Source organism: Lepisosteus oculatus (assembly GCF_040954835.1).
Source record: "Lepisosteus oculatus isolate fLepOcu1 chromosome 22 unlocalized genomic scaffold, fLepOcu1.hap2 SUPER_22_unloc_1, whole genome shotgun sequence".
Lineage (NCBI taxonomy): Eukaryota > Metazoa > Chordata > Actinopteri > Semionotiformes > Lepisosteidae > Lepisosteus > Lepisosteus oculatus.
The window spans coordinates 964,424-1,035,000 of NW_027167649.1; the positions used below are offsets into that span (position 1 = coordinate 964,424).

The following is a 70,577-nucleotide window of genomic DNA, read 5'->3' on the forward strand; positions in this document are numbered from 1 at the left end:
CCTATCCAAACTCGAAAGTATTACAATATGTATCTTTATAGCAGGTGGTGTACAGCTTTTTAGTATAGATTACACTTTTCTAAAATGTATTTAAAAAATAAAAACGATTACAATCTAATCTTTCCACGTTTGATTCCAAGATCCCAAGAAAAATAAATCTAAAAACGGGGAGAAAGCTATGCTGCAAGTTTTTTAAGGTACTTAGAAGACAAAGATACAGTATAGTTTTATGTTCCATTTGTCTGATTGTGAATCAAAAAACACATATATTTAAACCCGCGTTTGCGATTTAAATCAAAACGCGATTTAAATCAATATAAATGTTTATATTGTAACACCTAGGCGACTATTCATTGTTATGAAAATGACTTAAATTCGATCATGTTGTGATATTTAGAAATATAAATTTGTTTGGTGCGAGTGAGGTTTTATTTAATCTCTGACTCAGGGAAACGTTTCATTTTTTCAAAGAAATGTTTGTTAAAGGAAATTCATGGCTCCAGCGGGATTCGATCACAGATGGTGTGATGTTGGAGTCAGGAACCTAACCCACTGTGCCACCAGCAAGGTCACATGCAGGGTGCTGAAAAAGCACTACAGAAACATTATCAACAGACAATGTACAGTGTGTACTATTCTTGTGTTGCAGTACATTAATATAATTATATCCTTATTAATTTCTTTAGATACGCGATTCCATATTATATTCCCTTTTAATCAAATTCTAAAAGTATGCTTGTTGACTCCGGTATCACGTTAGTTAAAGACTTCGATGCTTAAAATGTTTAGTGAGAAATGGAATACTAGTGTGTATGTTTTCTTTAAAGTACCGAGATCAGCCATATACTGTATGTTTAAGTTCCAAAATTAATATTGTTTATGGCCTTCACACGCGTTACAGTATGCTCCTATTCTTTTTATGCTCAAGTACTAAGATTTCCCTTCAGTGGTAAAATTCCATATAAATATTCAATACTTAAACTGGGAACAGTTAAGACATTAAATATACATATACAAACTGTATACAGTACAGTTTGCATACGGTAATATGTTTATGTTCCTAAATCAATCTCTTTTATGAGCATGTGAAAGGCATGGTGAATCGATTCTCAAAAATTACTGTACTTTGCATGATTGGAAACAAATGTGTGATTGCGAAATGCTGTGGTGTTACTTTTACAAAGACGGTCAATGAAAAAAAGGACCAGGGCAATACTTTGAGTTTACAGCTTGTCCAAGGTCATTCATTATTAATACTATTAGTAATATCTTCGTTAAAGACTTTGATGGCGACAGCTCAAACATGAGAGGTTGACCTTTATTAGCTCCGCCTTGCGGAAATTCCGGATATTATTATTTTGCTTGCGGTATTATAGGAGAATTTACGGTAACTCGCGGTTTTTACCGATAACTCGCGGTAGACTGCGTAACGCGCACCGCAAAATAATGCGGTATCGCCCGCACATTTTGAATGGCTGCATCTGTAAGTGACTGGTACGTAATAGGATACAATAACACAATGGGTAAGGGAACTAGAGCAGTGTCAAAGAAAAGAAAACAACAAACAAAATGGAGCTGGCTAAGAAAGCGAGGGAAAGCTAACCTAAGTACAGAAGAAAACCACACAAGATAAAAGACACTCACTCGTCCTAAACTACTATTTCTAAAACAAAAATCAACTACGTGTGCAGAATGTACCCAACAACCTAAACCAATCCAATACACAACAGTTCCCGCAAATACACAAGGGAACTATGAATACCAAAGGGAAAACGAGAGTGGACACAAGTAACAGGGTACAAAAGAACACAGAGATTGATACAATACGTCTGGGCAAGGAAATGGCTAAATAAAGGAAACAAACAAACTCAAGTACAAGGAGACAAACATTTGTGACAAACAGATTAATAAATATTAAATGAAAGATCTGAATTTCTAATTTCACGTTCATTTGGTTTAAACCTTGTAATATGCACTGTTTCAGAGATATGAATGAAAATATGCCCTCCATTTTGTCAATATTGAACAATATTGGACATACATTTTTATGGAGGCAGACATGATGCTGAGTTTAAAACTGGGGATAATAGACATTAAATGAAAGCTCCGATTCTCTGCTACAAGCTACTGTAAAAGCAGTTTCTTTTTAAGCTTGTAGTATGCACTGTTTGGGAGATAATAATGAAACCAGGCCATGCATGTCGTCAATATTAAAAAATAGGGGACACTTATTTTACGAAGTGCAGGGCTGATGCTGAGCTGAACAGTGCAGTAATTGAGCATTGCATGAAGGCTCTGAATCTCTGCTTTCAAATGCTCTTGGTTTAAACCTTGTAATGTGCACCATTTCAGAGATATTAATGAAATATGCCATCCATTTTGTCAATATTCAAAAACATTGGCCACACATTTTTATGGATGCAGACATGATGCTGAGTTTAAAACTGGGGATAATAGACATTAAATGAAAGCTCTTATTCTCTGCTTTCACGTGCATTTAGTTTTAAGCTTGTAGTATTCAGCAAGTCTCCAAGGTAAACAGCCTCTGGCATGTTAGAACAATGTAGGTAAAGGCAGTCAGCAAGTCAGATCCATAACTTTGGGATAAGGATTGGATCTAAGGGCTGGATCAGTCCGGTTGGGTTGGGAAGCGGGGATGGGCCCGAGTCTCGGCTGGACGAGGCGCCGTGTGCCATGGCCACTCTCGCGCGCCCCATTCGGAGCCCTCCCTCCCCTTCTCGCGGGAAGGACGGGCTGCCAGGGGGTCAAGCCATCGTCCACGGCAGCAAATCTGGACATGTGCCGGGCCCGTCCCGTGGAATTCCCCAGCTGCGACACTGGGCCCAGAGGGGGGAGGGGAAGGCCGGCTGGCGGCCTCGGCCAGTGTTTAGCAGCTGGCTTAGAACTGGTGAGGACCAGGTGAATTTGACTGTTTAATTAAAACAAAGCATTGTGAAGGCCCACGGTGGGTGTCAACGCAATGTGATTTCTGCCTAGTGCTCTGAATGTCAAAGTGAAGAAATTCAATGAAGCGCAGCTAAACGGCGGGAGTAACTATGACTCTCTTAGCCCCCTTGGGTAAGGAGTGGAGGCGTAGGCAACCCACTAGGTAGTACACATGGTGAAACCTCAAAATGGAGAGTAATGTTAATGATTAACCATACCAGATGGCATCTCGCCCAGGCAAATAAGGTGCCCTAGAAGGACTTTGGGTTGGGTCCTGTTCCAGTAAATCCCTACAGGACCCCAGTAGTTAAGAGTTATCAGCAGGCTCTCCGGAAGAGAGTGACCCAGGCTGGACTATACAGAAAACATGCTCCTGGCTGGGTTTAAACAGTACCTTATCCAGGACCTGGGTGTGGTAAACTGCTCTCAGGAGGTAGGTATTTAAAACTGGGCAGAGACTCACGAAGTACATATATTAAGTCATTAGCACAGAATTCACCCATGTGAGATTGTATCAGCCCAAAAAATAAACCCTAAAAACTATTTTTTTGATAGACAACGTTTCCAGATTCCTATTTTTATGGATCAGTCTGAAGCATCCTTGATGTTTGTGAAGGACGTTCCCAAAAAGAGCATTTTTTTTACCAACTGAGGATGACTGGACTGTCTCACCAAACCATTGCAAATTACATCAAAAATATCAACCGGTTCCTGTGCTACATCCTGAATGCCACCAACCTAAGACAGGAGGATCCCAGCCTGGCTAACGTCATCATCATCTTCCAGAGCATCATAAAGGACATTCAGCAAAAAAACAGCAAGGATGTCTCAAAGGAAGTCATCAGAAAGAGGTATTTTCCATTTAGAACTCTGATTCCAGTTGGTTTCTGGTTCCAGTACATGACGGGAATTGATGTTGATGGTACTACTCCTTCTGCCACAGATACAGACAGCTGCAGAGTTCTGGGTCAAGCGCCAGTGACTGCTGGAAGGTGCTGAGGGCTGCAAAGAAAGATGTGCAGCGGAACTGGAGAAGACGCACACCTCTGAAGACATCACCATGCCTGAGCATCTTCTTGTGCTGTATTACCTGCAGGCCATTCTCCAGCTGAAGCACCTACATCACCTAGGGGTGATAAAGAATATGACAGTAAGAATGACAGTCTTGCATATTTCAGTTGTTTGGTCAAATTCTAACAATGACACAATTATGATCATTGGCAGTTTTGAATGAGATATTATTTATTGAATTGCTCGTGATATCAAGTCCAGGAATGGATGTAGAGAAAGACTTTTGTGTCACAAAGAGGCCAAAAACTGGCGATAATAGCAGTGACAAAGCACACATCCTCCTCACAGCAGCTGGCATGCTTTGCCCTGAATGAAGAAGAGGAACATGTAAGTCAAAGTTATGTTGATATTCTCTCTTCAGTTCATTGTTAACATCTGTCTTCTTTATTCAACAATAGTTGAAAAGTACATTAACTGCATTTTGTCTGTTTTTTCAGATATTTCACCTTTACTTCACTAAACTATGCTGTACTGCCACAAAGAGCATCTGTGGAACAGAGACTGAATTTTTTTTCATTTCGTCTGTGGGGGAGCCAATTTATAGTCCTTCCAACGACCTGCGGAGACTGCATGAGAAGTAAACCAAATCACAAAGTTGTTTTAATGTATGAATCAAACTGTCTGTGGCTTGGAAACAATCATACACTTTGTGTACGTGTTTATTTTGTAGATACCACCTCCCATTTATCACCAGCCAGGCTGCCAGGAGGGAATTTGAGACGGTCACAAAGAGGCTCACAGATGCACAGGAGGGCATCGTGGCGGATTATCTGGCCCACTCAGATGGTACTGCAGAGAAACACTAGAGGATGCTGACACATGACAACATCTGCTCAGCCATTGAAGTCATTAAGGTGTTGCAGAGGAGGGAGCTCAGTAAGTGTCACCATGTTCTAAATAAATGACAAAATATTCATGTGTCAAAAACAGCAATTACTTCATGCTTTTGAAACATCAAGAGAGCAATCGCCACTAAGTGCTGCAGGATGCACATCTGCTGTGTAACTGGAAGAGAAAACACCACTTTCAGTTCTTTTCAGCCAACATGTTACAGAGATTATTGTGATCTAATATTTGCTTTTACATCAGATCAACACCAACATCCGCTGTGGCAGTTGCAGGATCTGGAAATCCGAAGATAGATGATGCCACAGCCTTCCAGGAGCTGACACAGGAGTTTCCAGTGTTGTTAGATGGGCAGCTTCCCAGAAAGAAAGAGCGCCTGAGACTGAGTGGAAGTCATGACTGATACTGTTACGACAGGTGGAGATCAGATCAGAGGAAGATGAGACTGCAGAACATTATTGGTAAGTTTATATATCAATTATTTTCACTGAGAAACAGACAAAGTGAATCTGAGGGTTTCTGTTCTGGTTTTCATTCCAGACCATTATGCTAGACGGTTACCAAGAGAAGTCCAGGTGACCCGCCATTTTCAAAACATGGGCTGGACTGCAAATACACCAACAGCGTCTGAAGTGCTTGAGAAGTGGATGCCCAAAACAGATCCACAACCAAATGAAAAGCAAATTAAAAAGATGGAAAGCATCAAACCTGGAGAGGCCCGAGTATCACCGACGATCCAGTGAAGGGGAAGAAGGTTGAGACTTCCGGGTGTTTCCAGAAAGGAAAGGTGGTGTGTGATTACCATGGCAAAGTCATCGTAAAGACAGCTGCAGAAGCCCTAAAGGCACAGATGACAGAGGGAGAGATGAGATGTCTGTTATTTTTTGATGGACCTACACAAAAAATGTGCATTAATGTATGTGAAGAGCATTGCACCTGTCACACAGATAAGGAGACGATCGGAAGATGGATAAATTCCTCTAAGAAAAAAGACAACATCAGGGCTGTTAGAGAGTCATTCATAATCAACGGACAGCCCGTCATGACAATTCTGTTTATAGCGAAGAGGGACATTGCTGAGGGAGAAGAGCTCCTCTTTGATTACAGAGTTTCAAGGATATCATTTCAGGGTGAAGGACAGTCTCTGGAGTGGTTGGATAACTGACCAGTTCCAGAAAATACTTTGAACATACCTATATATGTTGAACATATTTTCTTTTAACTATTAAAGATAATGTCTTCTTGTGATTTGAAATCCATCTCAGTATTGCGTGTGTCATTGTTTTGAAGATGACATGTCTCGTTCTCCAACAGCTAGGACACCACGAGCGGATAAGAGACAGTAGAAAAGTAGATAAATTAAGCTCAGGAGAGCATAGAGGCTGATTAGCCACCCCACTCAAATATTCCCAAGACAAAACACTACGCGACATCTGCCCAGCCCTTGTTCTTATTGAATGTTTTGGAATTAAGAGGTCTAATTGTCACCACTTTTGAAAAACTGTTGACTTTATCTGAATGTTTCAAAAGAGCGATCACTCCACTTAAAACATAGTTTTCAACTTAGTTCATGATCAGTGGAGCAATGCAAAGAATCTTTTTCAGTGTAAGACATCTGCTTTTGGGTCAGTTTAAATTGAACAAACTCTCAAATCATTTTGAGATGATGTGTTACAGTAATTATTGATTTATGAAGTTATTGTTTACAGACAAAGGCGATATTCATTGTCAGAAGACGGATGATGGCCCAGCATTCCCAGAACGAACACTGGAGATTCCAGCAGCATTAGACGGGCAAACTTCATGAACGACACCAAGAACAGAGCCTACAAGATGAGTCTAAATAACAATTCCTTAATCATTTTAGTGAAGGTTTCTGAAAAGGCTAAGGACGACAGCAATTAGTTCAAATAGATATTTCAAAACTTCTTTAAGAAGTTAGATGTTTGATAAAAAGACATTTTAAATGGCTTATCTTTACAAGAATATTTTAGAACTTTGATCGCAGTTCAATAGATGCCATAGACCTAATCCACAATGTCTGCATTTTATTTTCATTTTAAATGGCTTATCTTTACAAGAATATTTTAGAACTTTGATTGCAGTTCAATAGATGCCATAGACCTAATCTACAATGTCTGCATTTTATTTTCATTTAAGCCATAAACTGTTGTAAATAGTTTAAATGAAAAAAATATTAATTCAGAACACACAGTTGATTTTGAAATTGTGAGGCAATTATCAGCTATAGTGGCTTGTATCTATGACTGAGCTGTGATTTCTGTTTAACAGAGACCTGCCTGTTACACAAAGGGCATTTTTCACTCTAACAGGTGTCACTTCCCAGCAGATTCTTACACATTCCATAAGGATTTACTGCATTGGAGCAGATAAGCAGCCTCAGCCTTCTGATCATGGAAAAGCAATAGAAAGGTGCAACAAATGGAGCTCTGGAATTTGTTCTTTCATTGTGTCTTCAACAAAATCCTATTAATGTGCTTCTGCTATTCTGTAGAATCCACCTACCACTCATCTCCAGCCATGTTGCCTGAGAGGAGAGGAGATGACATGACATAATGGATGGATTAATACCCTTATTCATTTATTCCTTTTTTTAATTGTATAATGCTAGTGTAAAATCCTGGGTTCGGTAAAATGTTTCAGGCATTCATGTGAAAGACAACAGAGCTTTCACTGGCAGATTATCCAACTTTATTGGTAAAACAAAATAAAATCAACTAGCTGACCAAGCAAGAAGAAGACAAAGAATCAAAATAACAGACACAGCGCGAGCCTGCATTCTCTCCTCAACCGTCCACACCACACTTTTGTTAACCCAAATATTTCTCACACTAGCATGCCCAAAGTGGTTGGGCAGCCAGTTGACCTTGGACCCCTAGAGGGTTTTTTTCTCCTTACTAAGGAGTTTTGGGTTCCTCTCCTCTGTTGTCTTCTGGTTTTTTCTATTCTGCATTCACAACGTGTCTGGTCACTTGCTTTGTTAAGCGCCTTGGGCAACCTTGTTGTGAAAGGTGCTATATAAAAATAAATTGAATTGAACTTGAACTTGAACTTTATTGCCATATATAACCGGTACTGGTACAATGGAATTCTTACTTACAGAAAGTCTCTCGATTGTAAAACAAGTGTAAAAAACAAAACAAAGTGCAAACAGTGCATCAAGACAATATACAAACAAACAGTAGACAATGTGCAAGTAAACATGTAGACAGTTTGAATGTAAACAATACAGACGTGTAAACAATGACTGGAGATGTGCAATAGATAAGAAATCATAAAGAGGTAGATGGTGATGGTGTAGGTGTGGTCCGAGAGGGATGGCTAAATGTGTTCGCTAATCTGAACTTGAACTTGAACTTTATTGCCATATGTAACCGGTACTGGTACAATGGAATTCTTACTTACAGAAAGTCTCTCGATTGTAAAACAAGTGTAAAAAACAAGACAAAGTGCAAACAGTGCATCAAGACAATGTACAAACAAACAATAGACAATGTGCAAGTAAACATGTAGACAGTTTGAATGTAAACAATACAGACGTGTAAACAATGACTGGAGATGTGCAATAGATAAGAAATCATAAAGAGGTAGATGGTGATGGTGTAGGTGTGGTCCGAGGGGGATGGCTAAATGTGTTCGCCAGTCTCACTGCTTGTGGATAGAAGCTATTGAAGAATCTAGTGGTAAGTGTCCGTATGCTCTTAGGCACATCCCGGAATTTTGACTTCACTGTGTAAATGAAGAAATTTTAAAGACTACTTAACGTAGATAAAAAAAAGCTTGGATTCCCCTGGAGAGTATCTTATACACATATCTTTTTCTGTTGTCTTTGATCTCTTGAGGATCCTTGTGATATTTTTAGCTCTTGTTGAATGATAAAAGTGTTGCAGTTTAAATAATTTTCGTTGGAAGAAATTATGAAACGCTCTGTTAAAAGCAAGAGAGTTTTTATATCTTTTATAGTAAAAGAAAATGCCCGACGAACTAGGGATTGAACAGTTTTTCAGTGCTTGTACAATCGATGGAAATGTTCAAATAAATGTGCTAAAGAAATAAACAAAAAAGTTATTCCTTTATCATATTGGCTAGCTAATGTCCCATCCTTGCTAGTTAGATCAACAAAACACTGTGGTGGGTGTTACTTTTTGTCGATGAAAAAATAAAGTCTTTTTATTTAAAATAACGGTTGCAAATAGTGTGGACCAGCGTAATACTTTGAGTTTTACTGGTGGAGCTCATACAGCTGTGTCTGGATATCTTGGTCAAATATTCGGCTAGTGTGTATTGTCTGTTTGGGGTTCTGTGGCATTCCACACAGCTGGGCAGCTTGTTCCCCCCTCCCGCTGAAGACTCGACCACTTGAAAATACCTGTGAAATCGGTTTAATTTGTCACAGCCAGCACTCCCGCAGGGAGTGATGAAAAACACATGTTTAGGGAGAAATGGAGTATTGGTGTGTGACTTGCGGAGTTAAAAGCTGCCTTTTATTTTCTTTCTTTCCGTCACCATCTGCCAGCAAGCTCTCCCGCGCCCCGACCAGAGAGAGACACACAACGAGCCCTGCTAATAAAGCACCTTGAATTGAATTAGAGACAGAGAGAGAGACAGAGACAGAGACTGTGCTACCACTGCCAGCGGGGAGAAATAGAGACAGGGATGCACTTCCTACTGCACTGTGACAGATACTCTGGAATTAGAGAAACATTCTTCTCTAAAGAGTTCCCACACCTGCCAGAATCACAACGGGTCCCAATCTTACTGGGAGGAGAAATTTTTTCTTCTGTTTTTTCAAAGAAATGTTTGTTAAAAAAAAAAGTTGCGGCACCAGCTGGATTTGAACACACAACCTGTGGGTTACTAATCGAGCACGTAGACCAGCAGGCTACCAGGAAGGTCACATGATCAGGGGTGAAACAGCCCTACACATACAGAATCAACAGACATTGTACAGCGTGTATTACTGTGTTGCAGTATACGAATATAATTATATCGTTATTAATTTCTTTAGATACGCGATTCCATATTATATTAGCAGAAAAGCTTAAAACTACCACTTTTTTTACACGCTATTTCACGTTAGTTAAAGACTTCGATGCTTAAAATGTTTAGGGAGAAATGGAATACCGGTGTGTATTTTTTCTTTAAAGTACCGAGACCAGCCATATACTGTATGTTTATGTTCCAAAATTAATATCGTTTATGGCCTTCATACGCTTTACAGTATGCTCCTATTCTTTTTATGCTCAGCTACTAAGATTTCCCTTCAGTGGTAAAATTCCATATAAATATTCAATACTAAAATGGGCACAGTAAAGACATTTAAATCTTTCTACGACCGACCAACGCACCACGAGTGCCCCTGTCAGTCAACCAATCAAGTACCGCGGTATTTTGCATCATTGCACGTCACGATGCACGAGGCCATAGCCAATTACCCGCAGTACGTGTCTGTGCCTCGTGCTTTGAATGGCTGCATCTGTAAATTGCTTTGCATTTTTATTTGAGCGAATTAGGATGAGTCAAAATGACCTGTTTGACTAAAACTCAACCTGAAATTAATTTCATCACATGAAGTTTACCATTTGTGCATTTACTTTCTGTGTGGCCAGTAGCAGGCTGGCTATTGGGAATAATCCCAGGGCTGTGTGGTGCCTCAGGGCTACTGCTGTGTGAGAATCACCAGTATTGGGGTATGCCGTTCTCTCTCCTCTTCTCCCTTGTTGAGCTGTAGTTATTTCGAGCCATTCTTCTCCACACCCCACATCATGAATCCCTATCGTGTGTTAATTGATTGCTACCCAGATAGACAATGAGATGTATACACTGTGCTAATTAGATTCAAGATTCAAATTAGAGCACCTTGATTAGAAAAAAGAAAAGGCGAGAAGATTAAATGCTTGTGGTTCTCCATGCTTTCAGCTGGAAGAAAAAGATCTGGAGTTTGAGAGTACTTCATATACGACGAGCAAACCAAGAAAAACTCTTGTAAAATATTACTGAATATAAAGAAACAGAATGTGGCTACATTAAAGTTGAAAACCTCCTACAAATCTGAAGCGGCATAAGAAGCGCAGAATCCAGACACTTTTGCACCAAAAACATTTTACATTTTAGCAAGACAACAAATCAAACATTCAGAATTAAGCAAGAATGAAATTATTTTACAGTTTGCATATCAAGAAAATAGTAATTTTATGTGTTTGTTAGAGATTAATGTGTAAGATGTTAATTACTCATCTAAAATGTGAGAGTTGGTTGAACACACCATGAGTGCTGCATTTCAGCTTCATAGTGGCGCTCTGTCGGAAATGTGATTTTTGTTCATGTTATTTATAAATTGTTGAAGTGAGTGTATGGAATTATTTTTGTGTACTGTACATTTTATGTTATGTAATAGTAATCAGAAAAGACTTTTCTTTGTGTTTAGTCTATTTATATAGCTGGGTATTCAGCTAGAATATTATAGAAAATATTATTGTGGCACCAACATCTTACAGCGTCTTCTTCTATTCCGTCTTATTTCTTCAGAAGAGTGTGGGTGGAGTGAAAGCGCTGAGACACACTGAAGCACAGTCTGTCACTGTTAGAATGATGTATATAATATGATATTCTTATTTTTTCAGAAGAGTGTGTCAGCATGATCTATATAATGACTGAGATTCTCCATATATGTAATATGTCACTATGCACCTTCTTCCAAGTGTCATGTAGATCACAGCTCTGGGCTCACACAGGTTTATTAAAATACTCACATCTGCTCACACCTGAAGAAGGCTTCACAGCCAAAACGTTGTGTTTTCTGTCTTCTCTTTTCAGCATAGAATAAACCCATTACTTGTTCCTTCATTAAAATATTCTCATTATTGTTTTAGCTTTGTTTTTACTGTGGCTTTAAAGACAGATGAATGTGTCTCGTGGAATCTAATTTCAGGTTACAGGTTAGTTTCAGTAGTTTCACTTCCTGCACAGACTGATGGGGCTGATTGTCATGGTAAGGTGGACAGTTAATCAAGTCCACAGAGAGACATTCAGAGTCAGGATTGTTGTAACTTAAAGAATAAGGTTCTGGATCCCGAGATGAAGTTAAACAGATTAGTTTATTGCATGCAAGGTGCTTGTTCAAGGTGCTGGTACAAACTTTAGGTTTATATATCCTTTCCTTTCCACTTCTGACGTCACTGTTATTATGGTAAAGTGGGGAGGTCACATGTTTGGCCAGTTTACAGATTTTTGGCCAAATGGTCAGGGACTAAGTCTCCAGGGGGCTCCCTAGCTCTCCTAGCTCACATCTGGAATCCTTATCAGTTCTCCCTTTCCTGCCATAAACTGTTGCTTAGAAGTCTAATCTTCAAGCAGAAAGGACTTAATACTTTTACTTCAGGATGTTACAGCCTCCATCTCCTGTGTCTGTGAGGGACTGGGTATATCCTGAGACAGACACCTGCTGTTCTCAGACTGGGGGACAGAGAGACAGTTCTAAAGACGGATAAATGTGTCTCAAGGAATCTAAGCAAGCAAAGACCCACTGCACTGCATCTCCTTCAAAAACCAACATATACAGGTGTTTAGCAGCATAGTACTGCTTACAGGTCTCAGAGACGGAGTGCTGTCCCCACTGAGAGAAACCTGTGCTTGCTGCCCAAAATTGTTTACATTTTTGCTGCAGATCTGCAGTCAGGCCGACAGGTCTTTTAAGAAATGACAAATTCTGGATTATTCCAAAGGAGCAGGAAAAGTGTATTCAGTGAAGTGTTTGCAGTGATTCTGTGTCTCCAGCTTCAACACAGTAACATACATACATACTGTATATCTATGCTCCAGTGATTTATTGGTACGTGCCCAAGGCAATAATCAGGATCAGGATTTAGTTCCAGACGGGCCAGAGATAGTGTTGTGAAGTACAGCAACCCACAGGATCACAAGGGTAGACCCATTGCACTGTTTCTCCTTCAAAAACCTCCGGTATATTTAGTGCTTAAAGGTCCATGCAATGAGCATAGTACTGTTTACAGGTCTCTAAGATGGTGCGCTGTCCCCGTTGACACACATGTATGCCTGCTCCAACTTATCATATTTTACTAGAGCTTGCGTTTTGGCTGTGGCAGTGCTTATTAATAAAGACAGAATTTAATAAAGCACAGCAACACTTAATGAGGCCCCTTCTCTCTCTTTTTCATCTCTGTGATGCAGCCAGAGAAGCTATTCATGCAGTTCTGATTTAAGGCGTTTTCTCTCCGATAATGAGCAGCTCCCAAATGGGGATGCGCCCAGCCATGCTTGGCTATCATGATCAATGGTCATTCCTGGCGACTATCTGTCTGTGAGATTCTTGGGAACATCTGGATTGCGGTCCAAGATGTAAGAGGTCATTGTGACTCATCTCTCACTTTGACCAACCAATCAGGAACCTGCAGGGAGTGGTAACACCACGTGGGTCTGAAATGCCTGCTAGCCTTTCGACCAATCACCACCTGTCTTGTTCCTGGTTGAAAAGACACTGAGAAACTTTGCTTCTCCGGCCACTTTTCACACCCGTAGACAATCGCGTGACGGCCGGTGTTGTCTGTATAGGGACTGAAACCTTGTTTCAGCAAAGTGTCGGCCCGGGTAATGCCCGTACATTAATCGCTAGTCAATGCCAACGTGGACGTTTCTCTTGATCACCGGAGTATACGTTTGGGCTCTTGTTGACAACTTGAATACGTTTTTATTCAGCAACAGCGCTACACAAAGTTTCTTCCCCCTAAAGAGTGACTTGCTCGGACCCGCGGTCACCCTCTGTGCATAGAGACTTTCTACTAGTCAGTCGGACTACTAGTAGGTCCCTGAGAGAGACACTGTCGGTGCGTCGCCACGGCAGAAATCTCTCCATCTAACTTGCCAGGAGCCAGACGACGCCGGGATGATGCCTGTTGAACGCCGCAGCCGCTAGCTGGTCTTGGTGCCCGTGCTGGGAAATATGAATCCATATCCAAATCCTTATTCAATTGTTACCTCAACAAAAGTTGATATAAATTAAATTCATATAAGTAATGTATTTAATTTTGAGTAGCTAATATAGACTGATTAACGATAGTATAGCCGAACGGTATACTGAAGTATATTTTGTGTATCTTTTTGTGTTGCATCTCTTTGTGATTATATACCTTGCACTTTGATAGCCCTCACAGTAAGATCTGCCACCTGTATCCAGGCAGACTGTTATGTTTTATGCACAGGTTATGTATTAATAAATGTATTGGATTTAATCAGTGTGTGTGTGCGTCGCTGATCGATTGATTTTCTAAAAGCCTTAACAAACCACCTCGTGATTGGTGCTACAATTAATAAATTATCCCAGTAAATTCACAAAACCCCTAAATTTATTGGTGCCCCGTGTTTGGAAATTGTAATTCCTCATTAATTTTTTACTTTCTTGCAATCTTATTGGTGTTTTTATATCACTTTCTCCTTGCAAATTGACACAGAGTTGTGCACTGCTAGACAGGAAAAAGTCTCATTCCTGACAAAAAATAATGTGTCTCTCCAAAAGTAGTTCAAATCTATTCTACAGACACACGGCTAATAGAAAATCACCATTGTTTTCTCAGATAAGCATCTCTGTCAAAACCGCTGGGGTTTATAGAGCACCTCCTATTCCCAGACTGAGACCGTGCAGCGAAGGGCAGAGAGTGGTCAAACTCCCCTCCTCTCCAAAAATACCTCAGATCTACTCTACAGACCCTCAGCAAATAGTACATAACCATGGTTTTGTCATATAAGTATCTTTGCGAAAGTTGCTGGGGTTGATAAGACCACCTGCTGTTCCCAGACTGGAACCGTGCAGTGATGGACAGGGAGTGGTCTCACTCCCCTCCCAACCAAACCAAAATTTGTCCCTCTCCAAAAGTGACTCAGATCTGTTCTACAGACCCCCAGCTAAAAGTATATAACCATGGTTTTGCTAAATGAGCGTCCTTTGCCAATGTTGCTGGGGTTTATAGGGGCCTTTTAGCGGCCGATATGAGATTTTTCTCGAAGGGCATGTTATCGCAATGTGGGCATTGTTAACACTTCACCAGTGGATCATCCTTTTTGGTTTGAAATAAAATATCAATTTCACACTTTTTTCCTTACTGTCTATGGGATAATTGTTTGGGGGTGTAAATGTAAGACATATTATCAAACTTTGGTCTTCTGCTTTATTAAATTTATTGGAGTGTATTGAAACAGCCAAAATATTGAATAGACCTTCAATGGTGACGTGTCTTTCTGGGAAGGTGGCTCTGCCACAGACATGGTATGGAGCCTTTATGATTTGATCTGGTAATGTGGAAACGATGGCTCTCATGTTGCCCAAGTACCAGTTGATAATTGATTCCCCCCATCCATTCCGATAGACTGGGAAGTGAAGATGCCTTGCAGGTGTTCTGTATCAAAACAATACAGATTTTCTCTTAAATCAGATCAGCTTTTATTATTTTGAGTGTAGAACTACTCAGACAGCATTCAAATGCTGCTTCAGCTATCTGGCCTATTATCCTTTGGACACACAAATTCTGCACAGCACAGGGGGGAGGAAAAACCTCATTTAACTGCAAGAAAACCTCCGTGAGTCCACGGCTTGGGAGTCCAATTTTGGATCATAGATGTTTTGCGAGAAATTCTCTAATATTAGATTCTATGTCAATTTTACCTGGTTCAGCATCTACTGCTATTTTTGGAAATCTGAATAGCTTTAGATCCCAGAAGGGTCTTGAAAGTCTTGTGTATTGTTACAGGTAACGCTGTCTGTTTCTTTGTCACTGATTGCAAGCTATTCAAAGACTCTTTCAGTGCCTCTTTACTATGCAGTAGAGTTGATATGTAACTGTTCTGTGGCTCTCAACTGTGAGTACATGGTTTGACCAACATATGTCTCTGTCTGATGCCTCCTTTATTTCTAGAAAACAAACACATTAGTTTAGTCTATGCTATGTTTTGGCTCTGTTATGATGCTTTAATTCTAAATTTCTTTAAAATGCACGAAAGTACCATCCAATCGTTGCTTCCAGACCACTGTTTGCTTACACTTTGAGCAATTCTGTGTCGCTGTGTTCTCTAGCAAAGACTTGTGTATGAGGGTCGATAAGCTCATGAAAAAATCAGCTATCTGTGCAACCAAAAAATGACTGACTTCACATATTTGGTATGCAAGAAACTACAGTTCTAGCAAAAGTCTACATGGGAAGTAATAAAGGTACTGTTTACTTGGCCACAAACAACACAGGACATAAGGGGAATTATTAAATCATCTGGGTCAATTTCTCTCTTGAAATCTATTGAAGATATCACTTCGCATATCTCATCTAGCAGTGGCTTTGAAAAGTAGCTGCTAGGCAGGTTTGACCAAATTCAGTAAACAGTCAGGCATAATCTTAAAACCTTTAGAATAGAATTCCATATTTATTTTGGTCTGTGTTGCATTCATATTAGCAACACACTACATGACAAAATTAAACCAGCAGTTGTTTAGGGCTTTTTTTTAACCTGTTTTTGAGAATTTAATGATAGGTGGCTTGTGATCATTTGGATGACCATAAATTTTGCATTTATCATTTAGACTAAAAATGTTTGATTGTCTTGATGGGGGGTTTTTGGAATGAGAAGTTGTGGAATTTTCTTTTCTTGTTCCATTCCTTCTCTTCCACAAGGGCAGGCGACTTACTTATTCTAGACAAATTCAGTCTTATCTTACCACAAAATTCCCTTTCATGTGCTTTGTTAAGAGTTCCTAACCTTTCCACACATTCATTTTGAACTTTACCTCAGAAATTGATGTAGTCTGTCCATTTCTTAGTATTGCTGAAATCTGCCCATAAGTATGTCTGTCCATATTGGGGTTGACGACTTGAACTTATTTTTTTTCCAAAAAAGTTTTGAACCACTGATTACACTTTTCCTGCTCCTTTGACATGATCAGAAATTTGTAATTTCTTATATCACCTGTAGGTCCGACTGGAGATCTGCAGCCAAAACGCAAGCTCTAGTAAAATACGATAAGTGTTGCAGCAGGCATACATGTGTGTCAAGCGGGGACGGCGCACCGTCTTAGAGACCTGTACTATCCTCATTGCATGGACCTTTAAGCACTAAATATGCTGGAGGTAAGGTTTAGAAGTGATTCTGTGGTGCAACATGCCCGACTTAGAACCCGGTCTTTGATATGCTGAGCTTAAGCTCTGAAGGCCTTCAGTGCACACCATACCAACATCCCATTAATGCAAGCTCTAAATCAATGTCACTCCTGCTGCAATGTTATTGATCCAGAATTTTTCATTTCTTAAAGACCTATCGGTCCGACTGCAGATCCGCAGCACCTGGCTCATTTCTTAAAAGACCTCTCAACCACACTAGACTTTACACTTTAGATAGAATATGCGTATAATTGTTAGATCGAACAGAGATGTGTGTTTTGATGAGTTGTGAACATTTCTGTCAAATTCTGAAAGTGGATGAATTTTTTGAAACACTAGTCACTTAGGGGAGACAGAATATGGATACAATTTTTAGATTGAACAGAGAAATGTGTTTTGTTGCCTCCAACAAAGGAGACACAATCCGGGGATTGTATGAAGCAGGCATTCCCATTATTACGTTTGCATATGGGAGCCAAAGCTGATGAAGCCATGACTCAACTTATTGATACAAAAGGACACGTTTTATACAAAATCACAAACAGATAACCCACTCAGAACAGTTTCAGTACAGTTCCATGCCATATATGGTGTAAAGCCAAGGCTGTGCCTTGGTACATGATAAACTATAAGAACTGTAAGAATATTCTTGGGTTCCTTTAATTATTGTTAAAGCAGACATTATGTACTTCTAGAATTTGTTAATCATGACTTAAGCAGATATCAGGCACTCTCAGTTCTGGCAAGGCTGCCCGAAGCTGGCTCTGCTCTTCATGTTCCAGCTCACACTTAAGTTGCAGTTAGTCATTTTCCATTATTCTGGCAGGATAGTTAGTAAATGATGTTAGTAAATTATTAACGCAGTAAAAGCAAACTACTGAAATAAATGTTTGATCCCTCAATAGTATGGAGGGGAAGGTTTGTCCTTCTCTTCACTGCAGGAAGTGGAGACATTGTTGTGCTTTTTTCTTGCTAGGGAGGTGGTGTTGATGGTCCAGGTGAGGTCATCTTTGATATGCACAGCAAGCAACTTAGTACTTCTAGCTGTCTCCACAAGGGACCCATTAATGTGCAGTGGGGAGTGATTAGGGCGGGCCTTCCTGCAGTTAATCATCATCTCTTTTGTCTTGTCAACATTCAGAGACAGATTGTTGTTGATGCACCAGTTCGCTAGTTGCTCCACCTCCTTTCTGTATGATGCCTCATCGTTGTTACTAATTAGGCCCACCACTTTCTTGTCATTAGCAAACTTGATGATGTAATTTGCACCGTGCTTAGCAGTGCAGTCATGAGTCATCAGCGTGAACAGGAGTGGGCTGAGTACATAGCCCTGGGGGGTTCCAGTGTTCAGTATCGTTGTACTACAGATCTTGTCTCCAATCCAATGCATGTCAAAGAAGAGACTAAGATCTTCCATTTAATGCCCATTAACCCCACAGTCCAGCTCAGCATCAGCCCTGCACTCCCTAAAATATGTGTCCCCTATTTTTCAATATTCACAAAATGGATGCCATATTTGTATTCATATCTCCAAAATGGTGCACACAAGCGTAAAACCAAATGCACGTGAAAGCAGAGACTCAGACCTTTCATTTAATGTCTATTATCCCCAGTTTAAAAACTCAGCATCATATCCACCTCCTTAGAAATTTGTTTCCAATATTTTTGAATATTGACAAAATTGATGGCCTGTTTCATTAATAGTTCCGAAACGCTGCATACTACAAGCTTAAAACCAAATGCACGTGAAAGAAGAGACTCAGTGCTTTCATTTAATGCCCATTAACCCCACCGTTCAGCTCAGCATCAGCCCTGCACTCCGTAAAATAAGTGTCCCCTCATGTAGAAACATTTAAATTGACAGAATTATGATGTTGGTGAAAAAAGAGCTATTTATTCGTGTGCACACGGGAGAGCTGCTTGCAAAAGCTAGTCCCTCCGAAAGATGTTGCTCAGCGTTTTTTAAAGTGACAGACAACTTCCTACCTTTAACATAGATTACCTAATCCCTAAAATGAACTATTAGTTTTTTAGTCAAGATCGGGTACAGAGAAAAACTCCTTATTAAGACTTTCGTTATTGCTTACATTCGCTAAACAAGACATTCGCTTTCCCTTTTTACAACATTTAAAACATGAGCTGTATTTTTCCACTGACCTGATGTTTCCATATGCTAGGGTTATAAGCAATTCGGAAGCTAAAAGACAAGCAGTTTTTGTTAGCTTTTATAACAGCTTTTTATAACAGAGTTAGTTACCTTTGTGCATACAGCTTTAAGACAGTGAATACATAAAATAAAAATGATTAGTAGTATTAGGCCAATAAAGAAATATTGTACCAGTGATCCTCCCTAGGTTCCAAACGCAGACTGCAGCCACTTTCCCCCTCCCTATTCATCAGGATTGTAGTCGTGATATTTTTGTTCTTCATCATGGATGTGCTATTCTAAGTCCGTGATGTGTTCAAAATTGTCTGGTATGTAAGTACTACATAGTCGTTCTCACCTTAATAGAGGATGGACTAAAACTGTGATTATATCGGGGAGCATACGGTAAGTTCCATTCTAATACATTTGAGGTACACTCAGATAAAAAGCAGATCTATTTACCTATGCCTATAAACCTAAATGATCACCTCTATCAAAGGGGATTAGTCCTAACCAAACCCAACATGAGCTCTGATTATTACTTGTGGCTGATAGATATGACAACACCAAGAAGGTATTGATTTCATATTCCTCATTATTACGGTAATGCTTTTTACGCTTAACAGGCACACTGTCAGCCCCCCCCCCCAGGAAGCCCAACAAATACAGAAACAGTAAGAACATAATTATTTCTGTTCACCCAGTCTCTGGTGCAGTGGCTCGGTGGCAGTGCAAACTGTAGATTCAGCAATCTCATCCTGTCACTCGTTTGGCAGAGTTGGTAGCCAGTAGCACTTGATGTGGTCCCTCCTCAGTGGGGTTGCAACATCTGGCAGGATTTCTTCTTTACCCACACACACTCACCACTTTAGACTGCACTACCCTCCTTAAGCCAATTTGTCACCTGGTGAGCTCGTTCCGAGAAGGGATTCACCCTGGCTTTACTATGTAGTTGGTTATATACATTTTTTCCCATCAGAAAATCTAATACTTGGAGTAACCCAGCCTTATAGATTCCCTCATCAGTCACAATATCTCAGAGCTCTATTGAGGTAGTTCACATAAATGCTGTCTGGAACAGTAATTCCTTATAAATGCTGCAGGGCATCCCAGCCCAATAGGCCTGGTGTGTTCCCCAACCACGTAAACTCTACATCTTTTCCCAAGCATATTGTGACAGCTTGTATCTCCTTTAAACACAACCCTTGCCTCCCCCCCCCACTCCTGTAGCCTCCTTCCACCTGTTAGAAAACTTTATATCACATCTTTATGCTGTTACAGTCAATAAACAGGACACCTGTACACCCAATAGGGGAACTGTCACGGCCGCTAGCCGGCAGAGATCAACCCACAAGAGAACTAACCAGTACCAGCAGCGGGTTAATAATAACAAGTGCCGCCACACGTGTTAACCCATCAACACACGCTCTACCGTGCGCAGCGCTATTTAAACCATCCAAACCTGCTTCCCTCTTCTCTGTATTGAGTCTTCTCCTAGAGAGCTCTACCTCGCCTTTGTTTGTATCTCGCTTGCGATACTTCTCCCGGCTTCCGAACTTCCCTTTCGCTCTTTGACTTTGAACGTCGCCTGCTGTTTTGGATTAGACGCCTGTCTCTGTATCTTCCGGCTTTCGAATAACCTTTTGCCTGTCAACAACGAGCTCGCCTTATGTTTTGGATTATGCGCCTGTTTCGATATCTACCCTCTCCTGCGTTGCATAGGATCCTCATACCTCATCATCTGGGTTTCGTTACAGGAACCTGGACACCATTTACTGTACACTGTAAAATTATTACTCTTTTATTTAAATCCTGAGATAAATTTAGGGAGGCTACAAAGGGGTTTCCTAGTTTTAATCTTTGGGTTTCCTAGTTTAAATATATTTTTTTACGCAAGGCTCTCATTTCAGTTTCTGACATATTCTTTAACTGTGAAATCAGGCCTCTTTCTTACAAAAATCTCTCCAAAAATGTCCTGTTTTTTTTTTTCACAGTAGTTTTATCTTGGTGTTTTGTCCCCGTTTCCCCCAGGGCTAGATAACACACCCCCATCTGGATATACTCAATCAGGATATTTAGCCCAATCCTCATTATTTCCCTGAAGGGGTCTTATATCTGGTTATAATTTTGGGGTCGCACTATAATTGCAACAAAATGGCAGCTCCTTTTTCTCCTGCTTGGGAGTCTTTTTACCTCCTATTTGCAGCGCTCGCATATTTGCATACATGCCTCGCAAGTTATTAAATCAAATCTGTCTCCACTCTCTGTAATATCAGGAAAGCATAGTTGTACATTCTTGGCAACATCAGGTTTTAACCCACTCAAGTAAATTTGTTTCATTACTATGGAAGTATCTTCATTCACTTCCTTTTCATCGGCTAACCCCATGCCCCATGTTGACTTCTACTGCTGCACCTTCGAGAGCATCCTCACCAACGGGATCACCGTGTGGTAAGGCAACACCTCTTCACGAGAAAGAAAGGCACTGCAGAGAATGGTCAATATGGCCCAGAAGATCATCGGCTGCGGTCTCACAGAGATTAAACAGCTCTATGAGGACCGCTGCCGTGGTAGAATTCTGGCCATCACAGAGGACAGTCACCACCCCGGGCATGAGCTCTTCACCCCACTGCCCTCAGGCAAGAGATATAAGAGTACGCTGGGCAAACGTTCCGAGGTCAAATTCTTCCAGCACGGGGGTACCTTTAAAGCGGAGACGACGGCACCGAAATTTTTTGGCGCGCCTTCTCTTTAAAGCCCTGGCCAAATATGAAGACAGTACGTACAGTTATAATTCAAACAGAATTAAAAACTACACATCCCAGTTACCATGGTGGTGCTTGTGATCATTGCGTTTAACCAACGAAACAGGGCGAAAAATCAGTTACATGACTTTGGGGCAGAGTTTCGAAAGCTTAACCTATCAGCAACAAAGCGAAATTTACACGATAGGCTACCTCAAACTGTCAGTTACACGACTGTGTATGTCGCTTAAGCCACTCCTATTTGGCATTTTAGTTATGGAGGCGAGAAGACGCCCCCCCTCTCTGGGTGTCTGATTTGCCGCCATCTTTAACTGTTCGGTGTCCGAAATGGAGTAGCTACGCGTACGAAATAAAGTTAATCCCAACTACAAAACATATATTTTTGTGGTAAGAGGGCGCAAAACATCAGTATTTAGTGCTATTAATTACTGTACGATTTATAGTTGAAATCTGAGCCTAGATATAATGTTAGATATAAAGTAAAAATCTCGACAAAGCAATGTAGGAAATACAGAGAAAATAAATCCTTTCTGATATCTAAAATCAGTTTCGATCAAGGTCTCTAAAACGAACAAGAAAAAGAGGATTTTCGGAGGGCAATTACGCTGTGTTTATATAGAATAACTGATTTATGAGCAATCTAATTTCTTGTTAGTTTAAAACAGTGAAATATCAGCTGCAAAAGATCGCACCAGAAACAGCACTCTCTCTGCCTGTCATAGACGTTCAGGAAAGGCTGAATGAAGTCATGTCAAGTACAGTAATTCGGTGATCAATAATAACAGTTGTAGGACAAGAAACAAAAGATAGTGAAAACTTAAGGCTAAAACTCAAATTCATTCTACAAATTAATGCAAATGAAAATTCAGGACGTTAAAGTGCACAAAAATGCACATGGGCAAAAAGTTTTAGAAATGGAGCAGGTGTTGCTTTGAAATAAACAAACAGAAAAAAAGCCATGACTATAGTGCAGAAGAGGGATGCAGGAGCACTTGCTTAGATATACAAAAAAATCACAAAAAGGTGTATGTTACAAAAGAACATGCAAACATGTTCATTATGTTCATGAACATGTACATCAATTTCCCTTAGCGATCAATAAAGTCTTATCTATAAACATGAAACAGAGTGAGGAATCAGAAAATTATCATGCATAAAAAACAGCAATTCTGTCAGTGAGCCCTAAATGAATTAATAGCAACCGTAGTTTCATGGAGGGCTTCTCAGATAGTTGGGCATTCAGGTAGATTGGCAGGTGAAAGGATTTGTAAACATACTTTGTTAAAGCAAGTCAGTTTGTTCTGCAACACATAAAATACATTTTTCCAAGAAAGTTTAGCTTTTGTCACTAATGAAACCACTAAATAAAGACATAAATATAGAAATCTTAAGATTTTTTTTATTCAATGTTGGTAGCAGGATGAACTGTCAGGTTGAGCTAAGTGTATATTTTGTCGCAGAGTTGCTGCAAGATGTTAACAGTGAAAAAAGGTATTTAGAAATGAGTTATTTCAAGAAGAAAATTTTCAGAGTAATTGCAAATCTAGCAGGATAGAGAAAGCACAGAAAACAGGCAGTTAGATTGATCAGATTAGTATGAAAAGTCATTTAACAAAGGGAATGAGAAGAGTGACAAACTAGTATACTTTAGATATTTTTTTCTGAACCAGGGAAAATCTGATCATGTTTCTCTATAACAATAATAAAAAACTTTATTTTATATATCACCTCTAAAAGTGGCATCTCAAAGCAATACAGTAGATGTAAAAACAGATAAAAGGACCACAGATTACAAAGTAAATACATATAAGAAAGACAAGCAGTTAGAGGTGCTACCAAAATTAGAAAATGAAGCAGATACAGACACTAAGTCTTCTGAAAAGAAAGGTTCTGAGGTTAGATTTAAATGCACTCAGGGTACGTGACTGATATCACTGGGAATAAAAATTGAGAGCTCTGGGGTGCATCTAGAGAAGACCCTGTCACCTACAGAATGTAGATGTTCTTGAGGACAGCTAGAAGACCAGAGTCAGACGGACAAAGGTGGGGAGTAGACAGATAATAAGCCATATACTGTAGGTACTGAATGAGTATAAGAATTTTGAAGTTGACTCGAAATCTGATAGGTAACCAGTGCAAGGACTTGAAAACAGGTGTAATGCATCCCTGATAGGATTCTTGCTGTCATATTCTGAACATATTGAAGATTGCTCAGTGCGGATTTAATTTCCCCAGTGAACAGGATGTGCATTTATTAATTCTAGAAAAAAAAAGCCTTTCTTGATTTCTCTAGTTCTTAGTTTCTCTAGTTCCCTTTAAAATAAACTATTATTCCACAATGCAGAGTATTACATGGCCAGTATTTACACATGATATTTGTGATTTAAAGAAATTAACACAAGCAGCTTTTGGAGATTTAAGTGTTGGCTGAGTTATTGCAGGATAAAAGACTAGAGATGTTGGTAAGAAGAAGATAATTTGGGGAAAGCTGAGGAATACACTTATAACAAGAACACTTCCTAATGGGGTTAGGCATACTTTGGATGAAGATGATGAAGTTAACAGACTATATGTTTACATAGATACTGAAATAAGGATTGTATTTTAGATTATGTGTAGTTGCTGGCATTGAACTGTGTGTTGGATGCACATGAATTGAAGGAATGGGCAAACATAGCTGATGCGGATCCACAGAGCCAGCATATTAAGATGTTTATAATTTGTTTAAATAACTAGGTATGGATACCGATGTGCAAGAGAGGTGGAAAGGCTGTTTCCTTAAGCCAGCACTATAAAATATTTTATTCTCAGTGAGATGCTTCCATTTCATAGTGGGTTTCTAACACTGTGTATAGTTCCATCCACACAGTGCCTTTACTTCCATCCATTTCTAATCTCTTTATCCAGTACAGAGGATTTGGAGCCTATCCCAGTAAGCAACGGACACAAGGCAGAATACACCCTGGACATAGCGCCAGTCCATCACAGGACAGACAGACACAAACACACACACACCAGGGCCAGTTTTCCCATAAACCAATTAACTTACCAGTATGTTTTGGAGTGCGAGAGGGAGTCATACAGATGCAGCCATTCAAAATGCGCGGGCGATACTGCATTATTTTGCGGTACGCTGTACGCAGTCTACCGCAAGCTACCGGTAAATACCGCTAGTTACCGGTAAATACCGCTAGTTACCGTAAATTCTCCTATAATACGTCAAGCAAAATAATAGTATCCGGAATTTCCGCAAGGTGGAGCTAATAACGCTCAACCTCTCATGTTTGAGCTGTGGCCATCAGTCTTTAACGAAGATATTACTAATAGTATTAATAATGAATGACCTTGGACAAGCTGTAAGTGTAAACTCAAAGTATTGCCCTGGTCAACATTCTTTTTTTCATTGACCGTCTTTGTAAAAGTAACACCACAGCATTTCGCAATCACGCATTTGTTTCCAATCATGCAAAGTACAGTAATTTTTGAGAATCGATTCACCATGCCTTTCACATGCTCATAAAAGAGATTGATTTAGGAACATAAACACATGTACCTGTAAAACCGGTTTAATTCGTCACAGCCAGCACTCTTCAGGTGTGAGGGTCTTCTGCTCAGAATGAAACGCTAAAATGTAATGTAGGCTCTGAATGGGTTCAATTATGATTTGGGCTTGATTAAGGTCGCTGCCTTTCATCTAAACCCCTACTTGAATCCTTCTAAACTAAAAATCAGTGTTAGTGAGTTCTAAATAAAGAGGTATCCAGGTAACAGTGAACCGGGCGGACAGTCTGGGGAGATCGCCCGTTTTCCATGTAAATAGTTCCCTGGTTCCGCACCCCTTGGTGTTTCTCTCGCTCTCTCTCGGGTCACCTGATAATTAGCTCGAAAGATTTCAGTGCTTTGTGTATATTCTAATGGAAGTGGGGGCAGGGTGTGTGGGAACAGGTTTGGTTGAAATTGCATTGGAGATCTATGTTCTTCACACCTGAAACATTTTCTCTGAAAGCATTTTCTTCGCAGTTTAACCGATCTTGTTACAGCATGTTACAGTTTACTATTATTAACCATATTAATTTTAAGTGCTTAATGTAAAATCTTGTAAAAATATATTTTCATTGTTCAAATATACATTAAGTCTATCATATAATGAGTTAAATACAAAACTAAAGAAAAAATAGGGTTAAATATAATATGCATTGAAAAAAAAACCTCAGAATTGTCTTCTGGTGTGAAAAAAGGAGCACTGCTAAGAAACTGATTGATTACTCCTTCTGAGTCAATGATTGACAGGTAGAAAGCAAGTGGCATACAGCCAGAGGCTTCTAGAGGAAGTCTTACCCCCCAAGGCCTCTGAATGGCTGAAAATACAATGAAAGACAGCGCTGATTTACCAATCAGATCGCCTTATTTCGGGCACTCTCGCTTCAAATGTGTACTACATAGTCATTAACCTATCAGTAGCCTCCAGGTCTGGAGGAGGGATAGTCTGTGCTCTGTGGGTGTATATCGTGCTTCAGAATAAAGTAAAAACACGGGATATATATATTTTTTTCTGGTTTTTGCTTTTGCGGTTTTGTTTTGCTGGCTTTTTGATTACCTTATCGATGCATTTTGGAAGTGCATCATCAAATAAAAAGTGAGTTTATGATTGATCATCTTCGTTTTTTAAAAAACATTATTTATAAAGCTGTGGTTGTCGTTTTTCGGTTGATAACATGGTTTTGTGGTTTTGTTGGTAAAAAACGATTAAAAATGACGCAGGAATCAAAGGTAGATATTGATTTACACCGTGGACCCTTACGACCACGCCAAGGCTAGCACACATTACATTTTAGCGTTTCATTCTGAGCAGAAGACCCTCACACCTGAAGAAGGCTTGAGTTTTCTCTCTTCTCTTTTAAGCATGTGTACAATGTGTAATACAATTACAATGTGTAATTACAATGCTATAATACAATTTGAATAGTATGGGGTGGGGGGGAGGTGTCTTTCGCTGGAAATCTCGCCTGCTTCTACTTTACGAGTACAACCCCCTCTCTGCCAGAGTGCTGGCTGTGACGAATTAAACCGGTTTCACAGGTATTTTCAAAGTAGGAAGTACAGTGTTAACTGGTAGCTGGGCACCTCAATGGAATCGCTTTAACATGCTAATGCGTTGGTTTAACAGTCCGGGAGTGGCAAGCTTCCAATGTCAACTCGACTCGATTGGAAGACAATGAACGTATTTTAGCCCTAAATGAATTAATAGCAAACATGGTTTACATAAAGTACATTTTTCCAAGAAAGTTTATAATAATACGATCTATAGTTGAAATCTGAGCCTAAATATAAAAGAAAAGCATTTTCAGAGAGCAATCACGCTGTGTTTATGTAGAAAAAGCGATTAGGTTTATGAGCAATCTAATAACCTATTCGCTTAAAACGCTATATACCTAGGAGAGTCTAGAGCGGAGGTTGCCAGAGAGTAACCCGAGGATCCACCCGAGGTTAGCATCAGCAGCAAGCCTCGTGAACGGGTCGGAACTGTGGACAGCTGAATCACTATTCAGAACTAGCGCTTCACCAGGAACGAACCGGTCTTCTTCCTGACCTGCTGGGACCCCCAGTCATCTTTTCTCCTGTGCACAAACTGTGCTAGTTAAAGCCAACACTAACTAGCTGGTCAGTGAGCATCAGCAGCGCACCGTCGCAAGCCGCACAGAACAGCCTGGCACGGAGCCAGAGAGCCCACAGGAGATCTGAATCCCCAGAGACTGGATGAGTATTCAACTTCAATGCATTACAGGTCGAGAATTCAATTGTTATCCCAACCAGTTGATATCAATTTAATTCCTAAGAGTTATGTACTTGTTTTGAGTATCCAATGTAGAAGTTATAACCAAGATCATTTATGAAATGGTCTAAATGAATGATATACCGAACGTATGTCCTCTTGATATGTGTAACACTTTGTAACTGATTGAATATATACCGTTTGTATTCAGATAACCCTCACGATAAGATCTGTTAGGTTTATGTGCATATTCTATGTATTAATACATGTATCTTCGTGTATTAGTACCTGTGTGTGTGCGTTGTTTGAGTTATATCGCATGGTTGGATTCTAAAGCCATCAAAAGAATCAATTTTGTGATTTACTGCTACAATTAATAATTGTCCCAGTAAATGCCCAAACCCTACAGAACTGGTGCCTCGTGAGCGCACACTACAAGACCAATGGGAAATTTTTCCAGGATGCTGGGGTAACACCACAGAGAGTCAGGACCTCAGTTTTACGTCTCTTCCGAAAGACATCACCTTTTTACAGTACAGTTTGTCTGTCACTATATTGGGGCATTAAGACCAACTGCAGGGTGAGCGCTCCCTGCTGGCCCCACTAACACCTCTTCTAGCAGCCTTACTTAACTTATCTTCCTTTTTTCCAGGAGGTCTCTCATCCATGTACTGACCAGGTTCACACATGGTTAGCTTCAATGGGTTGCCAGTTGTGAGTTGCAGGGTGGTAAAGTTGCTGACAATTATTTGAGAGGTAGTTGTTTTAGCATTCATTTTGACTTCCCCTGATATTAATAATGTTGACTTATTTCTTTATATATCTGTTGAAGAGGAAAATTCCCACAGTCCTTTACATCTGAAGATGTCTGGGGACTGATCTCAAATGGCTTCAATTGGAACATCCATCAAGTAAGAGTTCATTGTTGTTTTACAAAGTCATGTTTAATTAGGAAAAGGTAGGTCTTCTCTTGTTTCTATAGAAAAATAGTTTTCTATGTTGTCTTAGGAAACCCAACAGGATTCCCCTGGTGCGCAAGATGTGCCTGAAGACATTTGACCAGCTTCCTGCTTACTTGATAAGGGAGTGTATGAAGCGAGCAACACTAGAGGAGATCAGGATGGCCTCTCGCCGGGCCAGGAAGGACTTGATGAAACACCTGAGGAATGGGCAGGTTGTGGATTACGAGAGCATAGAGCTATTGTTCGACAAGGCAAATAGGAACCTGGCAGTGAGACTGGTGGAGTGCCAGTGCGCCGCAGCAGGAATCTCTCCCTCCTTCTCCATTTATCAATTAGTAATTGTCCCAGTAAATGCACAAATCGCCTACAGCAGTAAGACTTTCCTCTCATGTTTCCAGTTTGATTAATAATTCCACTGGCTCTCTTACATACGAAATAATTCTATGATTAGTGTCCTGTATCCCTACAGGACCTCAGTAGTTAAGAGTTATCAGCAGGCTCTCCGGAAGAAAGTGGCCCAGGCTGGACTATACAGAAAACACGCTCTGGATGCTCCTCTCCTGAGCAGCTTCTTGTGCTGTATTACCTGCAGGCCATTCTCCAGCTGAAGCACCTACAGCACCCAGGGTTGATAAAGAATATGACAGTAAGAATGACAGTCTTGCATATTTCAGTTGTTTGGTCCAATTCTAACAATGACACAATGATCTGACATTTATAAAGAGACAAAATAACAGTGCTGGTTAGGGCTCATCACTGCCATTTAGGTGGCACTCCCATTACTTAGGGCCTTTACAGGGAGACTGGACTGGAGAGAGGGGTGAGGGAGAAGATGCTCTCAGCTCTGTGTTCAGTCAGGGAGATTGAACGTATGGACAACGGACGTGTGAGAGTGGAATTTGATCTCCACCCCAACTTCTCTTCAGTAACTCCATATGGAACAAGAGTTAGTGAATGGCAAACATCAAGTTCAAAGAGCCTCAGCAGCACTAAATCGTAATGATTCTTGATGACACCTCATGTTATATGTAAGCCCCTTCTCTCCTTCACATTCATCTTTTGCACCTCTCTTCCACACCATCCCCTACTTGTGAGTCCTCATTGGGATCCCAGCTGCCTTGTCCTTACACTTACACAAGACATCTGCTTTTGGGTCAGTTTAAATTAAACAAACTCTCAAATCTTTTTGAGATGATGTGTTATAGTAATTGTTGATTTATTAATTTATTGTTTACAGACAAAGGAGATATTCATTGTCAGAAGATGGATGATGGCCCAGCATTCCCAGAACAGACACTGGAGTTTCCAGCAGCATTAGACGGGCAACCGCTTGGGAAGAGACATCAACTGAGACTGACTGGACTTCATGAACGACACCAAGAACAGAGCCTACAAGATGATTCTGGATAACAATTCCTTAATCCTTTTAGTGAAGGTTTCTGAAAAGGCTAAGGACTACAGCAATTAATTTTGGACTGCAGAGATATTTTAACCTTGTTAAGAAGTTAGACATTTGATAAAAAAAAACATTTAAATGGCTTATCTTTACAAGAATATTTTAAAACTTTAATTACAGTTCAATAGATGCTGTAGACCTAATCTACAATGACTGCATTTTATTTTCATTTTAGCCATAAACTGTTGTAAATAGTTTAATTGAAAAAAATATTAATTCAGAACACACAGTTGATTTTGAAATTATCAGCTATAGTGGCTCATATCTATGAGTCTGTCACATTCCATAAGGATTTACTGCATTGGAGCAGATAAGCAGCCTCAGCCTTCTGATCATGTAAAAGCAATAGAAAGGTGCAACAAATGGAGTTCTGGAAGTTGTTCTTACATTGTGTCTTCAACAAAATCATATTAATGTGCTTCTGCTGTTTTGTAGAGTCCGCCTGCCACTCATCTCCAGCCATGTTGCCAGTAGGACACATGAGAAGCCACAAAGCAGCTGACGGAGGTCCAGAAACACATGCAGGCACAACAGAAGCCTATTGTAATGTTTCAACAGCCTCTTGGGAAGAGAGATGGACTGAGACTGATTGCACTTTATGAACGACACCGTTTGGATTCACCCAGAACAGAGCCCACAAGATGATGTGATATGATATGATATGATATGATATGATATGATATGATATGATATGACATGATGGATGGATTCATACCCTTATTCATTTATTCCTTTTTTTAATTGTATAATGCTAGCAAGGGGTTGGGCAGCCAGTTAACCTTGGACCCCTAGAGGGTTTTTCTCTCCTTACTAAGGAGTTTTTGGTTCCTCTCCTCTGTTGACTTCTGGTCTTTTCTGTTCTGTATTCACAACATGTATGGTCACTTGCTTTGTTAAGCACCTTGGGTAACCTTGTTATGAAAGGCGCTATATAAAAATAAATTGAATTTAATTGAAATGAATGAGTCGAGAGAACAATTCCTTAATCCTTTTAGTGAAGTTTTCTGAATAGGTGAAGGACTAAATAATTTTTCAGCTATTTTATAAGATAATTAAGTTTGATTAAAAACATATTTTTATAGGTTTATCTTTAAAAGAATGTTTAAAAATGTAAGTTGTCTCTTAAACAAAGGCCACTGTAAAGTGTCTCCAGATAATCAGTTAAGCAACCTAAAACAATTGATGATTGTAAATATGACAAGATTGTCGTGATGTAAAAGCTATAGTAAAGAGTAAAGTATAGATTTGTTGAATTATTTTGTTTTTGTCTTCAACACCAGCATATGCAGATGTTATCATTTATGTTACCTTTTTGTAGCAGCCACCTGCCAGTCAAGATGCCAGGAGGTACATGATATGACCCACAAGTACTTAATGATGCAGAGAAGAGCATATGGGAAAAAGAAAACGACATTTATCTATTAACACACCCAGAAGTCAGAAGATGGGTGATGGGACAGCATTTCAAGACCAGATACTAAAGGTTAAATTGAAGTTTTAGAAGTGATTCTTTGTGTTTGGCTTCAACACAATAATATGCTCACATGATTAATTTTTACATACTGCCTGATATTCATTCCAGTCCAGGGTTCCCAGGAGTACAGGAGCACACGGCACATCCAAAATGTGGCTAGCTGAAGTACAGCAGACCATAGGGGAAGATCTCTTGCCCACATTAATGTTTCTGCTCTGAAAAACACTGGATAAAAGTATGTCACAGACTGCTATTCAGCTGCTGATTTTGTGCAAAACATTGCAAATGAAAGATTGAAATGTCAGCATTCTATGAATTTCAGACATGAGTATGTATAAGATTTGCATGCTAGATTTGAGTATGCTAGATTTGCAACACATGTTTAATAACTGAAAAATTGTAATATCACATAGTTTGCTTTGGTTTCCTCCAGGGGCTCTGGTTTCTACCCATCAGTCCAAAGATATATTGATGGGTGGTTAAATGGATTCTGGTCAAATTAGCCCTTGGTGTTAAGTGTATCTGTCTGTATTTGCATCTGGCATCCTTTATGTTTTAGTTTAGTAACAGTAACAGCTAAACTAAACATAACCGCATGACAGCAGAAGGAAAGTGAGGATGTTTCAGATTTTACAAAAAGGTTTATAACTTTATAGATAGTATACTTGGGATTAGCCGATGAAAAGGAAGTGAATGAAGATACTTCCACAGTAATGAAACCAATTTACTTGAGTGGGTTAAAACCTGATGTTGCCAAGAATGTACAACTATGCTTTCCTGATATTACGGAAAGTGGAGACAGATTTGATTTAATAACCTGCGAATAACCTCGGTAAATAGTTTTGCTTTTCGTCTGAGTGTACCTCAAATGTATTAGAATGGAACTAACCGTATGCTCCCCGCTATAATCGCAGTTTTAGGCCATCCTCTTTTAAGGTAAGAACGACTATGTAGTACTTGCATACCAGACAATTTTGAACACATCACAGCCTTAGCACAGCGCATCCATGATGAAGGACAAAAATATAACGACTATAATCCTGATGATTTGGGAGTGGGAAAGTGGCTGTAGTCTGTGTTCGGAGCCTGGGGATGATCACTGGTACAATATTTCTTTATTGGCCTAATACTACTAATCATTTTTATTTTATGTATTCACTGTCTTAAAGCTTAATGGACAAAGGTAACTAGCTCTGTTAGCTAGTCTCATTGTTTAAAACATAGTGGTGTGAAAACAAATATGTTCTAAAGGAGGGACTGAAGGAATGTTATAAAATGTATAAAAGCTAAAAAAAACTGCTTGTCTTTAAGCTTCTGAATTGCTTATAACCCTGGCATATGGAAACATCAGTGGAAAAATACAGCTCATGTCTTAAATGTAGTAATAAGGGAAAGCGAATGTCTTGTTTTGCGAATGTAAGCAATAACGAAAGTCTCAATAAGCAGTTGTTTTTCTGTACCCGATCTTGACTAAAAAACTAATGGTTCATTTTAGGGATTAGGTAATCTATGTTAAATGTAGGAAGTTTGTCTGTCACTGTGTATAAAAAGCCCTGAGCAACGTCTTTCGGAGAGACTAGTGTAGTGTGCTCTCACGAGGCACCAGTTCTGTAGGGGTTTGCGCATTTACTGGGACAATTATTAATTGTAGCAGTAAGTCACAAAATGATTCTTTTAATTGCTTTAGAATCCAACCTTGCGGTATAACTCAAAGAACGCACACACACAGGTACTAATACACAAGAATACATTTATTAATACATAAAATATGCATGTAAACCTAACAGATCTTATCGTGAGGGTTATCAGAAAACAAAAGTTATATATTCATTCAGTTACGAAGAGTTACACATATCAAGAGGACATACTTTCAGTATATCATTCATTTAGACCGTTTCGTAATTGAACTTGGTTACAATTTCTACATTAGATACTCAAAACAAGTACATAACTCTTAGGAATTAAATTGATATCAACTGGTTGGGATAACAGTTGAATTCTCGAGCTGTAATGCAGTGAAGTTGAATACGCATCCAATCTCTGGGGATTCAGATCTCCTGCGAGCACAAAGAAGCAGTTGCAGGCTTGTTGCTGTCCAATCGGCGCTCTCTGGCTCCCTGCCTGGCTGTTCTATACGGCTTGCAACGGTGTGCTGCTGATGCTCACTGACCGGCTAGTTAGTGTTGGCTTTAACTAGCAAAGTTTGTGCACAGGAGAAAAGATGACTGTTAGTCCCAACAGGTCAGGAAGAGGACCGGTTCGTTCCTGATTAAGCTAGTTCTGAATACTGATTCAGCTGTCCACAGTTCTGACCTGTTCACGAGGCTTGCTTCTGGTGCTAACCTCGGGTGGATCCTTTGGTTACTCGTGGCAACCTCCGCTCTCGACTCTTAGAACAAAGGAAAGTTCTGGCATTCGGACACACTGGCCGTTACGTGTTGGTCCGGGCTGAGTCTGAGGATGGTCAGGAGGCGCGCTGCGAGAATGTCCTGCCCTTGGGAGCCTTTCTGCTCCTGGGCCGTCGTGCCCTGGAATTGTCTCGCACCCCTCGAATTCTCCTTAGAAATTCTCCTCAGGCCCTCTGTGTTGCCTGTTTTTACCTGGAGGAACTTCAGCTCGTTCATTGGCTGAAAGTTTCGTGGGCATCAGAGACCCACGTGGGTTACTCTGCCCTACCAGTCCCTGATTGGTTGATCAAGGTGAGATATGAGTCACTTACTCCTGACACAGGAATGCAGTCCAGATGTCCATCTGGCACTCCCTAGACAGATAGGCGCCAATGGATGACCATTGATCATGATAGCCAGGCTTAGCTAAGTGCATCCCCATTTGGGAGCTGTCCCTTATCAAAAGTAAACATCTTTAAATCAGCCTGCTTGAATAGCTTCTCTGTGGCTGCACCACAGAGATGAAGAGAGAGATGGGGCCTCATTTGGGAAAGCACAGCATCACTTAATTCTGTCTTATTAACAAGCATTGCCACTACATCTGCTTAAAAATAATTAAAGGAACCCAAGAATATTCTTACAATTCTTACAATTACAAGTTTATCACGTACCAAGGCGCAGCCTTGGCTTTACACCATATATGGCATAAAGCAATGATTCAATGAGCAATGAGACTGGCAATGAGTCTTTACACCATATAAGACTCATTGCCAGTAATCACAAACGCTTGATTGCAGTTGTTGCTGCTAAGGGTGGCCCAACCAGTTATTAGGTGAGGGGGCAATCACTTTTTCACACAGGGCCATGTAGGTTTGGATTTTTTTTCCCTTAATAATAAAAACCTTCATTTAAAAACTGCATTTTGTGTTTACTTGTGTTATCTTTGTCTAATATTTCAATTTGTTTGATGATCTGAAACATTTCAGTGTGACAAAAATGCAAAAAAAAAGAAATCAGGAAGGGGGCAAACACTTTTTCACACCACTGTATATGCACCTGTGATTTATTTGTACATATCCAGGGCAATAATCAGGATCAGGATTTAGCTCCAGATGGGCCAGAGATAATGTTGTGAAGTACAGCAACCCAAAAGATGACAAGCGTAGACCCACTGCACCGCATCTCCTTCAACAACCAACATATACAGGTGTGTAGCAGCATAGTACTGCTTACAGGTCTTGGAGACGGAGCGCTGTCCCCATTGACAGAAACCTGTGCTTGCTGCCCAAAATTATCATATTTTAATAGAGCTTACATTTTTGCTGTGGATCTGCAGTCGGGCCGACAGATCTTTTAAGAAATGACAAATTCTGGATCATGTCAAATGAGTAGGAAAAGTGTATTTAGTGAAGTGTTTGCAGTGATCCTGTGGCTCTGCCCTCAATACTATGTGATTTATATATGTATGTTATGTGTGGGTATTTGTCCCAAGTATTAATCACAGGCAATGTCAACAGAATAGAAATCCATACTACATAAACATAAGCAGCTCTTGCTTTGTAGATTCTATCATAGCACAAAGGTAACAGTGAAATGTTTTGCTTTTTGATTTAGAAAGAAATCATGTATTTTTTCAAATTTCAATGCATTTCTATTCCTTTTACCTTTTCTCAGTTTTGCCTTTCCTAACTTGTAAGGTCAATATCTCCACCTTGTGGTCATTGTCAGTAATGTCTTATTTTGAGGGAAACTTTTTATTTCAGTTCTCTATTTGGTGATTTTATTTTCATTGATTTGAATTGTGCATTTAGCAGTGCTAGATTTTTTGTTAAATTGAAGGCTACTACTATACATAATTTGAGTTTATTTAAAAAATAAAATGAAAGGAATGCATTTTTATGAGGAAAACAATATTGATATTCCCATGATAATCTTCCTTAGATCATGTGTTGCATTATTAGGACACACTGTGGGCTTGAACTACAAAGATTTTCTTGTTCTATGGTACAAGATAAAAACAAAAGCATGTATTTTAATTAGATTTTATTTCTAAACTCATGTAATAATTTATTTAACTAACATAAGTGAAAAAAAAACATTTTAAAATCATACTTTTAGTATATTTAGTCCCTAATGCACAATGCAATGAGAATTTGTGCAACATGCACAGGTGTGTCTCGAAGGGCACAGTGCTCCTTACTCCAGAGTGCTTTGGAGTTCCATAGTGCCAAAAGATAAGCAGCTCTTGCATAGCAGAGCACATAATAGCACAAAGGTAACAACAAACCCACACTAAAGGATTACTGTTTTGCTTTTTAATTTAGAAATAAAAACAGTATTTTTTAAAATTCAATGCATTTCTATTCCTTTTACCTTAACACAGCTTTGCCATTCTTTACATGGGAGGACAACCTTGTGGTCATTGTTGGTACTGTCTTACTTTGAGTGCAGGTTTTATTTCAATTCTCCAATAGGTGATTTTAATGTTATAGATTTAAATTCTGCATTCAGCAGTGCAAGATTTTTTTCCCCCAAGTTCAATGGAACTATCATTGTAACGTAAGTTTCTTTAAAAAAATAAAATGAAATGAAAGGAATACATTTCTATGAAGAAACCAATACTGACTTTCCCATGATAATTTTCCTAAGTTCATGTATTGCATTAGAACACTTTGTGGGCTTGAGCTACGATCAAATTTCTGTTCTGTGATACAAGATCAATAAAAACAAAGCATTTATTTTAATTAGTTGTGTTTTATAAACAACACTTAAGATCTGATTTCATTAACATATGTGAAAAAAACATTGCGTAATGCAATGAACAAAGTATTGCTTACAGGCCTCTGAGATAGAGTACTATGCTTTTTGACAAATACCTTTGCTTGTTCCAAAAATTACCGTATTTTACTATAGCTCACATTTTGCCTGCAGATCTGCAGTCGAGCCGACAGGTGTTTTAAGAAATGACAAATTCTGGATCATGTCAAAGGAGCAGGAAAAGTGTATTCAGTGAAGTGTTTGCAGTGATTCTGTATTGCCCAGGGCAATAATCAGGATCAGGATTTAGCTCCAGATGGGCCAGAGATACTGTTGTGAAGTATAGCAACCCACAGGATCACAAGGGTAGACCCACTGCACTGTTTCTCCTTCAAAAACTATATATAGTATATATAGGTGTGTATACATATACAGGTGTGTAGCGATAACATTGTAGCAGTAGTGACATTGATTTAGAGCCTGCATTAATGGGATGTTGGTATGATGTGCACTGAAGGCCTTCAGAGCCCAGCATATCAAAGACTGGGTTGTAAGTCAGGCATGTTGCACCACAGAATCGCTTTAAAACCTTACCTCCTCTATATTTAGTGCTTAAAGGTCCTTGCAATGAGCATAGTATTGTTTACAGGTCTCGGAGACGGTGTGCTGTCCCCGTTTGACAGAAACCTCTGTTTGCTGCACCAAATTATCATATTTTACTACAGCTTACAATTTTGCTGTGGATCTATAGTCGGGCCGATGGGTTGCTTAAGAAATGACAAATTCTGGATCATGTCAAATTAACAGGAAATGTGTATTTAGTGAAGTGTTTGCAGTGATCCTTTGGCTCTGTCTTCAATACTATGTGATTGATATATTTTATCAAATATATTTTGTGGGTATTTGTCCCAGGTATTAAGTGTCTCCAGGAAGTTTTTTTTTTATGGAGAAGGACGAGCTTTGGAGCATCTTCTCGGTACAATATGAGATTTATTAGAGACAGTGAATTGCCTCTCTTTCTTTGAGTCTGAGAACAGCAGGGGTCTCTCTCAGGACACAACCTGACTCCCTAACATCCTGACTCTGAATGTTTCTCTGTGGACTTGATTAACTGTCCACTTAGTATGAGAATCAGACCCATCAGTCTTTTTAGAAAGTGAAAGTACTAAAACCAACCTCCAACCTGATCTTAGATGCCATGAGACACCTTTATCTGCCTTTAGAACAACAGAGAAACCAAACAAAAAAACCCAAATGCTGAAATTGAGAGGGAGTATTTTAATACTAAGACAGTGGCAAGATGGTTAGCTCAGGATTTCAGTGTAGAGCTTACAGGAAAGCCCAGATGCTTCACTGCTGAGATACAGGTAAGCTTGCATGAACAGGAAATCAAACTGGAAAGTTTATACAACAAGACTAATTAATAACTGAACAAAGAGACATGCTTACTGAGGAACTAGACTCTGCCCTGCAAGAAATCAGAGATCTCAAGCAGAGCATGCGTGTCTCAGGTAGGGGCCAAGGGTAGAAGGGCATTCAGGAAGCCTGGGCTCAGAGTGTCTCTAGAGGAGGATCTCCCAGTGGATCAGAATGAACCATATACTGTACAGGATGTTCAGGTGTATCCATCCTGTCCTTGATCCATTTTGTAGGTAAGACAGCAGATTTAACCTCCACTAATTTAGACAGCTAGCAAGAAAAGAAATACTTGATCTGACAATACCTGGTTGTAATGTCAAGACCTATATTGAGGAGCTGAAGGATATGCTCCAGTTCGTGCCTGAAGCTATGGAACTCACGAAAGTTATTTTAGTGAGAAAAACTACCAGCAGGGCAGTACATGAGTAGATGGCAAGGCAGGGACCATAGATCCGTAACAGCTTTGATGTCAAGCTATGATATAGGAATATTCTATTCATATTGATCACGTATTTGTTTTACTGCTTTCCAGCATAAGATTGCAATCATGCTGTCAAGGGAATCCTAAACCAGAATGTGTAATGAGCAGGCTTGAGCAATGAGAGATAATCGTCATGCATACAGTCCACCATGGTCACCAGTCACCGTTTGACCCCATCGGTGGAAGTCATTCTTTTTTAAATTGTTTTTGTTTACTGTTCATGTTGTATGGATTTATATGTTCAAGTTGCTAGCATATACATCACACCATTATATGCTGGTTGTGTATGGAAATTTTAAAGTAGCGGTATTTAATGTTAAATACTCAGCATACTCCAGAATAGAGGACTTTTCATGTTTAATAGTAATAGGCATGAGGTGGAAGAATGTATAACATGCTATGAAGTAGAGCCAAAGGCAGAAGGCTTCATAAACAGCAAGCCTCCAACACCTCCAAAGACCCCCAGATAAAAGACCCCACACTCAGTATACTCCAGAATAGATTATTTCATTATTTCATGTTTAATAGTGATAGGCATGAGGTGGAAGAATGTATAATTTTTACACCAAGATAGTAGACCTAGAAATACAGTTTAGAGAATGAATAAGAAATCAAGTCATATTTAGAGAATCAATGTCACTCCTGCTACACTGTTTTTGTAATGAGAAACAGTGCTGTGGCTCTTCCCTTGTGATCCTGTGGGTTGCTGTACTTCGCAACACTATCTCTGGCCCGTCTGGAGCTAAATCCTGATCCTGATTATTGCCATGTACCAATACCAATGGGCATGTACCAATAAATTACAGGAGCATATATATATATATCTGTGTTGAAGCTGGAGATACAGGACAACTGCCAACATTTCACTGAATACACTTTTAATGTTCTTTGACATGATCCAGAATTTGTCGTTTCTTAAAAACCTGTTGCCCAGACTGCAGATCTGCAGGCAAAATGTAAGCTCTAGAAAAATATGATAATTCATGAAACATGCACAGGATGCCCTCAAAGGTTGTCACAGTGTGATATGTTAGACACCGGTAAGCAATACTTTCGTCATGCACTGAGCAATAGGAACTAAGTATACCAGAGTTAAGGTTTAAAAGAGATTCAGTGGTGCAACATACCAGGCTTACAGCTAGGCGTTTGATATACTGGGCTCTGAAGGCCTTCAGCCGACATCATACCCTATAGATTCCACAAGCCCCGTAATGCAAGCACTTAATCAATGTCACTCCTGCTACAATGTGATTGCTTCATACCTGTATATGTTGTTTTTTTAAGAAGAAACAGTGCTGTGGCTCTACCCTTTTGATCCTGTGGGTTGCTGTACTTCACAACACTATCTCTGGCCCGTCTGGAGCTAAATCCTGATCCCGATTAATACCCTGCGCAATACAGAATCACTGTAAACACTTCACTGAATACAATTTTCCTGTCGGCCAGACTGCAGATCTGCAGGCAAAACATAAGCTATAGTAAAATACGGTAATTTTTGCAACAAGCACAGGTATGTGTCAAAAAGCATAGCACTCTGTCGCAGAGGCCTGTAAGCAATACTTTGTTCATTGCATTATGCAATGCTTTTCAGATATGATAATGAAATCAGATCTTAAGTGTTGTTTATAAAACAAAACTAAATAAAATAAATGCTTTTGTTATTATTTATCATGTATCACAGAACAGAAAAATCACTGTAGCTCAAGCCCACAAAGTGTTCTAATGCAATACATGAACTAAGAAAGATTATCATGGGAATGTCAGTATAGGTTTCCTCTTAAAAATGTATTCCTTTCATTTCATTTTATTTTTTTAAGGAAACTTACATTACTATGAAAAATCTATTGAACTTGGATAAAAAATCTTGCACTGCTGAATGCAGAAATCTATAACATTAAAATCACCTATTAGAGAATTGAAATAAAAACCTGCCCTCAAAGTAAGACATTACCAACAATGACCACAAGGTGGAGATATTGTCCTCCCATGTTAAGAAGGGCAAAGCTGTGTTAAGGTAAAATAATAGAATAGAAATGCATTGAATTTTAAAAAATACTGTTTTTATTTCTAAATTAAAAAACAAAACAGTAATGCTGTAGTGTGGGGTCACTGTTACCTTTGTGCTATTATGTGCTCTACTATGCAAGAGCTGCTTATGTTTTGGCACTATGGAACTCTGAAGCACTCTGGAGTATGCAGTACTGTGTCCTTTGAGACACACCTGTGCATGTTGCACAAATTATCATTGCATTGTGCATTAGGGACTAAATATTCTAAAAGTATGATTTTAAAATGTTTTTATTTCACTTATGTTAATTAAATAAATTATTAGATGTTTTAAAAAACAAATCTAATTAAAATACATGCTTTTGTTTTAATTTATCTTTTACCATAGAACAGGAAAATCTTTGTAGTTCAAGCCCACAAAGTGTCCTAATGATGCAACACATGATCTAAGGAAGATTATCACGGGAATATCAACATTGTTTTCATTTTTTAGATTTAGATTTTTTTTAAAAATCTAGTACTGCTGAATGAACAATTCAAATAAATAAAAGTAAAATCACCAAACAGAGAATTGAAATAAATGTTTACTCAAAATAAGACATAACTAACAAAGACCACAAGGTGGATATATTGACCTTACAAGTTAGAAAGGTATAACTGAGAAAAGGTAAAAAGGAATTGAAATGCATTGAATTTGGAAAAAATACAGTATTATTTTCTAAATGAAAAAGCAAAACAGTTATGCTGTAGTGCGGTTTTGCTGTTACCTTTGTACTATGATATAATCTACCATGCAAGAGCTGCTTATGTTTAGGCAGAATGGAACTCTGAAGCACTCTGGAGTGTGGAACTTTGTTCTGTTGACATTGCCTGTGATTAATACCTGGGACAAATACCCACACATGACATAAAATATATCAATCACATGGTATTGAGGGCAGAGCCACAGGATCACTGCAAACACATCACTGAATACACTTTTCCTGCTCATTTGACATGATCCAGAAATTGTCATTACTTAAAAGACCTGTCGGCCAGACTGCAGATCTAGATCCAAAATGTAAGCTCTAGTAAAATATGATAATTTTGGCAGCAAGCACAGGTTTCTGTCAACGGGGACAGCGCACCGTCTCCGAGACCTGTAAGCAGTACTATGCTGCTACATAACTGTACAGTATATGTTGGTTTTTGAAGGAGATGCAGTGTAGTGGCTCTACCTTTGTGATCCTGTGGGTTGCTGTACTTCACAACACTATCTCTGGCCTGTCTGGAGCTAAATCCTGATCCTGATTATTGACCCGGGCATGTACCAATAAATCACAGGAGCATATATACAGTATATATATCACTAGTACACAGTATATAAGCTGGAGATACAGGACAACTGCTGTTACTGTATGTCCCAGTGTGTGGTCCATGTGTGTTTTGTTGCTATCTTCCACACTTCCTGACCTTGATTGTTCTTCCTCTCCCATTGGTCCATCATTACATCATTGTTTCAGTCTGACATCATCTTCAATTAACTCTCAGCCGATCAGAACACAGATAATTCAGTATATTAGTTGGAGGTTTTCAGAACGAAGGGGCCTTTGTTTGACCTCGGTCCCGCTTGACTTTTCTTTGGTATAGCTTCGACCTTTGTTGGTTTGAGTTTTCCTTGTACTTTCGTTTGTTTGTGTTTATTGTTTATTTTGCCATTACTGTAAACTTCCGCAGCTGGCGATCAATTGATCACCCAAGGTTTGCAAATTCTGTTCTGTCCTCCTTATCTTGTTTCTCTTCCTCTGACACTCTAGAGAACAAAATACAGTTACTTGACAGTGCTCTTTTATCTACCCTCGACACCTTTGCTTCTTTAAAAACTCGAACCATCTCCTTCTCTCCCCCTGCCCCCGGTACAATGACCAGCTGCGATCCATGAAGGCAGCCTCTCGCAAACTTGAGCGTAGGTGGCGTCCTTCTGGCCTAAATGTAAATTATCAGGCTTGGAGAGATGACATATCTGAATATAAGGTTACTATAGAGCCTGCTAGATCCACCTACGTCTCTCACATCATTGAAAATCACCAAAACAACCCCAGACATCTTTTCTCCACCATCAACAGACGCTCAAGCCCAGCTGCCCCACCTTATTACTTGCCTCATCGCAACTTGGCAACACATTCTTAGATTTCTTTAGTTCTAAGATCGACATCATCCGGCATCACATTCTCTCCACTACGCATATCATTTTCATACCTCCTCCCTCCTCATCCAACTTCTCTGGTTCCCTTCTCTGCAGCTTCTCTCTTCTTGACTCAGCATCCCTCAATAAACTAGTTACATGCATGAAACCCACCACATCTATTTTAGATCCCATTCCCACCACTTTATTTCAGTCCTGTTTCTCTTCTCTCTGTCCCATTGTCCTCAATATTATACTTGAATCCATGAGCACTGGCATTGTACCAACGCTCCTCAAAACTGCTGCCATTACGCCCGTGCCAAAAAAGCCTAACATGGCTCTCGACAATCTTAACAATTTTCACCCCATCTCCAACTTACCCTTTCTTGCTAAAATTCTAGAACGTGCTGTCACACTTCAGTTACATAACCACCTCATGACAAACAACCTTTTTGAATCCCTCCAATCCGGCTTCCATTAACTTCACAGCCCAGAAACTGCCCTGGTCAAAGTCACCAACGATCTTCTAATAGCTTCTGATTCTGGTTTTCTTTCTGTACTCATCCTTCTTGATCTCAGTGCTTCTTTTGACACGGTTGACCAAAACATCTTACTTTCTCATCTTGAGACTGTGTTTGGAGTTTCTGACATTGCTCTCAAATGGTTCAAATCTTACCTCACTGATCGCTGTCACTTTGTCTCTCTTAATGAGTACAGGTCTGAAATTGGTCTTGTTAAGTCTGGTGTTCCTCAGGGCTCAATACTGGGCCCCTTGCTCTTCAGCATTTACATGTTCCCACTTGGTCAGCTTTTAAGATCACATACCAAACCTGACACTGATGTGGCTGTCTCTATCCTATCTAATTGCATCTCTGACATAAAAATTTGGATGACTCAAAACTTCCTTCATCTTAACTGCGACAAAACTGAAGTCATACTTATTGGCACTCCCCGTCAACTTCGTAAAGCCAGTCCTGTAACCCTATCTGTAGATGGCTCTATACTCTGTAGCTTCAATCAAAATTAAAAAACCTTGAGGTTATATTCGATTCTGGCTTAACACTCGACCCACATGTGCAGCATACTGTCAAAACATCTTTTTTTCATCTTAGAAATATCGCTAGACTACACCCTATGCTATCATTAACTGTGGCTGAAAAGCTGATCAACACATTTGTATTCTCTTGAATTGACTACTGTAATGCTCTACTTGCTGGGGTATCTAAATAGACTCTGAACAAACTGCAGTATGTCCAAAATTCAGCAGCCAAAATCCTGACCAGGACTAGTGCAAGTGTTCACATTACTCCTATCCTGGAGTACTTGCACTGGCTTCCGGTCAAATTCCGTTTAGATTTTAAAATCCTCATGCTCATCTATAAGGCTCTGCATGGCTTGGCACCTCAGTACCTGTCTGAACTATTATCACCCTACTCCCCACCTCGCAACCTTCACTCTTCTAATTCTGCTCTCCTTACTGTTCCCCAAGCCCGTCTACATTGTGTGGGTGACATGGCCTTTTCCTGTTATGCCCCAAGCTCTGGAACTCTCTCCCCAAGGATATCAGAGAGTCACCTTCTCTAAACTCCTTCAAATCCCTCTTCTTCAGAAAAGCCTTTACTCTGTATATTGTAATTGTGTTTTATATTGTGTATTCTTTTTATTTATTGTTGTTGTCATCCTCTAAAGCGCTTTGAGAAGCCACCTTTAAAGTCGCTATATAAAATAAAGTTTATTATTATTATTATTATTATTATTATTATTATTATTATTATTATAATTATTATTTCCTTGCCCTAACGTGTTATCAACCTCTGTGTTCTTTTGTACCCTTTTCCTGTTGTCTACTCTCATTTTCCCTTATTTGTATTCTTCACTTGTGTATTTGTGTGAACTTTTGTGTATAGAGTTAGTTTACGTTGTCAGGTATATTCTGCACACATAGTTGATTTTTGTAATAGTAACACTAGTTTAGGACGGGTGAGTGCCGTTTTCTTGTATGGTTTTGGGAGATCAGTGAAGGTTAGCTAGGGTGTTTGAAGATGCCGAAGACCGTGTGTTTCGGGTTTTCTTTTGTAGTGAGGTTAGCTTTCCCACACCTTCTTAGCCAGTTCCATTTTATTTGTTGTTTTCTTTTCTTTGGCACTACTACAGTTCCCTTACCCTGTGTGTTTTTGTGTCTTATCACATACCAGTAACTTTTTCACCTTAAAATAATCACTTTTTGCACCAACCCTTGTTGTCACGCTTCCTAAGTCCCTCACCAGAACCCACCTATATCCAAAATTTATCCTAAATGTTACACCCCTTTACCCCTAGACACTTGAGTTCGTAACATTTTTCGGGGCTCATCCGGGAGATCAAATCCTGGTGTTAAGGATTTCTTTTTTGGTTGCAGAATTTTGGTGTTTGTACTTTTGTGGATGTTGGGACTGGTTAGCGTTATCGGGTATTTGTTTAGGAATAAGGACTGCTATAGGATTCTGATTTGTGGATTGTGTTTTTGGCAAGGTAGTTATGGCCACTTTCGATTTGCGAACGTTTGTGGAGGAGCCTTCCTTTGAGCAGCTGGAGAGGTGTAGGAAGGACAAATTGCTCCAAATTGCTGATCACTTCCAGATTCAGGTATCGACGCAAGCTCTTAAAAGGAACATCAAGAGAGCTGTTATTGATAAATTGGTGGAATTAGAAGTCTTTGCACTAGCGAACAATGACGCCAGTCCTCCTGTGGCTGGTGCTAAATCTGCTATGGCTAGGGAAGAACACATTGAGGTGCAGGTGGTGGCTAAAGACTTAACGGAGGCAGACGTCAAGGCCACATTACCTCTCTTTGAACCGTTCTCTCCGGTCTCCACTGGGTCAAAAAATGAGATTCGCCTGAAAGTTCATCTGGCCTGCTTGCAAATAAAGGCGCAGGAAAAAGCCCAGGCACGACAGGTAGAATTTGAGTTGAGCCTTTGTAGCGGACGGCTTCCTCTGCATTGTGTCAAATGAACACCCAGGGACACCAGGTAGAGGTCTGCGATTTTATTTCCTTATAGAACATGGGGTGTTACGCTAAATGTCTCTCTCTCTCCCGATTGGCATCCACAATGCGTCTGAGACTCTCCTTGTAATCATATTATATAAAATAACAGAATAATAATAATATCTAGAATGATATATAAGATCTAACAATATAAAGAATGATATATAAAAATAATAGATTACATATATAAATGTAATTATATAATATAATATATAATTAACACAATACCCACCATCTATGTACATTCAGATGACTACACATATATCATATCAATATCAATTCAATTACAATGATTGTTATACACCCATAAATAGCCCCTTTCTTTTCCCATGTTTTATCTATCATCACATTATACGTACTTTCCGCGATATAAGACACGCCTAAAATATTAAATAAGAAAGAAAAAAATTATAACAAAATGTACGACATACCTTATAGAACATAAAACATATGGGCGTTACACACGCTAAATGTCTCTCTCTCCTGCTTAGCAAAATATAACATGGGGTTAAACACCATATAATGCATTAAACATTACCTTTATGCACTACCGTGATTAATTGGGCACACAACTGTAATATTCACAGAAATAAGATATGTAATATCACCACATGATATGTAATAAAAAGAAATTAAAAAAATAACGCTTGCATGCTAACTTGCATGACCACGTGTCGCTAGCACCACACTACACTCCATTATGGTACGTTAGCATATCGCAACAGGCCCTCCAGATCAGACATCCTAACTTTCTAATTAATCAAATAAACATTACGTGCAACCTAATAATGCGGCACAGTCTTCGTCACAAGGTCAACAATATATTACGCCACACTAGTAATCGTTTAAAACAGAAAATAAATTGATTAAAATAAAGTCGCATAAGTTCGTTTGGCATCGACAATGCGTCTGAGAAATCACCAGAAAAACGTAACGCCTATGTCGCCCAGGGTGCACCTTAATTGACGCCCCACCAACAACAAATCCCAAGGTATGTCGCAAAGCCAACTATATACATAAAAATATAACTAATTTTGAGGACGTTCACAAAATAAAATAAAAAAATAACATAAAATAAATGATTACATCATATAACCATGGCTCAATACACTTGGCTAAACCTTGCAAATCGTAAAATGGAGATCAAGGCGGAGAAAGAGTTTAAGCTCTGACAGCTTGAATTACAAGCAAGAAGGAATGCTCCTGCTGCACAGCTGACCCACTCCAAGGCCTCTAGCGTGTCTCCTTTGCAAGTTCCACTCTCAACCACCTTTGATGTAAGTAAGCAGATTGCTTTAGTTCCTCTATTCAGGGAGTCGGAAGTTGATTCGTACTTTGGTACATTCGAGCGCATTGCCACATCCCTTCGCTGGCCTAAGGTGGTCTGGTCACTGCTTTTGCAGTGTAAACTAGTGGACAAAGCTCCGGAAGTTTGCACTACACTTTCTCTGGAAGAAAGTTTGTATAATGATATTGTGAAAGCTGCTATATTACGGGCTTACAAATTAGTTCCTGAAGCTTATAGACAACAATTTCAAAATCATCGTAAAGTGTCAGGCCAAACGTTTGTTGAATTCACTAGAGAGAAGGGAATTCTCTTTGATAAATGGTGTGTAGCCAGTAAAGTGAGCGACTTTAACTCATTGCACAATTTAATGTTATTAGAAGAATTTAAGAACTGTTTGCCTGAACGCGTTGCTGTCTATTTGAATGAACAAAAAGTAACTTTCTTATTGCAACGCACAAAAACGTTTTTACATCTGCACAGCTGCAAAAGACTCTGCCTAAATCTAGAATACCACCTGGAGAAAATCCAACTACAATTAAAGCATCACGTTCGTCAGAAACACGCAAATGTTTTTATTGTCATAGAAAAGAGCATATCATTGCTGCTTGTATGACGCATAAGCGTATTGTTCAGCCAATTGTTTCTTTTTTCCTATGCTTAAACAAACATTATTTGTTTGTTTTTATGGGCGGGGTGTTACACCCCAGTGTGTGGGATGTAACCTTGATTGTTCTCCCTCCCCCATTGGTCCATCATTACATCATTGTTTCTGTATGACATCATCTTCAATTAACTCTCGGCCAATCAGAATGCAGATAATTCCGTATATTAGTTGGAGGTTTCAGAAGGAAGGGGTCTTTCGTTTGACTTCGGACCTGCTCGGCTTAGCTTCAGTTTTGTTTCACTTTTGGTTTTTGCTTCGGCTTCTTTTGTTTGTGTTTTCGTATAGCTTTGGCCTTTGTTGGTTTGTGTCTTCCTCATACTTTCGTTTGTTTGTTTGTTTGTGTTTATTGTTTATTTTGCCATTACCTTGCCCTAACGTGTTATCAACCTCTGTGTTCTTTTGTTCCCTGTTCCTGTTGTCTACTCTCGTTTTCCCTTATTTGTATTCCTAGTTCACTTGTGTATTTGTGTGAACTTTTGTGTATAGGGTTAGCTTAGGTTGCCGGGTACATTCTGCACACGTAGTTGAATTTTGTATTAGTAGCAGTACAGGAGTTAGTATGGGTGAGTGCCTATTGTCTTGTATGGTTTTGTGTAGTCAGTGAAGGTTAGCTAAGGTGTTTGAAGATTCCGAAAACTGAGTGTTTCAGGTTTTCTTATGTAGTTAGGTTAGCTTTCCCTCACCTTCTTGCCAGCTCCATTTTGTTTGTTATTTTTCTTTTCTTTGGCACTGCTCAAGTTCCCTTTCCTGTGTGTTATTGTGTCTTATTAAGTACCAGTCACTTACAGTACTCACCTTGCACCAACACTTATCACGCTTCCCTCACCAGAACCCACCTGTATCCAAAAACTATCCTAAATGTTACACCCCTTTACCCCTAGACACTTGGGGTCGTAACAACTGCCAGCACTTCACTTATCACACTTTTACTGCTCCTTTGACATGATCTAGAATTTGTCATTTCTTAAAAGACCTGTCGGCCAGACTGCAGATCTGCAGCCAAAATGTAAGCTATAGTAAAACGTGACAATTCATGAAACATGCATGGGATTCTCAAAGGGTGTCACAGTGCTCTATGTCAGACACCGGTAAGCAATACTTTCATCATGCATTGAGCAATAGGAACTAAGTATACCAGAGGTAAGGTTTAAAAGCGATTCTGTGGTGCAACAAGCCCTGTCATGCAAGCATTTAATCAATGTCACTCCTGCTACAATGTGATTGCTTCATACCTGTATATGTTGTTTTTGTAATGAGAAACAGTGCTGTTGCTCTACACTTGTGATCCTGTGGGTTGCTGTACTTCACAACACTATCTCTGGCCTGTCTGGAGCTAAATCCTGATCCTGATTATTGCCAGCAGCCAGCAGACATATCACCCTGCAACTCACAACTGGCAACCCACTGAAGCTAAGCAGGTGTGAGCCTGGTCAGTACCTGGATGGGAGACCTCCTGGGGAAAACTAAGGTTGCTGCTGGAAGAGGTGTTAGTGGGACCAGCAGGGGGTGCTCACCCTGTGGTCCATGTGGGTCCTAATGCCCCAGTATAGTGACGGGAACGGGGTTCTGGAGCTGAGTGGTGCATTAAATGCATGTAATTCAGGACTGGTGTGGGCCTTAATTGCGCCCGGAGTTCTGAGGCTCAGGATCGGTGTGGGCCTTAATTGCGCCCGGGGTTCTGGAGCTGAGTGGTACATTAAATGCACGTAATTCAGGACTGGTGTGGGCCTTAATTGCGCCCGGAGTTCTGAGGCTCAGGATCGGTGTGGGCCTTAATTGCGCCCGGGGTTCTGGAGCTGAGTGGTACATTAAATGCGCGTATAATCCAGGATTGGTGTGGGCCTTAATTGCGCCCGGGGTCCTGAGATTAGCTACGCCTTGATCGTGCACGGATTGGCGTGGCGTGGTTTTTTGTTTTAAAGAAAACAGAAGTAGAAGATATATATATATGTTTTTGGTGTTTTCCTTGTTTGTGAATACATATACACACGCACGACACTGACATAAACACACCTCATAATAAAAGAGCAAAGCATTAAATAGCAGGATTTAAAGGACGTTGAGACCCGAGAATCGCCCTGATTGAGCTCAGTGTGTAAATCCACCCCGGGGCAAAAGCAGCGATGCTGGGGTTCTGGGGATGGTGAATTACTGATCAAGAAAGGGGGTTTTGAGGTCTCGTTCCTTTCCTGTGAACAGTGCGGTGTAAGTCCTCTCTAAAGTCTCTGAGAGGCATTTAGATCTGGAGGTAACAGGCGCCCTTGGCTGAATGAGTGCAGGAATGCACAGGTTTTCAAGTGAAAGCATCCCCTTACTGTATGAGCTGTTACCTCACACACGACAAAAGTAAAAGAGACCGAACATGTGTGCTAACTGATGGTTTGAGAAAGTGGTGGAAGGGTCCGTTTATATATCGGAAAAGTGTAAGTTGATGGAAAAAAAAGAAAAAAAGAAAGGAGAAAAATATGCGAAAAGTTGAGTTTGTCAGAGGGAGTCTGGGGCGAAGACGCCTGTAAAGAAAGCATATGAGTATTGATTGGCAAAAGCACAAGCATGTAGCTCCCACCCTGGTGCACGGCCGGCACCAGTGGTGGCAGATACATGAGAAAAAAAAAAGAAATTGGGATGTGACTTCTTAAAAGTGTGTTTACGGGGAAAACAAAAACCCGGAAGAAAAGATACTTTACTCGCTACGAAAGAGTATAAACAAAAGAGAAAAGAGGCAGCGCAGGAGAATCAGAAACTAAAAGAAGAATTAGTTCCTGGTCGCACTGCACTAGTTCATGTGTTATATCCTGCTCTCCCATAGGGGAACAGACAGGCAGGAAATAAAAATAATTGGGATCAATTCCCACAGTGACCATATGGAGACGGGGGGCCTGAGTGGGATGACACCTGGTACGAGTGTGATAGAGACGGAACAGGAACTCCCTTCTTAAACAGAGGACGCCCGCAGACCTGTACTCTCACCCTAAGCGGGAGAGGGCCTGATGTAGCGGGGGCTGGCGCTGTTGATGACAGCGTCACTCTAAGTGTCTCGCACCCCGTCGAGGGGGTCTGCACTCGCACCTACCTTCCCTGATTCCCCCATAAGATCAAATCCAAAACCAGAAGATATTGACCGCACCCGAAATTAGAAATGCAGCGAACCTGGAGTGCGCTTCAGGAATTAAAAGGATTAATGTAGAAGTGAAACAAGAATACAGCACATTGTAGTACGAAGAGAAAAATATATTCTCGATGTGTATGAATTTGTGTGCCGGCATGTATGTGTGTAACTGTGAGTTTTGGTATACTAAATGACGGTGTGCGTGTGTTTAGCCAGCGGGACTGGCTAGAGACGGAACTAAAGAGACTTGACGAAAATCAACTAAAGGAGATTGGAAAATATAAGAGCGTCTGAAACGTATAAGTACAGTACAGGTGGACGTAAAAGTAGTTAGATAAACAGTTTTTGTATTTTTATAAAATTAGTTGCAATAGTGGAAACAATTTGGATTTATTCGAATGTCTCGAAACCAGACATGCTGAAACGCTGTAGGTTTAGAATCGAGACTGGGGAGAATAACGTCTTGTGAGAAGATCTGTTTACCTAACGATTAGATCCTGTAAATCCCTTGTAATCCCTTGTAATGAGGCGATGAAAACAAAATCCCGCAACTAAAAGACCCAACAACCTTAACAGTGCAGTCAGAGGATATACTGCTTCCAGTGGAATGGGAACCCAGTCCCAACCAAAAACCAAAATTCATGACTCCATGCAACTGGCGTAATGACGAATTTGAGAACTGGACAAAATTACCTGTTCAAGGAACAAGAATTAAAAACTTCAAAGATGACCCTGACAGTTACTCCTGGCTTGCGCATCACAAAGGTTTCAAAGAAAGACACTATATCGCAGCACTTCAACTTCGGACTAATGTATATCCCAACAGGGAAAGCTTGAACCGAGGTCAAAGGGGATACCCAACACTCTGCCACAAGTGCCAACAGAAAACTGAAACATGTTCACACATACTCGATCAATGCCCCTGCGGGAAAAGCACAAGAATTAAAAGACACAATAAAATCTGTGACATTTTAGCCAAAGAGGCTAAAAAACAAAATTGGGAAATCAGAAAAGAGCCACACTTCAGACTCAAAGAGGTCAGAAAACCTGACTTCATTTTCACAAAAAACAATGAATCAATTGTAATAGATGTTACTGTACGTTATGAACAAAACTTACACACACTAAAGGAGGCAGAAAGAGAGAAAGTTGTCTACTATGAGCCCCTGAAAGAACAGATCAAAGAAACAACAGGTGCTGAAAAAGTCACCTTCTACGGCTTCCCTATTGGAGCGAGAGGAAAATGGCATAAGAGAAACTTCAACGTCCTCCTGAGCCTGCAGATCAGAGAAAGTGGACAGAAACAGCTCTTCAGCCAAAGAGCCCTACTCTACTCCCTCGACATCCTCTCAATGTTTGGCGGCAAAAACGTGGCCACTGAAAACAACAATGACTGTATATAACCACAAAATGTATATAATGTAACTAAATTGTACTACAAATGTTATGTTATGTACTGCTATATTGTAAACACCTCGGCTTGAATTAAAACCACAGCAACTACCCCTTACCCTGCTTAGCAATCTAGCTAGGTCCCGGTCTTTACAGCACTACCCTAGCCGGGGCTGAATTTGACTGGTGGGCACTTAAATTAGACAACCCACCTTGACTTTGGGGATCTCGTAATTATTACAATTGGCATGGGAGCACTCAAAGCCATTGGCGGGTGTGTCATCCCTGATGCTGTCATGCAAGTGTAATTTTGGATGATTAAGTGGACAGGCCACTGAACCCCGAAAAGAAACCAGCCAGTCTGGTGAATATAATGGCCAAATGCCTTGTTATCTAATTAGTGACGCGCATGAATGGATGAACGAGATTCCCACTGTCCCTACCTACTATCTAGCCAAACCACAGCCAAGGGAACGGGCTTGGCAGAATCAGCGGGGAAAAAAGACCCTGTTGAGCTTGACTCTAGTCTGGCACTGTGAAGAGAAATGAGAGGTGTAAAACTGGGGATAACAGACATTAAAGAAAAGCTCAGATTCTCTGCTACAAGCTACTGTACAAGCATTTTCTTTTTAAGCTTATAGTATGCACCGTTTGGGAGATAATAATGAAACCAGGCCATGCATTTTGTCAATATTAAAAACATTTATTTTAGGAAGTGCAAGGCTGATGCTGAGCTGAACAGAGCGGTAATTGGGCATTCCATGAAGGCTCTGAATCTCTGCTTTTAAATGCTCTTGGTTTAAACCTTGTAATATGCACCATTTTGGAGATATTAATTAAATATGCCATCCATTTTGTCAATATTCAAAAACATTGGCCACGCCAATTTTTATGGATGCAGACATGATGCTGAGTTTAAAACTGGGGATAATAGACATTAAATGAAATCTCTGATTCTCTGCTTTCACATGCATTTATTTTTAAGCTTGGAGTATGCAGCAGATCTCCAAGGTGAACAGCCTCTGGCATGTTAGAACAATGTAGGTAAAGTCAGTCAGCAAGTCAGATCCATAACTTTGGGATAAGGATTGGCTCTAAGGGCTGGGTCGGTCGGGCTGGGTTGGGAAGCGGGGCTGGGCCCGAGTCTCGGCTGGACGAGGCGCCGTGTGCCGTGGCCACATTCGCGGGCCCCAGTCGGAGCCCTCCCTCCCCTTCTCGCGGGAAGGCCGGGGTGCCAGGGGGGCCAAGCCATCGTCCACGGCAGCGAATCTGGACACAGCGCTGGGCCCAGAGGGGTGAGGGGAAGGCCGGCGGGCGGTCTCGGCCAGTGTTTAGCAGCTGGCTTAGAACTGGTGAGGACCAGGGGAATTCAACTGTTTAATTAAAACAAAGCATCCTGAAGGCCCGTGGTGGGTGTCAACGCGATGCGATTTCTGCCCAGTGCTCTGAATGTCAAAGTGAAGAAATTAAATGAAGCACGGCTAAACGGCGGGAGTAACTATGACACTCTTAACTCCCTTGGGTAAGGAGTGGAGACTTAGTGACCTCTACCTCCATGTGGTTCCGCTGGTAACTCCACTGCTCTGCTTGAGTACGTGGAGGTCAAATGAGGTCTAAATGATCTTACCCTTCCTGTGGGCCTGCCAACCCACTAGGTAGTACCCATGGCGAAACCTCAAAATGGAGAGTAATGTTAATGAAGAACCATACCGGATGACATGTCGTCCAGGCAAATAAGGTGCCCTGGAAGGACTTTGGGTTGGGTCCTGTTCCAGTAAATCCCTACAGGACCCCAGTAGTTAAGAGTTATCAGCAGGCTCTCTGGAAGAGAGTGACACGGGCTGGACTATACAGAAAACACGCTCCTGGCTGGCTTTAAACAGTACCTTATCCAGGACCTGGGTGTGGTAAACTGCTCTCAGGAGGTAGTGTCACGCAGGGGCTGACTGCAGAGGATAGGGATCCAATGCGGTGCCCTAGGTAGGGTTGGCGCTAGATGTAGGTGTTGTCGAAGTAAACATGCAGGGGTCCGAGTCCGGGAAGGCGTAGTAGTGGCTTAGGCACAGAATCGGTAAGCGAAGGCGTAGTCGAGGAGACTGGTAGGGGTCAGAGTCCGGGAAGGGGTAGAAGAGGTGTCGGAGTGGATTCGGAAGGCGGAGGCGTAATCGAAGAGACAGGCAGGGGTCACGATCCAAGAGAGCGTTCTAGAGGCGAAGGTACAAAATCGAGTGGCAAAGAGGTAGTCGGAAAAGCAGGGTCGAGGTCCAGGGGAGAATTCATAGTAAGGCGAAGGCGTAGATAGCAGGTAAGCTCCGGGAGAGAATCTCAATCGTGAGCAATGACTTGGTGAGGGTTTAAGTAGAGGACTGATTGACGCGTGCACGTTTGGTACGGGGAGAGCTCGTGCGAATACGGGAGCGTTTGCCTACATGAGGGAGATTCGTGACAGGTAGGTATTTAAAACTGGGCAGAGACTCACAAAGTACATATTGTAAGTCATTAGCACAGAATTCACCCATCTGAGATTGTGCCAGCCCTAAAAATAAACCCTAAAAACTTTATTTTAGATAGAAAACGTTTCCAGATTCCTATTTTTTATGGATCCGTCTGAAGCATTCTTGATGTTTGTGAAGGACGTTCCCAAAACAAGCAATTTGTTTACCAACTGAGGATGACTGGACTGTCTCACCAAACTATTGCTAATTACATCAAAAACATCAACCGGTTCCTGTGCTACATCCTGCATGCCACCAACCTAAGACAGGAGGATCCAAGCCTAGCTAAAGTCATCATCATCTTCCAGAGCATCCTAAAGGACATTCAGCAAAAAAACAGCAAGGATGTCTCACAGGAAGTCATCAGAAAGAGGTATTTTCCATTTAGAACTCTGATTCCAGTTGGTTTCTGGTTCCAGTACATGACAGGAATTGATGTTGATGGTACTACTCCTGCCACAGATACAGACAGCTGCAGAGTCCTGGGCCGAGCGCCATTGACTGCTGGAAGGTGCTGAGGGCTGCAAAGAGAGATGTGGAGCGGAACTGGAGAAGACGCACACCTCAGAAGACATCACAATGCCTGAGCAGCTTCTTGTGCTGTATTACCTGCGGGCCATTATTCAGCTGAAGCACCTGCATCACCTAGGGGTGATAAAGAATATAACAGTAAGAATGACAGTCTTGCATATTTCAGTTGTTTGGTCAAATTCTAACAATGACACAATGATCTGACGTTTATAAAGAGACAGAATAACAGTGCTGGTCAAGGCTCATCACTGTCATTTAGGTGGCGCTCCTGTTACAGTACTTAGAGCCTTTACAGGAAGACTGGACTGGAGGGAGGGGTGAGGGAGAAGATCCTCCCAGCTCTGTGTTCAGTCAAGCAGATTGAACGCACTGGAGAGCGGAAGTGTGAGAGTGGAATTTGATCTCCACCCCAACTCCTCTTCAGTAACTCCATATGGAACAAGAGTTAATGAACGGCAAACATCAGGTTCAAACAGCCACAGCAGCACTAAATCGTAATGATTCTTGATGACACCTCCTCATGATAGGTAAGCCCCTTCTCTCCTTAACATTCATTTTTTGCACCTCTCTTCCACACCATCCCCTACTTGTGAGTCCTCATTGAGATCCCAGCCGCTTCGTCCTACAGAAGCTTAGCACCCAGCCAAGTGGGTCAGACTGACTGACTGAAATACTCAAGACTCTCCATACACTTCATTACTGGGTGCCGTTGTTGCTACTGTAAAATCATCATTGGCAGATATTATTATTAGATATTATTTATTGAATTGCTTGTGATTTCAAGTCCAGGAATGGATGCAGAGAAAGAATTTTGTGTCAAAAAGAGGGTAAAAACTGGCGATAATAGCAGTGGCAAAACACACAACCTCCTCACAGCTGCTGGCATGCTTTGCCTGAATGAAGAACATGTAAGTCTAGTTACGCTGATATACTCTCTCCAGTTTATTGCCAACATCTGTCTTCGGCATTCAACAATAGTTGAAAAGTACAATAAATGCATTTTGTCTGTTTTTTCAGATGTTTCACATTCACTAGACTACACTGTACTGCCACTGATAGCATCTGTGGAACAGAGACTGAAATGTTTTTCACTTCTTCCGTGGGGAGCCAATTTAAAATCCTTCCAATGACTTGCGAAGACTGCATGAGAAGTAAACCATATCACAAAGTTGTTTTAATGTATTAATCAAACTGTCTGTGGCTTGGAAACAATCATACACTGTGTGTATGTGTTTGTTTTGTAGATACCATCTTCCATTCACCACCAGCCAGGCTGCCAGGTTGGCATTTGAGACGGCCACAAAGAGGCTCACAGATGCACAGGAGAGCATCGTGGCGGATTATCGGCCCACTCAGATGGTACTGCAGAGAAACAGTAGAGGATGCTGACACATGACAACATCTGCTCAGCCATTGAAGTTATTGAAGGTGTTGCAGAGGAGGGAGCTCAGTAAGTTTCACCATGTTCTGAATAAATGACAAAATATTAATGTGTCAAAAACAACAATTACTTCATGCTTTTGAAACATCAAGAGAGCAATCACCACTCAGTGCTGCAGTATGCACATCTGCTGTATAACTGGAAGAGAAAACACCACTTTCAGTTCTTTTCAGCCAACATGTTACAAAGATTATTGTGATCTAATATTCGCTTTTACATCAGATCAGCACCAACATCCGCTGTGGTAGCTGCAGGATCTGGAAATCCGAAGATGGATGATGCCACAGCCTTCCAGGAGCTGACACGGGAGTTTCCAGTGTCGTTAGATGGGCAGCTTCCCAGAAAGAAAGAGCGCCTGAGACTGACTGGAAGTCATGACTGACACTGTTACAACAGGTGGAGATCAGATCAGAGGAAGATGAGACTGCAGAACATTATTGGTAAGTTTACATATCAATTATTTTCACAGAGAAACAGACAAAGTGAATTTGGAATCAATTCTCAGGGTTTCTGTTCTGGATGCTAGACGGTTACCAACAGAAGGCCAGGTGACCTGCTATTTTCAAAGCATGGGCTGGACTGCAAATACACCAACAGCGTCTGAAGTCCTTGAGAAGTGGAAGCCAAACACAGATGCACAACCAAATGAAAGGCAAATTAAAAAGATGGAAAGCGTCAAACCTGGAGAGTCCTGAGTATCAGTGACGATCCAGTGAAGGGGAAGAAGGTTGTGACTTCCAGGCGTTTCCAGAAAGAAGAGGTGGTGTGTGATTACCATGGCGAGGTCATCGCAAAGACACCTGCAGAAGCCCTAAAGGCACAGATGGCAGAGGGAGAGATGAGATGTCTGATCTTTTTTGATGGACCTACACAAAAAATGTGCATTCATGTGAAGAACATTGCATCTGTCACATGGATTAGGAGACGATCGGAAGGCGGATAAATTCCTCTAAGTAAAAAGACAACATCAGGGCTGTCAGAGAGTCATTCATAATCAACGGACAGCCCGTCATGACAATTCTGTTTATAGCGAAGAGGGACATTGCTGAGGGAGAAGAGCTCCTCTTTGATTACAGAGTTTCAAGGATATCATTTCAGGGTGAAGGACAGTCTCTGTTGGATAACTGACCAGTTCCAGAAAATACTTTGAACATACCTGTATATGTTGAACATATTTTCTTTTAACTATTAAAGATAGTGTCTTCTTGTGACTTGAAATCCATCTCAGTATTGCTTGTGTCATTGTTTTGAAGATGACATGTCTCGTTCTCCAACAACTAGGACACCAGGAGGGGATAAGAGACAGTAGAAAAATAGATAAATTAAGCTCAGAAGAGCATAGAGGCTGATTAGCCACCCCACTCAAATATTCCCAAGACAAAACACTACGCGACATCTGCCCAGCTCTTGTTCTTATTGAATGTTTTGGAACTAAGAGGTCTAATTGTCAACACTTTTGAAAAACTGTTGACTTTATCTGAATGTTTCAAAAGAGAGATCACTCCACTTAAAACATAGTTTTCAAATTGGTTCATGATCAGTGGAGCAATACAAATAATCTTTTTCAGTGTAAGACATCTGCTTTTGGGTCAGTTTAAATTGAACAAACTCTCAAATCATTTTGAGATGATGTGTTACAGTAATTATTGATTTATGAATGTATTGTTTACAGACTGATTGGTTGATCGAGGTGAGATATGAGTCACTTACAGTCCTGACACTTAGGAATGCAGTCCAGATGTCCATCTGGCACTCCCTAGACAGATAGGCGCCAATGGATAACCATTGATCATGATAGCCAGGCTTAGCTAAGTGCATCCCCATTTGGGAGCTGTCCCTTATCAAAAGAAAACATCTTTAAATCAGCCTGCATGAATAGTTTCTCTGTGGCTGCACCACAGAGATGAAGAGAGAGATGGGGCCTCATTTGAGAAAGCACAGCAACACTTAATTCTGTCTTATTAATAAGCATTGCTGCTACACAGGTGTCAGTTGCCAGCAGAGTCTTACACATTCCATAAGGATTTACTGCATTGGAGCAGATAAGCAGCCTCAGCCTTCTGATCACGTAAAAGCAATAGAAAGGTGCAACAAATGGAGTTCTGGACGTTGTTCTTTCATTGTGTCTTCAACAAATCATATCAATGTGCTTCTGCTGTTCTGTAGAATCCGCCTACCACTCATCTCCAGCCATGTTGCCTGAGAGGAGAGGAGGGGAGATGACATGACATAATGGATGGATTAATACCCTTATTAATTTATTCCTTTTTTAAATTGTATTATGCTAGCATGCCCAAAGGGGTTGGGCAGTCAGTTGACCTTGGACCCCTAGAGGTTTTTTTTCTCCTTACTAAGAAGTGTTTGGGTCCTCTCCTCTTTTGTCTTCTGGTCTTTTCTATTCTGTATTCACAACATGTCTGGTCACTTGCTTTGTTAAGTGCCTTGGGCAACCTTGTTGTGAAAGGTGCTATATAAAAATAAATTGAATTGAATTGGAGATGAGTTGAGAGAACATTTCCTTAATCCTTTTAGTGAACTTTTCTGAATAGGTGAAGGACTAAGTAATTTTTCAGCTATTTTATAACATAATTAAGAAGTTGTAAGTTTGATTAAAAACATTTTCAGAGGTTTATCTTTAAAAGAATATTTGAAAATGTAAGTTGTCTCTTAAACAAAGGCCATTGTTTGTTCACTGGAACAAGCGTCTCCAGATAATCAGTTAAGCAACCTAAAACAATTGATGATTGTAAATATGACAAGATTGTCGTAATGTAAAAGCTATAGTAAAGTGTAAAGTATAGATTTGTTGAATTCTTTTTTTTGTCTTCAACACCATCATATGCAGATGACTTTTTGGAAGCAGCTGCCTGCCAGTCAAGATGCCAGGAGGTACATGATATGACCCACAAGTACTTAATGATGCACAGAAGAGCATATGGGAAAAAGAAAACAAGACATTTATCTGTTAACACATCCAGAAGTCAGAAGATGGGTGATGGGACAGCATTTCAAGACCAGACACTAAAAGTTAAATTCAAGTTTTAGAAGTGATTCTTTGTGTTTGGCTTCAACACAATATGCTCACATTATTCATTTTTACATACTGCCTGATATTCATTCCAGTCCAGGGTTCCCAGGAGTACACACGGCAAAGCCAAAATGTGGCTAGCTGAAGTACAGCAGACCATAGGGGAAGATCTCTTGCCCACATTAATGTTTCTGCTCTGAAAAGCACTGGATAAAGGTATATCACAGACTGCTGTTCAGCTGCTGATTTTGTGCAAAACATTGCAAATGAAAGATTGAAATATCAGCATTCTATTAATTTCAGACGTGAGTATGTACTGTAGATTTGCAACGCTCTGTAGAGCTAGAATTGCAACGCATGTTTTAATAACTGAAAAATTGTAATATCGCATAGTTTGCTTTGGTTTCCTCCAGGGGCTCTGGTTTCTACCCATAAGTCCGAAGATATATTGATCGGTGGTTAAATGGATTCTGGTCAAATTGGCCCTAGGTGTAAGTGCATCTGTCTGTATTTGCATCTGGCATCCTTTATGTTTTAGTTTAGTAACAGTAACAGCTAAACTAAACGTAACCGCATGTCAGCAGAAGGAAAGTGAGGATGTTTCAGATTTTACAGAAAGGTTTATAACTTTACAGATTGTATACTTGGGGTTAGCCGATGAAAAGGAAGTGAATGAAGATACTTCCATAGTAATGAAACCAATTTACTTGAGTGGGTTAAAACCTGATGTTGCCAAGAATGTACAACTATGCTTTCCTGATATTACGGAAAGTGGAAACAGATTTGATTTAATAACTTGCGAAGTATGTATGCAAAAGTGCGAGAGCTGCAAATGGGAGGTAGAAAGTCTCCCAAGCATGAGAAAAAGGAGCCGCCAGTTTGTTGCAATTATAGTGTGACCCCAAAATTATAACCAGATATAAGACCCCTTCAAGGAAATAAATATATATTAAATATATTAAATAAATATTATGATTGAGCATATCCAGATGGGGGTGTGTTAATTAGCCCTGGGGGAAAGGGAGACAAAACACCAAGATAAAACTATTGTGAAAAAAAAACATTTTTGGAGAGATTTTTGTAAGAAAGAGGCCTGATTTCACAGTTAAAAAGCATGTCAGAAACTGAAATGAGAGCCTTGCGTGAAATAATAGACTAGGAAACCCCTTTGTAGCCTCTCTAAATTTATCTCAGGATTTTAATAAAGAGTAATAATCTTACAGTGTACAGTAAATGGTGTCCAGGTTCCTGTAACGAAACCCAGATGATGAGGTATGAGGATCCTATGCAAGCGCAAGAGCGGGTAGATATCGAAACGGGTTTATAATCCGAAACATCAGGCGAGCTCGTGGTCAACAGGCAAAAGGTTATTCGAAAGCCAGAAGATACAGAGACAGGCGTCTAATCCAAAACAGCAGGTGACGTTCAATGTCGAAGGGCGAAAGGGAAGTTCGGAAGCCGGGAGAAGTATCGCAAGCGAGGTACAAACAAAAGCAATGTAGATCTTTAAATAGCATTGCGCACGGTAGAGCGTGTGCTGATGGGTTAACACATGTGGCGGCGCTTGTTATTATTAACCCGCTGCTGGTACTGGTTAGTTCTCTTGTGGGTTGATCTCCGCTGGCTGGCGGTCGTGACTGTTCCCCTGTTGGGGGACACAGGAGCACAGTTGTCCTGTTTATTGACTATAACAGCAAAAAGATGTGATATAAAGTTTTCTAACAGGTGAAAGGAGGCTACAGGAGTGGGGGGCAAGGGTTGTGTTTAAAGGATGCTATGCTTTAATATGCTTTTTAACATGCTTGGGAAAAGATGTAGAGTTTACGTGGTTGGGGAACACACCAGGCCTATTGGCCAGGGATGCCTTGCAGCATTTATAAGGAATTACTGTATGAGACAGCATTTATGTGAACAACCTCAATAGAGAGATGAGATATTGTGATTGATGCGGGAATCCATAAGGCCGGGTTTTTCCAAGTATTAGATTTTCTGACGGAAAAAATGTATATAACCAACTACATAGTAAAGCTAGGGTGAATTCCTTCTCGGAACGAGCTTGCCAGGTGACGAATTGGCTTAAGGAGGGTAGTGCAGTCTAAAGTGCTGAGTGTGTGTGGGTAAAGAAGACATCCTGCCAGATGTTGCAACCCCACTGAGGAGGGACCATATCAAGTGCTACTGACTACCAACTCTGCCATCCGGGTGACAGGATGAGATGGCTGAATCTACACGTCGCACTGCCACCAAGCCACTGCACCAGAGACTGGGTGAACAGAAATAATTATGTTCTTACTGTTTCTGTATCTGTTGGGCTTCCTGGGGGCGGGGTGACAGTGTGCCTGTTAGGCGTAAGGAGCATTACTGTAATAATGGGAAATATGGAATCAATACCTTCTTGGTGTTGTCATATTTATCAGCCACAAGTAATAATCAGAGCTCATGTTGGGTTTGTATTGCTATACAAGATGCTCACAGGAGTAATCCCCTTTGATAGAGGTGATCATTTAGGTTTATTGGCATGGGTAAATAGTTCTGCTTTTCAACTGAGTGTACCTCAAATGTATTGGAATGGAACTAACCGTATGCTCCCTGCTATAATCACAGTTTTAGGCCTTCCTCTATTAAGGTGAGAACGACTAATAGTTACATACCAGACAATTTTGAACACATCATGGACTTAGCACAGCGCATCCATGATGACGGACAAAAATACCACGACTATAATCCTGATGAATAGGGAGGGGGAAAGTGGCTGCAGTCTGTGTTTGGAGTCTGGGGAGGATCACTGGTACAACATTTCTTTATTGGCCTAATACTACTGAAGAAAGATGTGAAGACGGGGGTTTGAATTTAATCCTTTCTGTATGAGGTTTAGACTTCTAAGTCACAAGCTGGGGTTTATGGCAGGAAAGGGGGTTAACTGATAAGGATTGCAGATGCAAGCTAGGAATCCCCCTGGGTGTAATCTTAAACTGACCATTTGTCCAGAACATCGTAAACTGGCCAAATACTATGAACCCCCCTCTTTACCATCAGACCGAGTGACGTCAGAAACGGAGAAGAAGACACTATATAACCCAAAAGTTTGTAACAGTACGGGGAACAATACTTCGGTTTTGTTGTTTCTTGCGGGAAACTAGACTTCGGCTTTATTGTTCCTTGCATGCAATAAACTCATCTGTTTTACTTCATCTCGGGATCAAGAACCTTATTTCTTCTGTTACAACACTACTAATCATTTTTATTTTATGTATTCACTGTCTAACTCTGTTAGTTAGTCTCATTGTTTAGAACATAGTGGTGTGAAAATAAATATGTTCTAAAGGAGGGACTGAAGGAATGTTATAAAATGTATAAAAGCTAACAAAAACTGCTTGTCTTTTAGCTTCCGAATTGCTTATAACCCTGGCATATGGAAATATCAGGTCAGTGGAAAAATACAGCTCATGTCTTAAATGTAGTAAAAAGGGAAAGCAAATGTCTTGTTTTGCGAATGTAAGCAATAACAAAAGTCTTAATGAGGAGTTGTTTTTCTGTACCCAATCTTGACTAAAAAAGTAATGGTTCATTTTAGGGATTAAGTAATCTATGTTAAAGGTAGGAAGTTTGTCTGTCACTGTGTATAAAAAACGCTTAGCAACGTCTTTTGGAGGGACTAGCTTTTCCAAGCAGCTCTCCCGTGTGCACACGAATAAATAGGTCTTCTTTCACCAACATCATAAATTTAAATTTTTCTACATAAGGGGACACTTATTTTACAGGGCTGATGTTGAGCTGAACGGTGGGGTTAATGGGCATTAAATGAAAGCTCTGAGTCATGATCATTGATCATGATAGCCAGGCTTAGCTAAGTGCATCCCCATTTGGGAGCTGTACCTTATCAAAAGAAAACATCTTTAAATCAGCCTGCATGAATAGTTTCTCCGTGTCTGCACCACAGAGATGAAGAGAGAGATGGGGCCTCATTTGGGAAAGCACAGCAACACTTAATTCTGACTTATTAACAAGCATTGCCGCTACACTAGCTTTTGCAAGCAGCTCTCCCATGTGCACATGAATAAATAGCTCTTCTCTTACCAACATCATAATTCTGTCCATTTTAATTTTTCTACATAAGGGGACACTTATTTTACGGAGTGCAGGGCTGATGTTGAGCTGAACGGTGGGGTTAATGGGCATTAAAGCTCTGAGTCTCTTCTTTCATGTGCATTTGGTTTTAAGCTTGTAGTATGCAGAGTTTCGGAAGTATTAATAAAACAGGCCATCAATTTAATCAATATTCAAAAATATTGGATACAAATTTCTATGGAGGTGGACATGATGCTGAGTTTTTAAACTGGGGATAATAGACATTAAATGAAAGCTCCAAGTCTCTGCTTTCACGTGCATTTGGTTTTACGCTTGTGTGCACCGTTTTGGAGATATGAATGAAAATATGCCATCCATTTTGTGAATATTGAAAAATAGGGGACACATATTTTAGGCAGTGCAGGGCTGATGCTGAGCTGAACTGTGGGGTTAATGGGCATTAAATGGAAGATCTTAGTCTCTTATTAGACATGCACTGGATTGGAGACAAGATCTCTAGTGCCACGATACTGAACACCGGAACCCCCCAGGGCTATGTACTCACCCCACTCCTGTTCACGCTGATGACTCATGACTGCACTGCTAAGCACGGTGCAAATTACATCATCAAGTTTGCTAATGACAAGAAAGTGGTGGGCCTAATTAGTAACAATGATGAGGCAACATACAGAAAGGAGGTGGAGCAACTAGCAGAATGGTGCATCAACAACAATCTGTCTCTGAATGTCGATAAGACAAAAGAGATGATAATTAACTGCAGGAAGGCCCGCACTAATCACTCCCCACTGCACATTAATGACTTCCCTGTGGAGACAGCTAGAAGTACAGTACTAAGTTGCTTGCTGTGCATATCACAGATGACCTCACCTGGACCATCAACACCACCTCCCTAGCAAGAAAAAAGCACAACAACGTCTCTGCGGTGACTGAGAAGGGCAAACCTTCCCCATCATACTATTGAAGGAACAAACATTTATTTCACTAGTTTGCTTTAACTGTGTAAATAATGTACTAACATCATTTACTAACTATCCTGCCAGAATAATGGAAAATGACTAACTGCAACTTAAGTGTGAGCTGGAACATGAAGAGCAGCCTGGCCAGAACTGAGAGTGCCTGATATCTCCTTAAGTCATGATTAACAAATTCTAGAAGTACATAATGTCTGCTTTAACAATAATTAAAGGAACCCAAGAATGTTCTTACAATTCTTATAGTTTATCAGGTACCAAGGCGCAGCCTTGGCTTTACACCATATATGGCATGGAACTGTACTGAAACTGTTCTGGGTGGGTTATCTGTTTGTGATTTTGTATAAAACGTGTCCTTTTGTATCAATAAGTTGAGTCATGGCTTCATTGGCTTTGGCTACCATATTTTTTTCCAAGAAAAAAAGAGAAATTAAAAAAAGAGAAATTTCACCAGAGCCCCTTCTCGTGTCTAATTTTTAGTTTAGAAGGATTCAAGCAAGATTTTAGATGAAAGGCAGCGACCTTAATCAAGCCCAAATCATAATTGAACCCATTCAGAGCATTACGTTTACATTACATTTTAGCGTTTCATTCTGAGCAGAAGACCCTCACACCTTAAGAAGGTTTGCGTTTTCTCCTCTTCTAAGCATGTGTGGTGTGCTCTCATGAGGCACCAGTTCTGTAGGGGCTTGGGCATTTACTGGGAAAATTATTAATTGTAGCAGTAAGTCACAAAATGATTCTTTTAATGGCCTTAGAATCCAACCATATGGCCTTAGAATCCAACCATGCGGTATACCTCAAACAACACACACACAGGTACTAATACACGAGGATACATTTATTAATACATAGAATGTGCATGTAAACCTAACAGATCTTATCGAGAGGGTTATCAGAATAACAAAAAGATATATATTCATGTAGACACAAAGAGTTACATACAGTATATCAAGAGGACATACGTTCAGTATATCATTCGTTTAGACCGTTTTGTAAATGAACTTGGTTATAACTTCTAGACTAGATACTCGAAACAAGTACATAACTCTTAGGAATTAAATTGATATCAACTGGTTGGGATAACAATTGAATTCTCGAATTGTAATGCAGTGAAGTTGAATACTCATCCAATCTTTGGGGATTCAGATCTCCTGCGGGCACAAAGAACCAGATGCAGGCTTGTTGCTGTCCAATCCGTGCTCTCTGGCTCAGTGCCAGGCTGTGCTGTTCGGCTTGCGATGGTGCGCTGCTGATGCTCTCTTAAGACTGGCTAGTTAGTGTTGGCTTTAACTAGCAAAGCTGTGCTCAGGAGAAAAGATGACTGTGGGTCCCAGCAGGTCAGGAAGAGGACCGGTTCGTTCCTGATGAAGCACTAGTTCTGAATAGTGATTCAGCTGTCCACAGTTCCGACCTGTTCACGAGGCTTGCTGCTGATGCTAACCTCGGGTGGATCCTTTGGTTACTCGTGGCAACCTCCGCTCTCGACTCTTAGAACAAAGCAAAGTTCTGGCACTCGGACACACTGGACGTTATGTGGTTGTCTGGGCTGAGTCTCAGGATGGTCAGGAGGCACGCTGCGAGAATGTCCTGCCCTTGGGAGCCTTTCTGCTCCTGGGCCATCCTGCCCTGAAATTGTCTCACACCCCTGGAATTCTTTTTCCCTGGAATTCTCCTAGGAGTTCTGTGTTGCCTGTTTTTACCTGGAGGAACTTCAGCTCGTTCATTGACTGAAAGTTTCATGGGCATCAGAGACCCACGTGGGTTACTCGGCCCTACCAGTCCCTGATTGGTTGATCAAGGTGAGATATGAGTCACTTACTCCTGACACTTAGGAATGCAGTCCAGACATCCATCTGCACCACAGAGATGAAGAGAGAGATGGGGCCTCACTGGCAAGGGAGCAGAAAACGTAATTCCTGTATTTTAATAAGCCTCGCCGCTACCCATGTGTACAATGCTGTAATACAATTTAAAATAATTAAAAGTTTAAACAGTATCAACTAAACTCCATTAATATAAGTATCGAGTGGTATTAAATAAATACAGCTTTTAGTATAGATTACACTTTTCTAAAATGTATTTAAAAAATAAAAACGATTAAAATCTAATCTTTCCACGTTTGATCCCAAAATCCCAAGAAAAATAAATCTAAACGGGGAGAAAGCTATGTTGAAAGTTTATTAAGATACTTAGAAGACAAAGATAATAATTCATGTTGCATTTGTCTGTGAATAAAAATATTTAGAAATATAAAGTCAATTAATTGTCCATAATATTGCTATTCTATTTTTTCAAAGAAATGTTTGTTAAAAGAAAAGTCACAGCACCAGCTGGATTTGAACACACAACCTGTGAGTTACTAGCGCAGTACATAGACCAGAGGGCTACTGGGGAAGTCACATAACAAGAGCCGAAACAGCCCTACACAGCCCTGTCGCAGTACACAAATATAATTATATCATTATTAATTTCTTTAGATACGTGATTCCATATTATATTAGCAGAAAATCTTAAAACTACCACTTTTTTACACGCTATTTCACATGTTAAAGACTTTGATGCTTAAAACGTTTAGGGAGAAATGGAATACTGGTGTGTATTTTTTCTTTAAAGTACCGATTCCTGGAATCTGACTGGCTGACACCCTTCTGCAGTGGTTCCATAATATCTGGTTTATGGAAAAGAAAGCGTAGATAAAAAAGCTTGGATTCTCATGTATCTGATACAAGTATCTTTTAATACAGTCTTTGCTGTGCTCTTGAGGATCCTTGTGATATTTTGAGCTGTGGTTGAATGATAAGTGTCGCAGTTTAAATAATTTTCGTAGTTAGAAATTATGAAACGCTCTGTTAAAAGCAAGGGAGTTTTAAGTCCGTTACAGTAAAGGGAAATGGCTGACAAAGTAGGGCTTGGACAGATTCCAAGTTCTTGTACAAATATGCTAAAGAAATTAGCAAAAAAGTAATTCCTTTATCGTATTGGCTAGCTAATGTCCTGTCCTCGTTAGTTTGATCAACGAAATGCTGTGGTGTTTGTCAAAGAAAAAAATAAAAGTATTTTCTTTTAAAATGACGGTTAGAAAGAATGTATACCAACGTAATACTTTGAGCTTACAGCTTGTCAAAAGTCATTCATTATTAATACTATTAGTAATACATTCGGTAAAGGCTTTGATGCATAAAATATTTCTGCATAATTAAAATATTTATGATAAAGGTAGGTTGTGTACTTTTGTCCAACTGAGCAATCTTGCTTTCATAAAATATACCAACTTTTTAATGACTGATGATTAACATGCTGTAACACACAGTTTAAATGTAAAAGCTCAAATGCTGTACATGAGAGGTTAAGCTTTATTGGCTCCCCTTGGCGGTTTTACAAGGTGATTCCGGATACTTTCTGGCATGACGTCAAATGACGCGATGCACCATGTGAAACTGCGTCACGCCCACCGCGGTGTACCGCAAAATACTCCACACGTTTTGAATGGCTGCATCTGTAGTTACTCCCATCGTTTAGCCGCGCTTCATTGAATTTCTTCACTTTGACATTCAGAGCACTAGGCAGAAATCACATCGCGTTGACACCCACCCCGGGCCTTCACGATGCTTTGTTTTAATTAAACACTCAAATTCCCCTGGTCCTCACCAGTTCTAAACCAGCTGCTAAACACTGGCCGAGGCTGTCCGCCAGCCTTCCCCTTCCCCCTCTGGGCCCAGCTCCGCAGCTGGGGAAATCCACGGGACGGGCCTGGCACGTGTTCGCTTCCCAACCCAACCCAACTGACCCAGCCCTTAGATCCAATCCTTATCCCAAATTTATGGATCTGACTTGCTGACTGCCTTTACTTACATTGTTCTAACATGCCAGAGGCTGTTCACCTTGGAGACCTGCTGCATACTACAAGCTTAAAACTAAATGCACGTGAAAGCAGAGAATAAGAGCGTTCATTTAATGTCTATTATCCCCAGTTTTAAACTCAGCATCATGTCTGCATCCATAAAAATTGGCGTGGCCAATGTTTTTGAATATTGACAAAATGGATGGCATATTTCATTAATATCTCTGAAATGGTGCATATTACGCATTTGTAAGAGCATTTGAAAGCAGAGATTCAGAGCCTTCATGCAATGCCCAATTACCGCTCGGTTCAGCTCAGCATCAGCCCTGCACTTCCTAAAATAAGTGTCCCCTATTTTTAATTTTGACAAAATGCATGGCCTGGTTTCATTATTATCTCCCAAACAGTGCATACTACAAGCTTAAAAAGAAAATGCTTGTACAGTAGCTTGTAGCAGAGAATCGGAGCTTTCATTTAATGTCTATTATCCCCAGTTTTAAACTCAGCATCATGTCTGCCTCCATAAAAATGTGTGTCCAATATTTTTCAATATTGACAAAATGGAGGGCATATTTTCATTCATATCTCTGAAACAGTGCATATTACAAGGTTTAAATCAAATGCACGTGAAAGTAGAAATTCAGATCTTTTATTTAATGTCTATTAATCCCAGTTTAAAAACTCAGCATCATGTCTGCATCCGTAAACATGTGTTTCCAGTATTTCTGAATATTGACCAAATGGTTACTTCCCAGTGTGTGGTCCATGTGTGTTTTGTCGCTATGTTCCCCACTTCCTGACCTTGATTGTTCTTCCTCCCCCATTGGCCCATCATTACACCATTCTTTCCATATTACGTCATCATCAATTAGCTTCTCAGCCAATCACAGTGCAGTTTATTGAGTACATAACTTGGAGGCTTTCACTCCAATCTGGGGAGAGAGAGACATTCAGCGTGTTTAACACCCACATGTTTTATGTTCTATAAGGAAATAAAATCGCAGACCTCTACCTGGTGGCCCTGGGTGTTCATTTGACACAATGCAGAGGAAGCCGTCCGATACAAAGGCGCCACTCAAATTGTACCTGGCGTGCCTGGGCTTTTTCCTGCACCTCTATTTGCAAGCAGGCCAGATGAACTTTCAGGTGAATCTCATTTTTTGACCCAGTGGAGACCGGAGAGAACGGTTCAAGGAGAGGTAATGTGGCCTTGACGTCTGCCTCCGTTAAGTCTTTAGCCACCACCTACACCTCAATGTGTTCTTCCCTAGCCATAGCAGATTTAGCACCAGCCCCAGGAGGACTGGCGTCGTTGCTCGCTAGTGCAAAGACTTCCAATTCCACCAATTTATCAATCACAGCTCTCTTGATGTTCCTTTTAAGAGCTTGCGTCGATACCTGAATATGGAAATGATCAGCAATTTGGAGCAATTCGTCCTTCCTACACCTCTCCAGCTGCTCAAAGGAAGGCTCCTCCAGAAACGTTCGCAAATCGAAAGTAACCATAACTACCTTGCCAATTATTTGATTTGATTATTTTAAGGTGAATAAGTTACTGGTATGTGATAAGACACACAGGGTAAGGGAACTATAGTAGTGCCAAAGAAAAGAAAACAACAAATAAATATGGAACTGGCTAAGAAGGTGTGGGAAAGCTAACCTCACTACAAAATAAAACCCCAAGCACACGGTCTTCAGCATCTTCAAACACCCTAGCTAACCTTCACTGACCTCCCAAAACCATACAAGAAAACGGCACTCACTCGTCCTAAACTAGTGTTACTATTACAAAAATCAACTATGTGTGCAGAATGTACCCGACAACCTAAACTAACTCTATACACAAAAGTTCACACAAATACACAAG

General features: G+C 40.4%; 1 long non-coding RNA gene across 1 annotated transcript; it reads right to left on the minus strand.

Annotated features, from left to right (window-relative positions):
- Positions 1–52,993: 52,993 nt before the first annotated feature.
- Positions 52,994–60,683, minus strand: LOC138225625 (uncharacterized). The gene is made up of 3 exons (XR_011184090.1): positions 57,935–60,683; positions 57,460–57,589; positions 52,994–55,451 (listed from the first exon to the last, which is right to left on the minus strand). It is a non-coding gene; the product is annotated as an uncharacterized lncRNA (long non-coding RNA).
- Between the last annotated feature and the right edge of the window lie 9,894 nt (positions 60,684–70,577).